At 35.4% G+C, this 72,089-nt stretch overlaps 1 protein-coding gene across 1 annotated transcript; it reads left to right on the top strand.

Moving 5' to 3' along the window:
* The first annotated feature begins 32,330 nt into the window (after positions 1-32,330).
* On the top strand, positions 32,331-45,508 carry UFM1 (ubiquitin fold modifier 1). Its single transcript, XM_003270298.4, has 6 exons — positions 32,331-32,445; positions 32,523-32,579; positions 36,728-36,785; positions 40,588-40,627; positions 41,785-41,817; positions 43,201-45,508. Coding segments are annotated over exons 1-6 (258 nt in total). The 5' UTR covers positions 32,331-32,443; the 3' UTR covers positions 43,269-45,508.
* Positions 45,509-72,089: the final 26,581 nt, after the last annotated feature.

Genomic DNA, 72,089 nt, shown 5'->3' with positions numbered 1-72,089 from the left:
TGAGGCCAGCTGCCAGGTCAGCAGGAAACCTCAGCTAGAATGGCTTGTCTCTGTTCTGTGGCTTCTTATCCTCTAGCAGGCTACTGTGGGCTTATTCATATGGTAATAGATATGCAAGAGCATAAGTTGAAGTGTGTAGTATCTCTTCAAATCCCAGACCCAGAACTTAGACATCTTCACTTCTATCATGTTCTATTATCCGAAGCAAGCCCCAAGGCCAGTCCAGATTCAAGGGATGGGACAATCCACTCTATGAAGGACCCTAGTCCTTCACAGAATTAGAAAATACTAAGTAATTTATGTTTTTTTTTTTTGAGACGGAGTCTAGCTCTTGCTCTGTTGCCAGGCTGGAGTGCAGTGGCGCAATCTCGGCTCATTGCAATCTCCACCTCCCGGGTTCAAGTGATTCTCCTGCTTCAGCCTCCCAAGTAGCTGGAACTGCAGGTGCATGCCACCATGCCCAGCTAATTTTTGTATTTTTAGCAAAGATGGGGTTTCACCATGTTGGCCAAGATGGTCACAATCTCTTGACATCGTGATCCACCCGCATCAGCCTCCCAAACTGCTGGGATTACAGGCGTGAGCCACGGCACCTGGCTATGATTATTTTTAAAATATGACACAGAAGTTAAAAGTCTACTCATTAATTTAAAAAACTGGCAGTCATTATCAGATTTCTATATGTCTCTTGTGAGCTGGCAGGTGAGAAAGATGGCAGACTAAACCTCCACTATGATTCTTTCTCAAAAATTCTCTCAAAGCTTGTGTTTTAAATTTAGAACATAAGTAGTCTTGCCACAGTCCTTTTTATGTCTTATTAAAGCAATGATGTACAGCTCCTGCATTTTCTCCTAGTTGTCATTATCCAAAAAGAGATAGCCTATTGGTTATGAGTAAAATGTTCAGAATGGCTTACCCCATTTTGTATGCATTCTGTAGGTATTCTGTATGGCATTCAAGATGCCATGAGGCATCTTGAAGGATGAGTCTTAGCTACTCATAAAATAAAGTACAACTATGTATGTACTTCATTGGAAACTGGAATCTGAGCCATCATACACAAAATTTGTGGACTAAAATGCTCTACTTAGAATGAAAGTATACATCTTCACATGGCTGCTCATACAAAAGTGCATATCATGTATAACAGGTCTCTCTATAAAGGCTACATTATTATATTTGGGGAATAACTGGCACTGCTTTTTTATGAAGCTGTTTATAACGCACTCAAAAATTTCCCATGAATCATTGGACTAGCTGGTAATGTTTCTGCTGCAACATTTAAACATGACACTTTTAATGCTTTAATATGATTATAAGTCTAGAGATTGAAAAGAAAAAGGGTGTCGTCTCCAGAAAGTAAGCAGAGTACCAACCAAAAATCCTTGTAAACATACATCAATATGTTTTCTTAAAATGAAAACTAAGACCCTAAATATTGCAGTCCTAAAAAAGGTGATAATTCTGCCTATAGCAAAACAAGAAGGATTGCATCTTTTGTTTTTGGTATGAACATCCATGTAGTGGCCTCTGGAACTCTCTCAGATTTATTTATTTGAGTTTTAGAAAAAGCAGTGAAGCCTAATTAGCTCTCTCTTGGTTAATGATAGGAACCATAGTGGTTGGTCATCCGAAGCAGCAGGACTAGTGATATGATTTGGATTTGTGTCCCTGCCCATATCTTATGCCTGAATCATAATCCCCAGTGTTGAAGGAGGGGCCTAGTGGGAGGTGACTGGATCATGGGGGCAGATTTTCCCCTTGCTGTTCTCATGATAGTGGGTTCTCATAAGATCTGGTTGTTTAAAAGCATGTAGCACCTCCTCCTATTCTCTCTCTTCCTCCTTCTCCAGCCATGTAAGTTGTGCCTCCTTCCTCTTTGCCTTTCACAATGTTTGTGAGTCTCCTGAGGCCTCCCAGCCATGCCTCCTGTACAGCCTGTGAAACTGTGAGTCAATTAAACCTCTTGTCATTATAAATTACCCAGTCTCAGGTAGTTCTTTAGAGCAATGTGAGAACAGACTAATACAACTAGTGAAGGACTCTGCTACCCACACCCAAACACACTATGAATTAAACACAATGAATCTGGGTAAAGTGACAGCTGGCTAAGGAAAAAGAAAACAGTCTGTAGAGATCGCGATAGTGACGAAGTAAACTATCAAGGGACAGCATGTGAACAGCATGTATCCCTACTTGATTGAGTTGAAAGAAAAACACCAAACAAAATCTCAGCCTCTAAAATTCTAGAAATTTGGAATTGGAACTGGGAGACTGATAGTCTCTTAAAAATCTGTACTATAAAGTGATATAAAGCTAAGATTGGAGCCAAGGAGCTAGTGTAAAAGAGAAGATGTATGTTCAGAGAAAGGAATAGAAGTGGTTGTTTAGCCAGGCACGGTGGCTCACGCCTGTAATCCCAGCCCTCCGGGGGACCAAGGCAGGCAGATCACCTGAGGTCAGGAGTTCAAGGCCAGCCTGGCCATAATGGTGAAATCCCATCCCTACCAAAAAATACAAAAAGTAGCCAGGTGTGGTGGCATGCACCTGTAATCCCAGCTACTCAGGAGGCTGAGGCACGAGAATCACTTGAACCCAGGAGGCGGAGGTTGCAGTGAGCCAAGACCGCACCACTGCACTCCAGCCTGGGCAACGGAGTAAGACCCTGTCTCAATAAATAAATAAGTAAATAAATAAATAAATAGATAGATAGTTGTTTAGAGAAAACTAGGAATTAAAGACTATGGAGAGAGAGAGGAGAGAGAGAGTGCTCTTTTATTTCTTCTTTTAGTCCTTCTAGCCCATGAATTCTCAACAGTGGTAATATCACTTCCAAGGGAAAAATGGTTCTTGGAAGGGAGATGGCAATAAAATCTTAAGTTTTGCAATAATTTTGGCACTCCAAGGCTCAAGCCTACCTGAAAAAATCATATTTATCAGTATTTAGTTTCATAAGGAGGGAGGTAATCAGGAAAGGACACCTAACATGGCTCCTTAGGAGGACGATAATGAAAAAAAGTTGAAAAATACTATTGTAGACCCATATTTATTTCGTTAACAATAATTATTGAGCATTATTTAAATATACCAAGCACACTCCTAGGCAATAAAGCAGTAAAAATTCTGTCCCACTGGAAGCAACATGTTCCAGAAAACATCTCAGCATCTTTTAGATAGCTTTAATTTTTTCTGAAGCAAGTTTGACTAGATACTGTTATTTGAAAGCAAATTCTTGCTAAGGCAATGAGACATCCTTCCAGCCAAGCAGGAAGATATTTAATCTGATTTTACATGTAGCTTCTTTGACTCCGGTGAGTACAGCTACAAGTTATTAAACACTCTCTACATGTCAGATAATTAATGTAAATTACTTTCAACCTTTGCACAAAGTCACAAGCTAGGTATGCTTTTTTACTATTTTATTTTATTTTATTTTATTTTATTTTATTTTATTTTATTTTTGAGATGGAGTCTCGCTCTGTCACCCAGGCTGGAGTGCAGTGGCGCAATCTCGGCTCACTGCAAGCTCCGCCTCCCGGGTTCACGCCATTCTCCTGCCTCAGCCTCTCCCAGTAGCTGGGACTACAGGCGCCCGCCACCACGCCCGGCTAATTTTTTTGTATTTTTAGTAGAGACGGGGTTTCACCGTGGTCTCGATCTCCTGACCTCGTGATCCGCCCGCCTCGGCCTCCCAAAGTGCTGGGATTACAAGCGTGAGTCACCGCGCCCGGCCTTTTTTACTATTTTAAAGGTGAGGAAATTGAGATTCAAGGAGTCTAACTTGTATAAGACTTCAGAGCTAAGAAATGAACGAACTGAAATTTTTTACTAGTACTGTCTGGTTCTAAAACAATGCTTTTTATATGATACCATGCTGCTGATTTGCATGCCTAAGCACTGTGCAAAAAAAAAAAAAAGAAAAAAAAAACGCTAGTTTTTGTCATCTCCTCTGAAGTTTTGATGAGTCATAAAATTTCTCTGAGTTTTAGTTATCTCATATATAAAATCTGGAAAATAATGTCAAAATAAGGTAGATGATTTCTTAACCTAAAATTATTGTTCACTTCTTATGGGTCTTTCATACAACCAAACAATTAGAGCAGAGGAGACCTCATCAACATAAGAGACCTCCTCAAGGTAATACCACTCATAGGAATGTCAGCTTGCAATTTAAGATGTTCATCTCTAAAAGAGATGAGATCTTTTAGAGGTGTTCATCTCTAAAAAAGAAGTCCAGCATTCTGACTTCAATTGTAGAAGTTTACTACTAGTATTTTTTTTTCCTAATAGAAATAGGACTCATTGGCTCTTGTATGATATGGAGAATTGTTTCATAAATCTTGCATAGTTATAGATTTTGTCCATGAGACACTATTAGGCTGGTGCAAAAGTAATCTCAGTTTTTGTCATTAAAAGTGATGGCAAAATTGCAATTACTTTTGCACCAACCTAATACTATACTTCAGTCTTGACAATATCTAAATTATATTTTTAAAGATTATATTTTTGCTTTTAAATAAAAAATAGAAAAGGTCAGCATACTATTTATTTTTTATTTTTTAAAATATTTTTCCTTTCATGCCTAGTCCCAAAGATCACTATACTATTTAGAGGAGACAGGGAAATGGATGATGGAGAAGAAAGCCTTTCTCTCTCTCCCCCAGTGTCTTTCTATCTCTTTTCCCATCTTTCTTTCCTTCTTTGTTAATAAAAATACTAATCCTCACAGTGCCCTGTAAAGTACATTATTATCTCTCTATGTAAAAATGACAAAATGAAGCACAAAGACATTAAGACACAAAACACTAAGCAGCTTAATGCCTTAATTAACAGAGCCAAGATTTATATGTGTGAGTGTGTAACTCTAAAGCCCATGCTTTTTTTCCCATGAAAACATACTGCCTCCTACAATTTCAATGTAAAATCCATTCCCCATAAAAAGAGGCTTTCCTCCATTAGCTCAAATTTTGTAACATCAATTCTTTATGAGAACTGAATTCATGATAATGAATTCCCTTCTATGCCTACATTTTCATTATTTTAAATTTTATTCAGCCCTCAAGCAAAGCAATTTATGTTAAAGACAAAAGTAACATTTACCCTTATGATGTTTCAGGACAAAGTCATTTATCTTAGGAAACACATAAGATAGTGTAGATATTGGATATTTTAAATGAGTTCACAAATACAAATATAAGGGAAATTTTAAAGGGAAAAAAATGTGCCTTGACTGTATCAAGCCTTCCTGTGACCCACCTCCTTGCAGAAGTGGGAGGATCCTCCGCTTGCTCACACATTCAGGCTCTGCAACGTTCACCACAAGAGCACTGCTCTGCCTTCCATATTTCTTATCTCAAAACTATATGTTTATGTAACCAACAGCATAGAATATTGGAAATTCACGTTCCTGTTATAAAACTCAAGTATGAATCAACCCTAATCCAACATATGTCTAAAACCCAAATGAGACAACAGACAAGAACATATAGGAATCCCTTTCTCTAGGGTACAACTTCTTAAAGAGTGGGTCACCTGTATTACATTTATATAGAGTGCTTCTCAAATAAAGAGGCAGGTTCTCTGGTTTATCCCAGCTTACTCAGTCAGAATCTCTGGGAACTTGGCCTGAGAATCCACTCTGGAATGAACAAGATCTGTAGGTGATTCTGATGCACATTCACCCACTCTAAGTTTCTGGTATTTTCTTTTTCTACGGCGTTAGGATTTATAGAAAGCAATACTCAGATTATATTAATTATATATAAATGGTATTAACTGAGTAGTAATTTATTATGTAGATTTATTTTATAAATCATGTAGATTTAGGAAATATCTCCTAAAAACACTTTTTATTTCTCTTTTTATGAGCATCCTATGATAAATTTTTCCCTTAGTTTCATTTCTTAGAAAGTATCTACAAGAAAAAATACAGTACATATGAATCACCAAAACATAGGTCAACTACTACTCTAGGTATAGGATATCTAAGACAGGTCCTCTTTTAATAATACATTATAGGCACACAAATGGTGCAAAGGAGTTAGAAAGTGTTTCTCTTGGCCTTGATCATCAAAAATGTCAAATTAAATTACTGACTTCCAGTTTCATCTTCTACATAAAAAAGGCTTGAAAGCACAATTCCCATCCATGCAACAAGAAAAGGCTGGACAGGCTTAAAATCAACCATCTTTTTTGACCCATCGGAGAACTGAGATTGCAGGACAAATTGCTCCGCCAAAATTTAAGAAAGACAAACACATCCAGAGGATCATACATAAGGCCTACTAGAGCAGAAGCTGCTGGCACAATAAACTGATAGAATTCCTTAAGTGGTAATTTAGATGAATTGCTGGAGACTGGGTATAGACTAGTTTGAGAGTGAGAAACTTCTGGGGGACACATTGATAGGGGTGTCCTATAATTTTATAGGCTTTACTTCTAGGAATCAAAATTTCATGATGAAGACCTGATACAAAATCCATGATTATCACTGGCAAGGGGAGGAGAAGTGTAATCATTGTTATATACACTCCCAGCGCCTTCTTCATAACAAACACCTACTCTCAAGGGGAAAACATTTTGCCAGACCCTGTTCTAGCTGGAGGGAAAAAATTCATCACACTCCAGCTCCTTCTAGCTTTTCTGTCTCACGTAAGTGAGAGATACGGTCTAGGGTCAGGGTTTCCAGAAAATACATTAGGAGCACTGCAGCCGGAAACACGTATATCACCAGAGAAACACATAAACATCTCAGGGTTTGGTTGGCCCTGACGAACAGACCCAATAAAAGACTTATATTTGATTATAAGATTACATACTACTTCTATTCCCCACATCTTATGACCAGGCCACCAGGGATCCAGTATAATAACAGTGGATAACAGCTGAAAGAACTGCGTGAGATACTCTCTCTGAGAAGGAGTGCTTAGGAAAGCCCAAAGTCAGGATAGAAGACAAAAACAGGGAGAACAGAGGAATTTGAAACCTATGGCAACTACAGCCACATTACAGCACCTATTTACAGCAAACTTGAAAAATGAACAACCAACTCTTCACAAGAATAACATAAATCCTCACACTAAAAGACCTGTTTATCTCAGTTCTTAATAGTCAACACCACATATCCAGCGTTCCACAAAAAAAATACAAGACACGTCAAAAGGCAACAGAAAACACAAGCTAAAGAAAGAAACACAAAAAAATCACACCCAGACTCAGATATAGCACAGATATTGGAATTCTCAAACAGAAAATGTAAAATAACTATGATTAATATGTTAAGAAATAGAGTAGAAAAAGCAGACAACCTGTAAGAACAGACAGGTAAAATAAGCAAAGAGATAGAAACTCTAAAAAGCAAGCAAACAAAACAATGCAAAAAGGAAATAGCCAAAATAAAAACAACATTGTAACAGATATAAGAAATGTTTTGATGGGCTTCACAGTAGATTCAACACAGATGAGGAAAGAATTCATAAACTTGCAGACAGATCAATAGAAACTTTCCATGCCAAAATGCAAAGAAGGGGAAAAAATAATGAAAACCAAAACAAAAACCAGATCATCAAAGATGTGTGGGACTATTTCAAAAGGTATACCAGATAAGTAATTGGAATACCAGGATACCAGAAGAAGAAAGAGAACATAAAGCAGTGAAAATACTTGAAGTAATGATGGCCATGAATTTTCCAACATTAATGACAGACATCAAACCACAGGTCTAAGAAACTCAGAAAACAGCAATCTGGATAAATACAAAACAAATTAAAAACAACACCCACACATATCATATTTAAACTGCAGAAAGCCAAAGGCAAGGTAAAATATTGAAAGAAACCAAAGAGGAAAAAATACTTCACCTGTGAAAGAACAGGATAAGAATTACTACCACCTTCTCCTTAGAAACCATACCAACAAAGCAATTTCAAGAACAAAAGGGATCTGAGAAGCTGGAAAAGAAGGGAGTGAAATACTAAAAGTGTTAAAATTGGCCAGGCATGGTAGCCCACACCTCTAATCTCAGCACTTTGGAAGGCCGAGGCAGGAAGATCGCTTGAGTCCAGGAGTTCAAGACTAGCCTGGGCAACATAGGCTAGTTGCTCAGTTGTAAAACCAACCAACCAACCCTGTTTATTTTTTACAAAAGAATATTGTATTAAAAATTTTAAAAGTGTTGAAAAAGACCAACAATCTAGAATTCCATACAATTCAACCATCTAGAAATCAGTGAAATGAAGAAGACATGAAGACTTTCTCAGTAAAACAAAAACTGAGGGTAATTATTAACTGCAAGTCTCCTCAACCACATTCAGCCTATGCCTCAGTCATATAAAGTGATTTTTTTAACATAACAAATAATTCAACATCTTTATTCATGCTGATTAGTTTTCTTAGAATATCTTTCACCTTCCCAGTCTGCGTGTCACATTTGACTTTCATATGTTTTAAGAACTATGTATTATTCTATGACAAAACTCATATATCTTTTCTAGGCAAAATTAATCTTTCTCCGCTGTACCAGATGTGGAAGTGAATGCTAATGCCTACAAAATAAAGGAGGAACATTCCTAAAATGGCTTGAAAATTTCTTACTGAGTGTTAGGAAATTTTACTCAATGAAATAAGAAAACAGAGAGGAGACAGACATTAGAGGAGGAAGATGCTGAATTTTGCTTTAGTCATTCTAGGTTGGAAGAGCCTACTAGACTTTTAAATGAAGAGGTCTAGCTCTTGGTAAATAAAGAAGTGCTAAAAATTTGCCAGTGAAGTTGCATTGAGTTGATAACAGAAATGTGGGGTAGATAAGATCTTTTATTTATTTATTTATTTATTTTTGAGACGGAGTCTCACTCGGTGGCCCAAGCTGGAGTGCTGTGGCGCCATCTCGGCTCACTGCAACCTCCACCTCCCAGGTTCAAGTGGTTCTCCTGCCTCAGCCTCCTGAGTAGCTGGGATTAGATAAAGAGACAAATGACCTGGTGTGGTGGCTCATGCCTGTAATCCCAGCACTTTGGGAGGCCAAGACGGGCAGGTCACTTGAAGTCAGGAGTTTCAGACCAGCCTGGCCAACATGGTGAAACCCCATCTCTACTAAAATTACAAGAATTAGCCGGGAGTTGTGGCGAGTGCCGGTAATCCCAGCTAATATGGAGGCTGAGGCAGGAGGATCGCTTGAACCCTGGCAGCAGAATTTGCCGAGATCACACCACTGTACTCCATCCTGGGGGACAGAGAGAGACTCCATCTCAAAAAAAAAAAAAAAGAAAGAAAAAAAGAGAAAAATATAGGTCAAAAAAATGTATAGAGCATACAAGGAAAAACTCCTAGAAAAAGAAAAAAATGGAGTAGTCAAGAGACAGTAACAACCCTAAAAATCAGTTTCTCACAGAAAACAAGAATATGTTTCAGAAAAGGTAAATTTGGTCAATGCTGTGAATATTGGACAGAGATAGGAGGTGAGGCTATGAGGAAGCTATTAGCTTGGCTCTTAGGAATATGAGACATCAAATTTTCCACCATTATAAATTGGCTTCTTTGGTGAGCTACAGCTCCCACGTTCTACAATAATTCTGATCAGTCCATGTGGTTAAAGGAGGATTTACTTCATCTAGGATTTCAGTCCTAAAGGTGTGACCCTGTCCACAGTGATTTATTCAGAAACAAGTACACAACCTGAGTTGAATCATGAATACTGCATATTATTGCAGCAGCTATCAGGAATGATGGTTTTTTATTCTCTTCTATTTGAAAGTGGCAAGGAAATTGTGATGTTAGGAGACACTCTGCCACAGCATGAAGAAAGACTGTGTGAGAGAGAATAAATTTTTTTTTTTTTTTGAGACAGAATCTCACTGTTTTGCCCAGGCTGGAGTGCAGTGGCGCTATCTCGGCTCACTGCAAGCTCTGTCTCCCAGGTTCACACCAGTTTCCTGCCTCAGCCTCCCGAGTAGCTGGGACTACAGGCACCCGCCACCGCACCCGGCTAATTTTTTGTATTTTTTTAGTAGAGGCGGGGTTTCACTGTGTTAGCCAGGATGGTCTCGATCTCCTGACCTCATGATCCGCCCGCCTCGGCCTCCCAAAGTGCTGGGATTACAGGCGTGAGCCACTGCACCCGGCCGAGAGAGGATACATTTTCATCCCAATCTACTCTTCAGTTTTGCAACTGGCTAGCTTTCTCTCTCTCTCTCCTTCTTTCTTTCTCTTTTCTTCCTTCTTTCCTGATCTCTATTTCTTTTTTTCTTTTTTTCCTTTGAATCCACTTTCTACAGGGTGAATATGATTTCTGTCACTTGTTACTGAAGTCATAAATCAAATAGATCATTGTAATTCAAGAGAAGAGTTTCAACAAAATGGCTGGAACAAAATTCACACGTGTCAATGAATGAATGACGGTAGAAAAATGAAAGCATTAAATATACAGTACTCTAAAGACTTTGGGCAGTAGAAGAAATTATAAGGGGAAAGCAAGTGCCAGCATGTTACGGAGATTTTTTTAAGAACACTCTTTGTTTTCCTAAGAACAAAGCAATTTCAAGAACTAAAATGATCTGAGCACATTTTAAGGCTGGGGATAGAGAATAGAAAGAAAAAAGAATTTAAGTGCAAGAAAGAAAGAGACCTATGTCCTCACATTTATGTTGTTTTGAAATGCTGTATCTCGAGGTGGTAACTTCTGATAGAAAGTACTAGAACTCTTTTCAGAGTGACAATCACCTGTCTCAATCTGATTCATGGAAACAATTTCACAAGTAAATGTGAATAGAAAAGAAAAAAGAAAATTCAGGAAGAGGGAAAAGCTGTGAGATACTTTATAATATCAAATTATGACAACTAGGACATCATTTAAGGAGCCGTGTTCTAGTGTATGTTCAATGTGTATTTTTTGAGTCTTTAACTAGTGTTTTAACGCTAGAAATTTTTATTTCATATGTCATAGTTTTCACTCCAGTGCCCAGCACAATGCTACAAACAGGTGTTTAACTTTTTTTCGTGTATGATCTGAAAGTACAAACTATATGTATATATATGTTTAAGTTTGTACTATATAAAATACAATTATATTAAATTGAATAGTTAATAAAAGTCCTACATTTTATATAATGATAAAATGATTAAAGCTTGTGGACATATGCTTCCACATCAAACCTTTATAGTTCTGTCCACCCTTATCTCTTATAAAGCTCTTTTATTGGATCCTATTCTGAATGTAGAAATGCTACGTAGTAAGTTTGCTCAAGAGCTTCCTTCACAGAAACCTAAAATAGAATTTTGTTTTTGTTTCTGTTTGTGTATGTGTGTGTGTTTTAAAAATAACAGCACAGAAACTGGCTCATAGCAGGTGTTCAAATATTGTCTTTTTTATGAATAAAATAATAAAAAGATTGAATATAAATGATTAAATTACATGATCATTTCTCTTGTTCCTTTTTTCTCAGTTTTTGAAAACTTCAAATACGGGTCCTATTCATGAATAATGTATGATTTATTCAGAGTACAGTAAAGAAGAACGAAACATTTTCCATTGTTAAGTGATACAGAATCTCACTATGCTGTCTTCATTCAAAAATTCAAATTGGCTTGCTTCTATACTGTCTACACTTCTGAGATATATATATATATATATAGTTTTACGTATCCCCTATTTATTTATCCCTTATTATTAATATTCTGAATTTATTTCCAGGCTCTTAAATATCCATTTTGGATCAGAAAAGGCCTAGATATATATTTGCTACAAGACAATGTGAATTAGGGAACCTAAAATGCTAGCTCCTGATCTACTTGGTAGTGCAGGTGCTGGAATGGAAAGTACGCTGGGATGGGCTCTGGGTTCACAGCAACAAAGTCCATGATCTCCTGTGTCATCAAATCCTCTCATTGTCTAGCCTCTTATCAATCAAATATTATTCTTTTCAGAAAGCTTACATATTAGGGCTTGCATATTAAAAGCCAATCCAAGGCATGCTTTTAGGTAAATCACCATGTTTCAGATAGATTTCAAGTATATTTTTATTAGAAAACATATTACGTTCTAACTATAAAAAAGTCTTCATTCCCTAACACAAAACAATCTTCTTAACATACTTTTGAAAATTGGGATTTTCTTTCTCTATTGTTTATATAAATTTATGGGGTATGAGGGCAATTTTGTTACATATGTGTTGGTCAAGTCAGGGATTTAGGGTCTCCATTACATTGTATGCATTAAGTAATTTCTCATCACCCACCCCTCCCACCCTTCTGAGTCTCCAGTGTCTATCATTCCATTCTCTACGTCCATGTGTACACCTTTGTAAGCACTCACCTACGAGTGAAAACATGGAATACTTGTCTTTCTGTATCTGGCTTATTTCACTTAGATAATGAGTTTCACTCCAATGGAATGAACTCCAATGCCTGTTGCTGCAAAAGACATGATTTTATTATTTTTATGGGTGAATAGTATTCCATTGTGTATATATACCACAGAAAATTGAGATATTCAATATAACCATTAAAACACAAAATCAAATTGAATTAGATGTCCAATATGACATACGTGCTGCTTTGTCAAAATCACTTCGGTGTTTATGTTCATACTCACTTCTCAACCTGTTTTATGTTGCCAGAATAACCCTGATACCAAAACCTAACAGGAACATTATAAGAAAGAGATGTTACTGACCAATATACTTTATGAACAAAGACACAATTATCCTCTAGAAAATGTTACTAAATTGAATTCGGCAAAACACAAAATGAATGTTACATCATGACCAAGTGTATTAGATACTGATTTAATATTAAAAAATTAATATAATTCACTATGTTTATGGAATTAAAATGAAAAATTATATAATCAGTTCAATGGAGGAAGAAAAAACATTTGACTAAAATCAACATCTATTCAGAAAAAAACACTCTCGGCAAACTAGAAATTTTTAAATGAGAATAGAAGGGAATGTTATCAATCTGATAAAATGTATCTGCAAAATATTTATAATTAATATCAAAATCAATGGTGAAATATTGAATGTTTTTCCCCGAAAATTGGGAACAAGGTGATAAGGTCCACCACTGACACTTTTATTTAATATTAAATAGGAGGTCTCAGTACAATAAAGAAAAAGATTGAATTTCAGCAATTTCAGGAAAGAAATAAAAATAACAGAAATAAAAGGCACATAGATCATAAAGAAAGAAGTAAAATTATATTTTTCCCCAAGTACATAGTGTTTATATAAAAATCCCAAAGAATCTACCAAAAAAAAACCCCATAAAACTAATATCTAAATTCAGCTAAATCATGGTATACAGACTCAATATACGAAAAGCAATTATATTCTTATATCCTAGCAACGAACCACTGAAAATTAAATTTAAATAATAAAATATAAAATATCAAAAGCAAAATATTTAGAAATAAATTTAACAAAAAGATGAAAGACCGTCATAATAAAAACCATAAAATATTCTGAAACTCTAAAATATTTAAATATAATACACGGATAAATGTACCAAGTTCATGGACTGGAAAGCTCAGTATTATTATTTATTTATTTATTTATTTATTTTGAGACAGGGTATCACTCTGTCACCCAAGCTAGAGTGCAGTGGCATCATCATAACTCACTGCAGCCTCAAATTCCTGGGCTAAAAGAATTCTCCTGCCTCAACCTCCCAAATAACTGGGACTACAGGCACACACCACCATACCATACCTGGCTAATTTTTAAAATTTTTGTAAAGACAGGGCCTCCCCATCTCACCCAGGCTGGTCTCGAACTCCTGGGCTCAAGTGATCCTCCTGCCTCAGCCTCCCAAAATGCTGGGATTAAAGGTGTGAGTCACCATTCCTGACCTAACTCAGTATTAAGATACAATTTCTTCTCCTACATCCCTCTAAAGACTACACCATCCCACTGAAAATGCCAGTTGGATATTTGTTGAAATTTCCACGTTGATTTTAAAATGTACGTGGACACAACCAAGATTTAGAATAGGCAAAGCAATCTTGAAAAATAAAAAGAAGAAAGCTGCGATACTTATAACACCTGATATTTGGAATTACTGTAAAGCTATAATAATCAAGACTATAATAATCAAGACAGTGTGTCACTGGCATAGGGATATATATAGCAAAAACGAATAGGATAGTCTACAAGTAGAACTATACATGTACAGTAAATTGGTCTTCGACCATGTTGCCAATGTAATACAATGGGGAAAGAATGATTTTTTTTTCTTTTTGTGTATTTTCAAAAATGGTGCTAGAACAATTAGATCCCTCTTTGAAAAAAACATTAACCTCAACCCTAGCCTTACACCACCCACAAAAGTGACCCTGAGATTGATTATAGGCCAAAATATAAAAGCTAAAACTATTAGGCTTCTAAGAGGAAATATAAGACAGCATATTTGTGACCTTGGACTATGTAAAGATTTCTTATACTAGATTTTAAAAAAGGACTAACCATAAGAAAAGAAAAAATGGACTTTATAAAATAAAAGATATATGCTCTTAAAGACTTAAAAAATAAATAAGCAAACCAAAAATATGAGAAAATATTTGTGAGACATGTATCTGTGGAATTCTTACAACTCAATAATAAAAATACAAATAACACAATAAGAAAATAGGCAAAATATTTGAACAGACATTTCCCAAAAGTGGATATGTAATTGACCAACAAGCACATGAAAAAAGTGCTCAATATTGTAAGTCATCCTGGAAATGCAAATTAAAACCACCATGAGTTACCACTACACTACCAGTAGAATGGCTATTTTTTAAATGACAACATTGTTTACAAAGGAAGGGAACAATTAGAACTTCAGACATTGCTGATGGGACTGAAAAATAGTACCACAACTTTGGAACTCTCTGGCGCAGTTTCTTTTAAAGTAAAATGTACAACTACCCACCAATTCCTCTACTAAAAATTTATTCAGGACGGGCACAGTGGCTCATACCTGTAATCCCAGCACTTTGGGAGGCCAAGGCGGGCGGATCACTTGAGGCCAGAAGTTTGAGACCAGCCTGGCCAACATGAGGAAACATCATCTCTGCTAAAAATGCAAAAGTTAGCCAGGCATGGTGGCACATGCCTGAAATCCCAGCTACTCGGGAGGCTGAGGTGGGAGGATCACTTGAACCTGGGAGGCAGAGGTTGCAGTGAGCCAAGATGGCACCACTGCACTCTAGCATGGGTGACACAGAGAGACTCTGTCTCAAAAAAAAAAAAGCATTTATTCAGGATATAGAAAATATATGTCACCAAAATTACTTCTACAAAAATGTTAATATCAGCCTTATTGATAAGGCTATAAATAAACTAAAAGTAACCCAAATTTCCATAACAGGAGAATAAACAAATTATGTATATTTACACAATGGAATACTCTCAGCAATATGTTCCTAAAATGCAATAAGATAGATTAATCATCACACTGAATAAAAGCCAGATACAAAAGATAGTTTACTGTATTATTTCAATTATATGAAGCTTTACAATAGACAAAGCTAAGTCATGGTAAAAGAAATCAGGTAACTGGTTGCTCATAGGTGCGATGAATTGCCTGGAAAAGAACACAAGGGAAGTTTCTGGAGTGGTGGAAATATTCTATATCTTTATTCCTTTTGTAATCTATGTACTTTATTCAAACATTTAAAAACATTATTCTTAGACAGGTTTTGTGCAATTACCACTAAGTTGTAAAAGCCTCGTGCTAATGGCAGGACTTGAAAACTAGTTGCCTGGCTCTGGAAACTGTAGTCTTATTTACTAAAGTGTGGAAAAGAAATTTATAGACTCTATATTCTCTAGTTCAGTCTTAGCTAGGCATTAAACTGAAGCCAGAAACTGTAAGCCACAATTTCCCATTTACTAAGAAAATAAAAATAGTGTTATTAGAAGATACACATTATGCCTTGTTAGCAGTTGGAAAAAAAGGTAAGTTCATCATTCCATATCAGTTATCATAAATGTTATGTTAAATCTGTATTTTTGTATCTTATCCTCAATGATTACTCTCTCTCAGGTAAAGAATAATCAACACCCACTGTTATGTTTATTTTTTCCTTTTGTAATCTGAATTTTTCAGAAACATTTTAATTAAATTGCCAAGGAGACACATGAAAAGCCACAGAAGCCATCTTAAAAACATTGGAAGGTTTTCTAGCTTCCTGTAGCTTTTTGAAGAACAAAAAAAGAAATAACTACACTGATGATATCATTTATAATATGACCAAATATAATCAGGCACAGGTTTTATGAAGTGTGACTATTTACTTTTTTATACTTTATTATTCCAAACAGTTAGCTCAAATTTGGAGATTAAAAGGTTACATGTCAGGTATCCATAAACACCTGAGTGAAAGCTTTTAATAATATAAATGTTACCTTTTTAATAGTATAAATGTTGTCTTCTTTCATTGTTATCATTTTGCATTGAATACAAATAATTCACACAGAAAGGAAGGCTTCACAGCTGAAATCTTTTAAAAAGATGTACTTAAACATACTCTTCCAGCAACTTGACTTCCCTTGATTAATTAGCTTTCAAAACTCTATTTAATTTTGAGACTTCTTTAAATCAATGCTATGAAAACTGAGACATGCTTACAGAATTAATTTTTAAACTTTTTTTCTTAGCAAAGTAGAAGATATATATATATAGAGAGAGAGAGAGAGAGAGAGACAGAGAGAGAAAGAGACATGTAATATGCATATATGAATATATATTGGAAGCCCACATGTGTAAGTCTGCTTACTAAGAAATCCAAAATGCTTCTTGTAATATAGTTTGTAATAAAAATTCCAAGCATTGCCACTTAAAACTTATAACTAAATATATATATATAGATATATAATTTTTTTTTTTTTTTTTTTTTTGAGACGGAGTCTCGCTCTGTTGCCCAGGCTGGAGTGCAATGGCGACATCTCGGCTCACTGCAAGCTCCGCCTCCCGGGTTCCCGCCATTCTCCTGCCTCAGCCTCCCGAGTAGCTGGGACTACAGGCGCCCGCCACCGTGCCCGGCTAATTTTTTGTATTTTTAGTAGAGACGGGGTTTCACCGTGGTCTCGATCTCCCGACCTCGTGATCCGCCCGCCTCGGCCTCCCAAAGTGCTGGGATTACAAGCGTGAGCCACCGCGCCCGGCCAACTAAAAATATTTATTACAGGAAATAATTGTGTTAGGATGTTTGTTGCAGAAAATTGTTTGCTCACCCAAAGTTGAATAGCACATATATTTTTAGAGGTTGTTTTATCCAAAAATCTTGTGATAATTAACTCAGTATGATCTTGCTCTAATGAACTCAAGTATGAATAAAAGAATAATATAGTTTCTTAAAATTAAAAGCATAAAGGTATTGTAGCAGGCCAGGTCTCACTAACACAGGCCTCCGTAACAACTGTTTCAGCACTGACTTGGTGGTGAAGTTAAATATTAAAAGCTGATAGAGTCAGTGCCCTTTTACAAAGGCTGAAATGTGACAAAAGCTCACCAAGAGTTTTGCCCAGGTCCTTCCTGGGCCTTAAAGCATGACAACATAAAGAAGGACTTCTTGACGGGACCTGTTTAGGATTAGACAAGTTTTACTGGGGGTCTGAAGAAACTCCCCAAACCTCCATGGTTTAGCAGGAGACAAGATAAGGGTAAGCACCCCAGCACCTGGACCCATTTAGATTAAGTGAATTTACTGAGGCTCCAGAGAAAGGGCTTTAGGACTCAGATCTTAGTTACAGATTAAAGGAAGTTAATCACTTATGTTTTTAGATGAATGCATACTTACACATAGACATATAGCTTAGAAGGTATATAAACTCGGGGAAACTTTTAATTTTGAGTTGGTCTGGCAATAATTTCCAGGCCTTCTCCCTGTAACCAGTTACAGAAATAAAAACTCTCTTCTTCCTCAGTTCATCTGCATCTCATAATTGGGCTGCAAGAATAAGCACCCCGACCTTAAGTTTGGTCTGAGAACAGTAACCTTCTGGTAAAATTTACATGTCAAAAAATGACTCAAACAAAAGCATTTTAAAAACTGCAAAGACTCATTTGCCTATGACAATGGTAAGTTACATTGGCCTATGGAAGCTACTGATGTATATTATCTATGATAGCAGAAACCAAGCTTCTTTAATGTGTGATTACCAGTACCTATTTAATGGCTGGCAGGGAATATTAAATATACTTAAAAATATGTAAAAGGTCAATATGATAGTTCCTAATTAAAGTTAGTTTACTAAAGGTTATGAACAAATCATGATTGTAGTCTTATTTCTCTGAACATTGGGAGTTATTTTTAAATTCCAAAATGGAGAGAAATTTTATTAACATTTTGAGAAAAGAAAATCTAGAATTATAATTTTGTGACATTCAGGAAAGATGAAAAGTTAAAAATGCAAATAAGAAAATATTAGAAGGCAAAGTAATCAATGTATTCATAGCCAGAGAATTTTAATAGTTTTTGCTTACATTGCTAATCTCAGACTGCTAGACCATCCTTCCATAGCTCTTAGGACATAAAATCAGTTAAAATTCATTTTGTGTCATTTATATTCAGTCTAACTATCCTGTTTACCCAATGTTTAAATTTGTTTATTTTGCTACCAAAAAAAAAAAAACAAAGCTTTTTGGAAAGTCTTTGACTGTATCACCTACTAGCTGCCAAGCAGCTGGTCAAGAGAAGCTCAATAGTCCAAATAAAATACCAATTTTAGAACCTATTTTCAGTTAAGAGACTGGCCTCGAGAATTCAACATATCTGGAAAGTTTCCCAATAATGGAACAGATGAACTGTCTTTTTTCTCCTGCTTAGCTACAGGCAAAATCTAAAATTATAATCATCACCCAAACCTTAACAGATTATGAGGCTGAAAATCAAAACAAAACAACAACTGCACTCTTTCCACATTTTCAGATTTCTCATTATCTAGCATTTGTATAAATTCCTTCCGAATTAAAGCTTAAACTATATTCATGAGTTAAATGGCATTATGTTAGAGGTATATAGACTTACGTATGAATTCCTTTCATGAAGAAACGCATACTCTCTTAAGCAGGTTTCCCTACCTTTATCTAATGTTTTCCCATTTTATTCTAAGTGGAGGCCTATCTTAATCTCTGCATTGTTATTGATGTGTGTAGAACATTCACGTTCAATATAAGTATCTACACATTTGGGCTTAAATCTACCACGTTATTATTGGCTTTCCATGTATCCTTTCTGTTCTTTTTTTGTTCTTTATTCTGCCTCCTTTGGGACTGATTGAATTTTTTACATTACATTTTTCCTCCATTTTTTATTAGCTATTATTCTTTATGTTCTAGTGACTGCTACAGAGGTTATATCTCTTTTACTTATCACAAGGTAATTTCAAATATTATATCATTCCCTCACATTAAAAGAGCCGTACAATCTTATACTCCCATTTCTGACCTGTCTTCTGTCCTATTGATGTCAAACGGTTTGTTTCTATGCCTATTATAAACACTACACATTTGTATTACTTTTTTTTATCTTTAAACAGTAAATTACCTTTTAAGTGTTTTTTAAAATTAGGCAAACCTAACTTCTATATTTAGACATGTAGCCACTACGTTTGGCACTTTTTATTCCTATGTGTAGAGGCATATTTCATTCTGGTATCTGATATTAATAAACTCTTTAATATTTCTTATAATGCAGTACTATAGGCCATAAATTTTCCCAGCTTCTTTTTCTGAAAAACTTTTTAACTTTATTTTTGAAACACAAGTTTTTCTTGGTATAGAATTCTAGATACTTTTTTTTCTTCTAGTACATTAAAGTTGCCACTCAATTATTTTTTGACCAGCAAGCTTTCCGACAAGAAGTCTGCTGTTTCATTCTTCTTGTTATTTTGTACATACTATCTGCTGGTTTTTTTCAGTCTGACTACCTTTAAGATTCTTCTTCTTTATTAGTGGTTTTGAGCAATTTAATTTTTATGTACCTGGTTGAAGTTTTTTTTTAAAATTATTTCTTTTACTTGGGTGGTTGAATTTCTTGGATTTCTGGACTTCTAATTTTTATCAAATTAGGAAGTTTTTCAGCCATCATTTCTTCAAATGTGTTTCTGATATTCCCCTATTGATTATATATATATATATGTATGTGTGTGTATATATATATATGTATATATATATGAATGATATTTTCCCATAGGTCATTGATGTCGTGTTCTTTTTGGGGGGCTTCATTCTGGATAGTTTTACTGCTAAATATTCTACAATGTGTAATCAATTAATCACAACCAATAAGTTTTTTTAGATATTGTTTTCAACTAGACATTTCACTTGGTTCTTATATATTCCATTTCTCTTCTCATCATGTTCATGTTTTCTTCTATCTTGTACTTTTAATTTCAGTAGCTTTTTAAGATCATCATCTGCCATTTCTATTATCTCTGTCATTTTGTTCTGTTTTTACTGACTGGTTTTTCACCTGTTTCTTGAATTCCTAATAAGTTTTTACTGGATGCTGAACATTTTGGGTGCTGAACTTTGTTTATGCCTTGAGATACTGTTGGATGCTGTCATGACATTTCAAGTTAAGTAACTTGGCATCAGTTTGTTCCTTTTGAACTTTGCTCTTAAGACTTCATGATGTGGGTAAAGCACACTAGTTAGTCTATAGTTAATTTAAAACTACTAAGGCCTAATCCTTCAGAAGATTCAACCTGATGGCCTGTGTATTAGGAGGTCTTTCCACTTGGTGGCTGGGAACACACATTATTAATTTCCAGCTCTCTGTGAGTGCTGGCCATTGCTCAGGCTTACTGCTGTCTAGTTCCCACCTCTCAGCCTTGAGGAATTTCCTCTCAGGCATGTGCAGATCAGTACCCACTGAAAGACCTTATGCAGATCTTAGGGATTCTGTCTTCTGAGCTCATTGAGACTGCTGGGCTGTGCTCAGGTTCCTCTCCACATGCTATGGCCTATAAGCTATAAGCTGCAGCAATTATAGAACTCACCGGTTTGTTTTTCTTCTCTCAATTTTTCCTATGTCCCAATATCTGAAAGTCGTTGCTTCATATATTTTACCTAGTTTTACAGTTGTTCAATTCAGGTGAGTAGATCTGGTAACTGTTATGCATTATACTCAGAAATATAAGTTCTAGCTTACTGACTTTTTCAACTCACTTTATTAAAGTGTTTCTTTTCATCATTTAAAGTTTTAATTTAATTGCTATGCTTTTTATTTTCAGAATTTATTATTTTTCAAAATGTATTGCTCTTTTATTTAGAGTTAGAATGATTTTTGTTTGTTTAGTCTAACTTTTCAAATTCTTTGGTAACTAGGTTTGCTTGGTACTATTGACTTTCACTCATGGTAGCTTGCTTCCTTACAATTTTGATTGTGTCCTGAATTAATAATCATTAATCATTTTTCCAAACCAGATTTGTTTTTACCTAACTTAGGAGTCCTATGGTCTAGAAGAGAATTCTAGACCATGTGAGTAACGTAAATTTTTTTAATTCAAGTTCCATTTCTTTGGTTGCTGAGTTTGATGTCTCTCTTTTAGGTCTTTGGTGATTCTTGGTTGTATGTATTAGGATTTTTTTTTTTTTTTGGCTGTTTGTGTGTGATTTATCTATTTACTACCGCCTTTCTCCAGTGATTTGCAGGTTGTGATGGGAGGAACAGATTAGGTGCACCTAGAACAGGTCTTCTGAGTATGGGGTGTCTACATTATTGCTTGGTATTCCTAGTCCTTAAGTCAATGACCTCTAGTTTATTCTAACAGCCCATATTCAACTCTCCTTAGGAAGAGGGAGGTGTTATTACCTGATGCTCCCTTAGTGGTTCCCCCACCACTGACTCTATCACTTACCCCGGGATTCCACTCCATTTATGCTTACTGCACGCCCCAGCCTTAGAAAAAGCATCTCCTTTTACAACAGTATTTCAATGGGCACATTTTGAACCATGGATTCTGTCAAGGCTTTTAACCTTTCTCCCATTCAGAGACTTTTTGAGGTTTTAATTGTACTCTGAGGACAGCACTACTTGTTTTCCAGGATAGTGTTTATGTGTCTGTATGTTTAAACACATAAACATATTTTAAAAATTATATAATAATGTGCAAACATTTCAAAATATATATGTAATATATGTGTATGCATGTGCATAAATATACATATATTGATATATAAATACATGTAAGTAAATATGTGTATAAACATATATATTTACACATATTTTAATATAAATATATGTATATTTACACATATATTTATTTTTATATATGAATAGGTATAAATATACATATAAATATTTATATATATAATTTGTTATTTAATAGGCATGTTGGAAAACAAAGCTTTGAGCATATACTCAATCTAAGATATATATATTTTTTCTCTGAGACAGAGTCTTGCTTTGTTGCCCAGGCTGGAGTGCAGTGAAGCGATCTCAGCTCACTGCAGAGCTTCCGGGTTCAAGCAATTCTCCTGCCTCAGCCTCCCAAGTAGCTGGGATTACAGGTGCATGGCCACCATGCCTGGCTAATTTTTGTATTTTTTTTTTTAGTAAAGACAGGGTTTCACCATGTTGGCCAGGCTGGTCCTGAAATCCTGACCTCAAGTGATCCATCTGCCTCAGCCTCCCAAAGTGCTGGGATTCCAGGCATGAGCCACTGCACCCAGCCACAATCCAAGATCTTGATACAGCCTTCCAACAATAATTTTCTATCAAAAGATATTCAAATGACTCTGGTGACTTGGGCAGTTAGACTTTCTTAAGTGGGAAATGTGTCCCAGTATTTACAAATTTTAATTATGCTTCTACGTTTGGAGCAGGATAGGTTATTGGTTGTTTTTAAGTTTTTTTCTTTTTTCCCCTGTAATTTCCCTACTTCCTAAGAAGTTAAATAAGAAACTCTTCTCTTTTGCCCTAGGAGTGGTTTATACTACAGGACTGAAAACAAAATCTGCCCAGAAACAATGAATCTATATCCCCTGTGAAAGTCTAAATCCATTCTAGGATCAGGCTAACAATTTTAGAGAGGTAAGATAAAGAGGTCAATACCTTTCAAATCAGAAAGGAGAGAGATGTAAGAGAGACTAGCCTAAGGCTGGGGATGGGAGAGGAAATGTGTGGGTTCTGTGTTATCAGAAAGAAAATCCCATCTTGGAAAGCACAGTACCTTTGCAGCAGAGTGGGAAGATTCCCATTTTTCCAGTTGGCACAAATCTTGACCAACTAAGAGCAGAGGACCAACTCAATTTCTTAACCAACTAAGAGAGAGTGAAAGGAGTAAGCTAAGCACCCATCCTAACGATTCTTTTTATGTGTCTTGGTTTAGATGTACAGCATGCACATGCAGTAGTTTGTGTTTATCGCTGCAGTCCCACCAGCTCTGTCAAGAAACTGTCTTAAGCAGGGTGTAAGGTGTTGATTGTTAAACTGGTGTCCAGTGGAACTGCTGTGTAGTCATTGCTCATGCTTTTATTGCCTTCATCAGTATTTTAAGAGGAAATTTAGAGAGGCTGCATTAGAAACTGCTAGCATTATACAATCTTAACCCAGAAATCCATTTTGAAAATCTTACCATATAATCATTTATGTTATTCTTTTACTAAAAACAATACAAGTTTACTCATTTAGCAAATAGCGTCCCAATTATTGCACCCTGAGGATTTTAATGTATAGTGGTGACAGTGATGACACAGAGGAGCTGATGTTATTGAAAGAAGAGTTTTATTAATTACATTTCCCAAGACAAGGGGGAATGCTGGGCACATGGAAAACACCAGGTTTGAGACAAGAGGCAGAAGCAGAGGCAGAAGCTAGCCTAGGGGAAAGCTTAGGCAAGAGCCTATACTGGAATTTCTACAGGAAGGCAAGTTGGGAGCAGGGCAGGGCAGGGCAGACTGTTCAGGGCTCGCTAGTTTGAGTAACTCTGGTGTGCTTTGGGCTAGAGTGTGGACTCTAGTTGCTTGGTGCCAGGATTGTTTTAGGGCAGGGAAAATGGGTTGGTTTGGTGTGTGCGAGTAGATAAGGATGTGGTTGGGGATACAGACTCCTGGAAATTGATTGGTTTGTATATGAAAGACATTCTCCCAGCTGAGCCCTTTTGCTATCTCAGAATTGGCTAGCCCTGGGAGAAGCCTTTCCAAGGCCAGCAAGCTTTTTAAGATACCCAAACATCACAGAACATAGCAAATAAAAAATATGATTAAGACAAGTAGAAATAGAAAAGTGTATCTATTAGCTCTTGAGACATAACTTGGTGATTAAGAAATATTCCAAAAAGATGGAAAACAGTAGTAAGCTTAGATCATTATAATAATTAGCATCTAAGCTAATACTTTTTTCTCTAACATTACTTGGTTATAAACAAAACACTATTTACTATGCTTCCCATAGGAAATTTTTTAGTATTCTAAGAACAGTTTGAATTTTATGCTATGATAAAGATATAATAGATATGTTAAGTTTTTGACTTAATATTAACACTAGAAAAAAGTAAAATGAAAAGCTAGCATGATTATACTCATGAACATTCCAGTTGAAGAGACCTGGAAATGAGCAGGAGAAACATTAAATTATGCAAATATTTCTTAGAAAGGCATATATTTCTTGTAATATTTATAGAAGTTTGGTGTTTATAAACACCAAACTTTAAAAGGCCCAAAGATAATAAATAAAATAATTGTTAAATAAAAGGCCAGGATATACTAAATCTCTCAGGAGATAATGGTAGTTTTTAATGGCAGTAAAAGTGAAACCTCATTATTAAAGTTTATTTAGTAACTACAAAATAAGTAGCACATATAAGAACCAGCATTTTATTCTCCTATAAATGAAGTAAATTATATTCCTACTTATTGTTTAAGGAAGAAGAGGAAAAAAGTTCCACATCTCTGTTAATACTCTGATAGCTCTGGGGAGAAATTCTTACCAATTCCAAGTTTGAGACCCGTTCACTTATCACCATAAGTTCACCTTTAAACAACTAAGGAAAAAAATGTAAAACCTTGTGTAGGACAGAATCTATTTCAGCATTTCAGAAATCAAGACAAAAATGGCTGTGAATGCAGGAAAAAGAGGAAGAATTTAAAGGAATTGCTAGAGATTTTGTATAGAATTAACCAAACTGAGGGAAACAGAGCTGTTAAAAAGGCACCCAGAATTGCAAGGGATGTAGTCACAGCAGACAGTTGATTCCCTTTGTAAGATTTCCAAGTTATTACTGGAAACATTTAAATTCTGTACCAATTAATAATTTTAGAATGATCTAGATCAGATCATGTTAATATCTAAAAATAGTTCTTTCAAGCCAAATCTTTCTATCAATTCTCCTTCATGATATAACTCTTAAGCCATGGGTAAGGTTATCACATAAGTATTTAGGTCTTCAAAATCTTTACTTTCTGAATCATAACTTTAAAGCCCACTAAACAATATAAGTATTCATGTGGTTCTTTTGGCTAACGGAATTGCAACAAAACTGCTATCCCAAAATCACATCATTTACACCAAAGAACATAAACTGAAATGACTGCCGGGGACCAACAGAAAACATAAAATTATGACCAGGAAAAAAGCTGCTGAATCATTTGTATCTCTACCAAGCATAACATTCACTTGGCTGCACTACAGAGCCCAACCCAAAAACTCCCAGGACCACTGGCCATCAGCTCACAACCTCCACTTTGCAAGCCACCACCACCGTGGACGCTACAAGGAAGGCTGATGTCAGTAAGCACTCCTTCATCCCCAAGACGTATACAATATGAAAGAGTCAATAATGAGATTTCTAATTTAGGGTCTCTGATTCAGAATGTCACATGTCACATAAAGTAATGGTGAAGGGACATGTGAGGATATTCACATATTTTTATTTGATTGGCTTCTTTATTTAACCATATTTGATAAGAATCTTTAATTAGCCTTTTCAAACCTCTGTTTTCACCGGTAACAGTGAATTGACTGAATTGTATTATCCTTTGAATAGATAAGCCTTAAAACAAGAACAATTCAAGAATCGAAAAATATAATCTACTGCATTAAGAGCATTTATGACTGCAGTTAATGAAATGTAAAAACATTACTGCAATTGGAAAGCATTACCAATCTACAGTATTTTTAAGCTAATATTAATTCATTCAATAAATACTATTTTAGTACCTGCTATATGCCAGATATTTGTTCTGAGTGCTGCAAAATCAAAATTGAGTAAGAACTCATTGAGAAGCACACTGAATGAGTTTATAAATTCAACTATTTGTACTGTAAAAAATACTAGTAAAAATAAGCTATATGCAATCAAATTAGGTAAGTTTTGTAAAGAATCATCAGCAACTGTGTTTCTTCATTATTCTCTCACAAACCATATGTAAAACTTTAGGCCTACAAAACATAATCCCCTTTTGTTCATTTTCTGATTTTTAAAAGAAATAACAGTACCCACCCTGAATGCTCTGTATGTTTTATTGTAGGAAAAAAAGTAAGTTAGTGGATGTAATAGCACTTCAAAAAGAACGAAATGCTATATGAATTTCTTACATCCCTTAGAGACAACCAACAGCCATGTTATCATGGCTGTTTCTACTGTGGTTAGTCAGGATGAAGAAATATAAAAAATGTTTTGTGTACCTAAGAACAGCAGTATTAAGTTGAAAATAATATTAATATTTAAATGGTAATCTAGAATATATCCCAATTCATAATATGGCAAGTTATGATGCAATTTTTAAATAATTCATTGTCACATTGGCTTTAATACTTTCTAAGTGCCTCAAAGAACAATGACTACCAGATGACCTTGTTAATTCTTAGGGCAAAACATACAAAATTAAATATTGTAGGGATCTAGATGCCTCCTCAAAAAATAACAATAAAAAACATTATAGGGAAAATGAGCATTGCATAATTCCATTAGGGAAACTAAAAAAAAAGTAAAATATTATTTAGATACAAATCTTGTACAACAATTCACAAAATATTACAGAACAGTAAAATAAGAAGCTAAGAATATAATGTTATTCTCTTTAAATTACATGTTTTACCCTGATGTGACTACTAAGTTCAGTTTGCAAAAAATTTAAGTGAAAATTTTTCGGTAAGTGTAGAAATGACTTTTTTTTAGTCAGTAACCATTTTATATTATCATTTGGAGGCAACATGCTTCGGTTTAAAGTATATTTTCCACTCCTCTATTTTTTAACTCTATATTTATATCAATTACGTCACCGTTCTTTTCATCTTATTTTTATAAGCATAATTTATTTTATTTTTAAAATAAACTGGTTTCTTTTCTAAATAACATGTTTATTCACATTTGCTTTTTTTGTTTTTTTAATTAACTGCCATTTTTATTTTCTTATGTCAGTGTAATTCTATATCTTAAACATCCTTAATCATTATTTGACTTTATTAAGAATAGAACTTTAAAAGAGAGAAGGTTTCACAGACTCACTACGTGGATTTATATGCCATTTACTTCTGTAGCAGAGAATTTAATGTCTGCTACAAAATGTTTTACTTATAAAATAACTCTTGCATAGGTAGATGGGAAAATAAATCCATAAATTAAGACTCTAAGAACTTTAGACAGAAATGAGAACTTCCACTACCATCCTCATCCCCAAACTAGCACACGTCCTCAATGCACAAGTTGCCATTCTTCAGGGGATTAATTACAGGACACTTCTGAAGTGAGAACTATTTTTGCCAAAGTTTTGCCAAAGTTCACTTACAAATCACAAATGTTTTTGTTCTTCCTGTACCAGTGAAGAATATAGCAAAAACTAATGGAAAAAACCTGACTGCATATAGTTTCAAATTATACCTTAAAGAAAGCATGGGAATATCCCTGAGCCCATCTCACCAATAAAGATAGAATAACTTCCCTGTGGTAGTTTTATTCATAATTGCCTAAACTTGGAAGCAGCAAAGATGTACCTCAGTGGGTAAATGGGTCAATAAATTGTGGTTCATCTAGACAATTGACTGTTATTCAGCACTTAAAATAAATAAGTGATCAAGCCACGAAAAAACATGCAGGAGCCTAAATGCATATTACCGAGTGAAAGACACCAATATGAAAAGACTACATGCTGTATGATTCTACAACATTCTGGAAAAGGCATAACTAAAGAGACAGTAAAAAGATCAGTGGTTGTCAGGGGCTAAGCAGGAGGGAGGGTGAATAGGTGGAGCACAGAATTTTTAGGGCAGTGGACTATTCTGCATGATACTATAACGGTAGATACATGTCAATGTATATTTGTTTAAACCCATAGAATGTACAACACCAAGAGTTAACCCTAATGTGAACCACGGGCTCTGGGTGATAATGATGTGTCAATGTGGGCTCATCATCTGTAACAAACACACCACTCTGCTGGAGGACGTTGAAAATGTGAGAGGCTACGAATATATAGGGGTAGGGAGTATCTTTATCTGCTTAATTTTGCTGTGAACCTAAAACTGCTCTAAAAAATAAAGTCTATTAAAAAAATACTCTGGGCTGGAGAAAGGAGGAGAAGAAAATGATAGACATTGTAAGGTCTCCCCAAAAGATGGCCCTATTCCTTCATCCCTAGGGAAACAGCCTCTAGGGTATTTCAGAATCAGAGAAAAGATGCCCAGTTCTTGCTCCCATTGAAGCCCAGGAAGACAACAAGGTTCCCTCCATTCTAGGGAGAAAAGCATGTTATCTTTGGTCAAAGATGTCTGAGCCCTTCTGGGTTCCCTGTAGCCACAGGGTGATACAAGAGGGCACTTTTCTTACATCCCTCAGAGACAACGAACAGTCCTAAAGTCATCTTGCCAGCACACAAAAAGGAGTGATATCACCAGACAAAAATGAGATGTCATGTGTCTCAGATGTTTGGAGTGGATACAAATATCACTGAGAATATGGAGAGATAATGACAAAGGACCAGATGTCACAGTCCTCTGAAGCCTGTATTCTACATAAAACTGCAAGAAGTCATGTGGGGAGAAACTATGAACGGATCTAAAAATCTCAACTTCAATAAGAAAACCTTGAGTTAATAGAGGAAAGTAAAAATAGAATATTAATATTTACCTCATTTAGCTGGTGGAAGGATAAAAATGTGTAAATGTGGAAAAAAATACTCGTGGTTGAAATGGATTTGTCAGAGGCTACTTTAGTTTTTCTAAAAGTAATGTTTCCATTAAATGAAGAATTCACACAACATTTAGAGAGAAAATTTAATTATACCAGACTGTTAAATTCCTGTTTTTCACAGTTCAAAATGCCATTTCCTAATAAAGGTATTCTACAAATTCTGTGGTTAAAATATTCCAAGTTTTGTGATTAAGCCTCAAACTTAGAAACATTATAGTCAATGAGCTTCGTAGAAAAGTCATTTCTTTTTCTCATTGAATTTTAGGGAATATTTGGGAAAAATATGTAACTGTAACAATCAAATTGAGCACATTTAGAGCTATAGCCTTCTGTAAGGGCTTGCCCGGACTTACTAGGCTCCATTCTCACCTGGGCTTCATTGTTCTTTTTGACTCAAAGGAACGTAAACATTCTCTAACCTTCTAGTACTTACCTTGAAAAATAACACAGCATTTATATATTCCCAAGTACTTCTGTAACCAAATCCACTCTCTCCTCTTTGTATAAGGCTTTTTGTCACTAAATTACAACTTACAGCCAAGGCATCAAAGTTTAAAGTCTATATTTTGTCATTGATTTGTACAAAGTGGTTAATACTAGCAAAAAATAAATCTTGATGAATTTTGAGTCATTATTATTATCATTGCTTCAATGATATCAATGCCTTTTAGTGGATTTTGAGGGGAGAAAAGGCAATAGAAAAAAAATGAACAAATTAAACTACTATTAAAATATCTGTCAATTATTAATTGATCAGTCTATAATTCGTTCCCTGTAATATAAAGTATTTGGAATAGAATATCTTAAGATTTATTCAGGTGCAGAAGTTTCAAGATTATATGACTATCAGATAGTTCTAGTCATAATCGTAAATACAATCAAATTATGGTGAAAATGAAAGAATTTTTTTTTGGCATCCGGAGGAATATAAAAAATAAAGTTGGCTATAAAAATAACTAGTCAGAAGAATTTCTATGACTAGGGAAGCAAATCTTTTTAGTCCTTATGTAAATTTAATTTCCTTCTGGCTTTCTTCTAATAATGGGAAATTTATATGCACTTGCAAATAGAATATTGGTATGCTTCATTGACATTTAATGAGGTCTAATATGGTCACACTGTGCACTTCTACAATCATTTCTGCCTCTACATGATACTAATTGGATCTTTTCCAAAACACATTAGGCCATTTATGCTGTTTGTTGTCTTAAAATGTTCCATTGCCAATTATCTCCAAAAATTTGCTCCAGAGAAGGTCCTTGTTTTGCTGTAAAATTTTCCAATTGCAAATCCCTTCACAAAGTTAAAAAAAAATTGACTATAAATAAATCCATTTATAATTTCTGTCTTGTCCTAAGCAAAATAAAACTCAGGAGGCTCTAGAAATCATGCTGTGACTCTGAGGAGAGAAACACATGAGAAGCAGAGCTGGGGATTGAGGTGAAAAAGAATTCTAAATATTTAGAAACAGCTGCTTTTTAATATCTCAAGAGATGTTATTTTGATATATTATACAAATGTATTTTGTGAAGCAGCAGAACCTGAGTACTAAAGTCACACTGCCTTGGACTGAATTCTGTTTTCACCACTTTTTATACATACAATAAAAGCTTTCTGATTAAAATACATTTTTCTCTTTAGGATTTTGCCACGTTTTGATTCATGAGCAGAAACCAAACTATAAATAGCAGGATGCAAATTTTGTTTCAACATATATAATATGTAGTCTTATAAATATAGACTGTAAATATGTACACTAATCTCTTTCATTATTATTTGGCTAGCTGACAATAGGTAGACACAATCACAGTTTTATCCTTATTACTATTCTCACAAGTTTTAGTCACACCCACTAATTGAATAGTTTCAGCTATTAAGGCTGTAACTGTTGATCCCTGTATCTGTCAATCAGCATTTGGCTTCATCTACATATATGGTGAGGCCATCATTTTAAAAAGTGAGGATGGCTGTCATGAGAATGTTGGAGTCTTACTTTCCTACACTCAGAACCAGAACTCTCTCCACTGGGAAATGTCACCACAGAAGATCAGCTGGTTGCAAAGCTATTGTAAAGATGAATTGGGTCTCCATTATCCCCTACTACAGTTCCTTCCTGGTTCCTCTCTTAAATATCTCTTCTTAAGAATTTGACGCATATTCTAAAGATCAACTAGATTGCCCCATTATTTTAATTCCTACCTGCTTCCTCCTTTGTCTATTCATGCCAATATTTTAAAAGGGCATTTCAGTCATTGTGAGACAGATGCATATTTTCCAGACACAGAGGTTTAGATCTGTAATAAAGTTCAGAGGACAATTTTCTTCCGTCATCACTACACAGGATGTTAGATCCTAGAGAGTTGACGCCTACCTGCCTTTCTCACCTTGGATTCCCCAGAGTTTAGCTTAGTGCGGGGCAAATAGAAAGGGTTCAAAGTTGGTTGTTAAATTGAATAAATGTGGTCAATAATTAGCAACTTAGCGCACTGGTTTAATTAGACCATATAACAAATTACTGAACTCTCCTGTTCACACATGTGTCTTCCCAAATAGACGCCACGTTCCTCAAACGTAGAAACCTCATTTTTTCTCACCAACCCCAGGGGGAGTCTTGGCATAGATAATTCGTTCTTGATAGCTCTCTTACTTATTGAAATTCAATAGTTATAAATCAGTATCGGAAAGTAAAGCGTGAAGGAGAAACTATGAGAAATGTAAAGGATATAACAGGATTGGTTTGCTGGAAAGACGTAAGAAAACTAATGATAAAGCAGTGTTACAATTCCTGCTTCTGGAGCACCAATTAAGCTTTTCTGCGCTGCGGTTGCCTTAGCAACTTTGGAGCGCGTCCGTCCCAGCCCCGCCCCAGCCCCGCCCCCAGCTTCGCTCTAGCCCCGCCCCAGCCTCGCCTCGAGCTCCGCCCCAAGTCCGTCTCGCTCTTCATCCGACTACCCCATACCCTTACTTCCGCCCCAACCTGCCAGCTGGGACCTAGGGTCCTACATTCTATGCCCACGCTTATTCTGCCTGACTAAAAATATGGTAGCAAATTACCAAAGTTAGAAAGATATTTTATAAATATAATCCATACTTTTTTCTTAGATATATAAACGCAAAAGCACAAGATATTTGTAATTTAAAAGAGCTACCTAGCATGAGCTCTTAGGGCCAATTTTCAGGCAGTACGTTGGATAGCAACAACTTCGGAGGTCCCCAGTTTGCAGAGGGAGACGTGGAAGTGAGTGGAGCGGGGCGGTCCCCAGCGCAGTAGAGGAAGTCGTGCTACCCCGCGGAGTTTTGTGTTCTAGATTCATTCCGTCACCACCATGTAAGTGTTTGCTTACCGACTGCTTTAATTCCTGGTCCAGCTGCCCGACCCTGACTCTCTCCCGCTCCTTTCCTCAGGTCGAAGGTTTCCTTTAAGATCACGCTGACGTCGGACCCACGGCTGCCGTACAAAGTGTAAGTAGCTCGGCCGAGATGGGCCTTTTGGGGCCGGACAAGACGGGGCTGGGTTGGGGGTGATCCGAGCCTTTCCAACAACTACCCCGCGCGGTCTTCATCTCTTCACTTTCTCTACTTTCCTGGCTCGCGCCCTTCCAGGAGCCTCTCCCACCGGAGCCTGCGAGGAGAGGTGCGTACTCGCTGAGTGTCAGCTTGGCGGCTTGGCCCCGTCACGAGGGTGTGGGTGTGTTTCTGATTAGCGACCTCCCCTCGGAATTCATTTGGTGGGCAGGTGGAGCGAGAGGACAGGTGGACCAGGTTCTGGTAATTTGCTGGGATTCTTAAACAGCCCCCATCTCCTGGATATTAGAAAAGCGTTTCACCGCTTTAGCCAGCTGTTTGAGGAAGTTAAGGAAGACATTCCGTCCTGATAGTCAAGACTTTGAAATTACTTGAACATTTGTTATTCCGCGGCTTCTGAGTTTTGTTGTGTGTGAGTAACTCAGCAATCGGGCATCACAAAGTAATGAGACTCAGATCATACCCTTCCTATGTTGGGATTTAATAGAGTATTTAGTAGGAATGGGAAATGCAGAAATAGGGGATAGTTTATCCATGTGGGGCCTTTACTTATCCTTCGCAGTTGAATGATAGATTTTAAGTAAACACTCTTGAGGTTATTGCAGTTGGAAGTAGCATGAAATGTAGCAAAGAACAGGATTACAATAGACTTTTTTGCATAATTAATTAGTACCGTGGCCTACCTAGCTGACTGATAACTTTCAGTGACTTACCAATCCATGATTCGTACAACCTCTCAGCCTTTTCCTCCCTTGATCTTTTCATCTCCAAAATATCCTTGTTACACTTTATCTCAGGTGTTCATGGTTGCAGCCTAGAACCTTAAGATTCCAATAATTGCTCCATCTCTGAGATGTCGTTTACAGGCACTCTTATGGATAAATACATTCTCTCCTACCTGATTTACTGTAATTTCTTGTCTACAACGTTTCATTTAATCCATTAATCACAGTGATTTTTTTATCTATAGCTATCCCCACTTCTATTCCTTACCTTACTCCTTATATAGTTAAGAGTCCCTTGGTCCATCTTTAAATCATTCTCCTGCAAACACCCTCAACTCTCGTGGCCCTGTCTCTCCTCCCAGCATATTTTGGTTAGTGAAACACCAACTCTGAAACCAGCTGTTTGTATTATCTGTACATAGCTGACTGGCCCTGGAGAAAATAACAGACTGGAGGGTTTTACGTTAAATTCATGACAACAATTAATAGTGCCTAGTACTTAATACATTCTTCAAGTTTGCTCATTTTCCTCCTTATTCTCAGAAAAGATTGTTTAAAAATTTCCAGCTTTCCACAGCTGCTCTCTCCCTTGCTCTCAAGCCATCAGAGGGAAATTCTATCATCTTTCCACCAGTATAAACCTACCACTACATTGATAAATCCGTTAATTTCCCATCCTGTTAGAATGGAAAAAATGACTTCACTCCTATGAAAAACCACTTGAGCTCTGGTTCCCATCTATTTCAGTCTTGTCAAGGTTAAAGTAGATGGAGTCCAGTGCCCCCTCTCTCCTCCTTATTGGTTTTTCCCTCTATACTGGATTATTCTCATCAATATGCAGATGTATTCTAGAAAGAGAGCGTGAGAAGGAAGGAAGAAAACGATAGAGTAGGAGAGTAACATTAAGAGCCTGGAACATTGTACCAGTTGGGTTAATATGTGGTGACTGGATGAATTTAGTAGGTACAACTGTTGTTTAGTATGTGTGTGTGTGTGTAGTTGTGTGTGTATGTATATAAGGATGTGTGTGTGTAAAATTCACATAACGTGTAAATATGTGTACAAGGGTATCTGTGCTATATTTTCAAAGTACGTGGTAACTAGTACTTGGGTACTTGACAAGCTTGCCCTTTTAATCTTTGCTTCCTTCACACATGTTCTTTTCTGTGCTTAGAATGTAGTCTCATCACCACAACATATTTTATAATAATAAAAATCTCACCTCTATGATAAATCTGGGTTTTTTTTTGTTTTCTTTGGTTTTTTTCTGAAACAAAGGCTCACTCTGTTGCCCAGGTTGGAGTGCAGTGGCGTGATCTTGGCTCACTGCAACTTCAGCCTCCCCAGTTCTTCTCCTTCCTCAGCCTCTCAAGTAGCTGGGACCACAGGCGCATGCCACCACGCCCGGCTAATTTTTTGTATTTTTAGTAGAGACGGGGCGTCACCGTGTTAGCCAGGATGGTTTCCATCTCCTGACCTCGTGATCTGCCCACCTTGCCCTTCCAAAGTTCTGGGACTATAGGCGTGAGCCACCGCTTCTGGCCGAAGATTTTTCTAATTGTCCACAGAGTTTATCCCGCCCTTCTTGAGTTACCTGTGGACTTAGTCTTTATAATAATTCTTACCCATTTATGTTATTATTCTGTTTATATATTTATTTGAAAAACAAATGATGCCAGTAATTTACTTTAAAAATTCTCATTAATGTAAATTTATTCAAAACACTAGGATAATTTAAGTACCGATTTTATGAAATGACTGGCAAATACAACTTTAAATCTAGATAAGATTTGTGGAGTCACTGTAACTCTCATTTTCTCTAATTTTCTGCCAGTTAGAACTTGCATTAAAAGATGTTTTCATTCTTGATTTGTTTTTATTGGCTTGTCTGTGGACACTCACCAACTTATTATACAGATAGAAATTTATTTTAATGAGCATCAGTATGACATCTAGGTATATTGTAAGGACATTTCCAAGTCTCCAGTTTAAAAGTGAATTGAACTCTAAGGGTTTAAAAGTTCTCCAATTGATGCAGAGTTTTAGGAAAATGAATCTCAGATTCTTAACTACATATATACTGCAAAAATACTTTGTAAAATACTGTTGCCTAGTTTGTAAACTATGACATTGCCAATTCATTAGTTTTTAAACAAATGGCTATCTTTTATATGTTTTTATTTTTTGCACCCCCCCCCCAAAAACATTAGTAAAGAAAGGGTAAAAATGATACCCATTTTCATCCTTTAATAGTATTTTGGAGTTGTGGAATGAGGGCAGCCAAGAAATCTATTCACGTTTCTATTACTGAAAACTGGTACCATATGCTGTTCCTGTTATAACGATTCTTATAGTCAGAGATTTGTAGACTGAGTAAGGAGCTTGGCATATACATGAGAATAATGGTAGCTGGTATTAATACAATAATATGGTGGTGACAAATAGAGAAGTTTCAGTGAGAAATGTTAGCTTGTCAGTCTCCTCTGCTTTGAAAGATTGTTTTCTGTTTTCACTCATTGTAATTTATGTTACCTTAGGAATCTTATTTTTTAAAAGAAGTTTTAAAAACCTCTGTGTCTTTTCGTATTTTCTTAAGGTATAAAGTAAATTTCTGTTGTGACTTTTTTTATTGGAAAATTCATACAGATTGACCCTGGGACTAAGTCATTAAGAAAAAAAAAATCTATTTATTCATAATCTTTAAAATACTTGCCATTGTACGAGTCAGTTAACAAAATCACTCATCCCTTTCCAAAATGTTATTTCACATTTTACTTAGCCCATTTTAAATGATGGTAGAAAAATCACTTCATTATTGGCATTTTGCCATAATAAACTTCATGCATCTTCATTAATTTGGTCTACTAACTTTGAACGTGATTATTAAGAGTACACAGAAGTTTCATCAAAAGCTTTATGATCCAGTGATGCTTCCCAAATAGCCTTCTACTTATAATGAAAATGATAACACTACTGGGTCAAGTGCATAGATAGTTAGATGGGAGGTAAAGTGAACTGAAGACCAAGGAGAGCTTCACCTTTTTGAAATCCATCTCTAGAAACAAACAGCAGTTCATATGCTAGACTTCTGTGTATCAAAGTGTTAGAAATATATAAATCTACACCCGTGGAGGTTAATTCTCAAGTGGAGTTCAAGCACCATCCCAGCTCGAAGGCTATTTGCTGTTTGGGTTGTTGTTATTATTATTATTGTTTTGAGTTAAAGAATGTAGTATGCAATCAAAACCACTAACTTTGAAACTGAAAAGACAGCTTTGTCCAGATCGGCTACAGTAGCAGAAATAAGGATTTTTTTAGAAAATGCTGACTTTAAAAGAAACTGTTTTAAAATTCTTGCAGACTCAGTGTTCCTGAAAGTACACCTTTCACAGCAGTCTTAAAGTTTGCAGCAGAAGAAGTAAGTACAGAAGTTGGAACAACCTTTATGGAATGCGGTTTGGCAATATGCTTCAAACGTCTTTAAGAGTTGTATGCACTTTGACCCATCATTTCCATGTGGCTTCATTACGAGGTTCATGTTATCAAAAAGTAGGATGATAGTTAAGACTTACTTTCAGATATAAGAAGCACGAGTTAAACAAATTGACATATCTGATTAATGCAACCATTGAAAATTATAAGAATTTAATGAATTTTATGAGAATTTTAATGAAATTTAAAAGGTACTGATTTTTAAATGTTTTCAAAATGCAACATTACATCACATTATATTCTGTATACTCATATTTTACTAGTCTTGATTCCAAAATTACAATTTCTTAAAATCTTTATCATAGTTTTCAAATTTTCTATGTGAGCATGTCATTACACTGCCATTTACTGTCAGTAAAATTTGTTTTGAAAAGTTTCTAGTTTTTTAAAACATGTTTGAGTTTTCTGTTTTATAAGAAATTTTTTTTTCATCCAAAATTATTAGAAATATCTATAATGCATCTTTTTGGACATGACACTTGGAAAAGTAGCTTGATCTGGTAGAAATGGCACCCAAATGTGACTTGGGAGACTTAGGTTCCTGTTATAGGTGCATCATCAGTTAGCTCTATGACACGATGCAAATCCTTCTTTTTTATTCTGCAAAATGGAAGTAGTTAATACCTGTCCTTCCTCTCTGATCAAGTGATTTTGAATAAAAATATTATTTCCTGAAATTTTCTGTTGAAGTTAAAAGTGCTAAACAGGTACGTTGCAACCCAAATCAAAACGTTTTGGTTTAGAGTCTTTTGAAAAGTTTATAGTCACAGAAAAATAATTTTCATAACTACATTAATAAAAAAATAACACAGAATCGTGCCCTCTACTTAACTGATTTTTGGGAAGTCAGCCAATCCATCAGTGCTCAAAGCTCCTTGTATTGTCAGAAATCACTAACATCATTTGTCACTCATTCAGAATTAAACTGCCAACTAGTAGCATTTGTTTTGTGTCAATGTTGATATATTCTTCATGCAGAAAGAATAAGTAAAATGAGATGGGACACAAATCTGAATATAGCATTGTCATTATTTTTTGCTCCACAGATTACTTGCAAGAAATACTCCTAGTCTGGGGCATAATAGAGTCCAGATTTAAGAAGTAGATCTATACAAGCTCTAATTAATATTTATTATATTTTGTAGTTACTTCATTGTGTGTCCTTTATAATGCAAAGGCATTTTTGTGATCTTGGTTTTCTAATAAAAGTAGAAGAAAATCTTAACATAACAGTAGTGAATAAACTAAGAAACACCACACAACACAACCATATGTATTGATTAAGATAGTTTATAAGTAAAGCTTACAGTAGAGTAAGCTACAGAAAAGAAAATATTAAGAAAACCATAAGAGAAAGTATATTTACTATTCATTAAGTGGAAAGGGATCACTATTATGAATCATAGGTGTTACATATTTAGAAAGGATATGACTTTCAGATCGTTGTGAGAGGGGCTTTCACGAGATGACACCGTAGAATCATTCAGTGAGAACAAAAGTTGACTCAAGAAAGCAAGAGTTTGGATTTAAATCCCTGGAAAATTGCCTTAGTAAGCAATAATAAAATTTCCCAGCACATGACTGGGGTAAGTAATGAATTGTTGAGACCTGCAAAGAGCCCTAAATTATAAGAATTATGGGGGAACTGAGGAGGAAAATAAATGAAAACAGAAGACCATAAAAGAATACTTTGCATTCAGTAGAAAACCTGTCAGTACTGTAGGACAAAAAGGAATAGATTCTACATTTTATATCACCAGTGATGCCTCCTCATGGTTTAAACATTTCTTCCACATTCTGCCTAAAGGAAACACTGTGTCAGCAATTGCTTTTGGTTTTTAAAATTATAGGTTGCTACTACATGGATGTGACTAAGAAAATACATAGCTTATCTTAAAATGGGCATGATATAAAAGACTCAGTCAGTAGGGTAACTAAAAACTTTGTAGGACTCTAGCTTTGGAAATCTGAGAGGCCTATAGTTCATTTGAGTGTTTGATCAGATTCTTACTGAGATTACAGCCTGTGCAAAATATTTGTGATGCATTTTTAAGTTTACTTAAGTACACTTTGAAATTCTTTAAAAATTTTAAAATCTTTAAAAGGACACAAGAGTGTACTACATTGAGATTAAAATGTGTTTATTATTAATTTGTACATAATACTATAATAATTGTTCTCAGGTATGTTTAAGGCCTTATTTTAAAAGTTGATTCTTCAATTTCTAATTTAAAATAAGATTTTAGTTTTTCTCAACTGTGTATATGTAATGATTATAAATGCCTAGAATAGTGTTTCCCAGACAACAAGAACCACACACAAATTAGTACCACCAAAAAAAAAAAAAAAATGTTCATGAGGAACAGGGATTACTGGTCAAAAAATATGAGAAACACTTCATTTCTGTTAGGAGTATATTAAAGGCTTTTGAGAAGACCGCTAGTTAAATGTGTTTTCCAAACTTCATCATAAAACTCAACTATAATATCTATAATGTTAGTCCATAGCACAAACATGCTTAATAAGTATTTGTTGGATAAATGCATAAACTATGAAGACATAAACGCACTTTGGCAACTGCTGGTCTCTTTAAGAGATGGAATCTACCTTTTAGCTACCAATAAATTCCATATCACATTTCATTGATTTAAAAAACACATCTTTTTAAAGATCTCTGAAATAGATCAGGGGAGGCTTGCCATCACTGTTGGCCAAATGGCATTCACATAATTGTCTAGGTAACGTCATCTACACTTAATTATTGTTTCCTAATGACATAATTGGACTATTGCAGTCCTTGAGCTTTAAATCAGCAAATCATTACAGAAGAATGTAAGGAATACAAGCCTTGGTTGTTACCTGAAAATCTCATGTAGGCACCTCCCATTAAACACAGAGAGCATCTGTTCAGATCTTGCAATTTCTATGGAGAAATTTTAGGAATAATCTCAGTTTATTTTGCATATACTTTTTGCTATTCAAGAGAATTATAAATGGCAAAATTGAAGGATAAGTCCTAAAGAGTAAACATTGATCTGGGCATAAATTGACAGTGGTTTTTCATTTTTGTAATGCCTAAAATAAGGTACACTTTTATAATTAATGGTGTTCTAAATACAATCGAAAGCACTGTTTATAGTACAGGGGTTTTTTTTTTACAGATAAAGCATGTGATATAGTCCAGTTGACCCTGGAGTAACGTGGGAGTTAGGGGCTCCAACCCCCTGTGCAGTTGAAAATCTGCATAAAACTTTATTTCTCAAAAACGTTACTAATAGCCTACTGTTGACTAGAAGCCTTACTGATAACACAAACATTAAAATGTATTTTGTTATGTGTATTATATACTGTATTCTTACAATAAAGTTAAAAGAAAATATTAAGAAAATCATAAGAGAAAGTATATTTACCATTCATTAAGTGGAAGTGGACCATGGGAAAGGTCTTAATCCTTCTTTTGTTTTGAATATACTGAGGAGAAGGAAGAGGAAGGGTTGGTCTTGCTGTCTCCGGAGTAGCGGAGGCAGAAGAAAATCTGCATATGTCATTCAAGGGTCAGCTGTACTTTCCTTGATGGTTTCACTTATTCTAAAAGATTAATCCTACTTTAGAATTATAGAATTGGTATTTGTACCCCATTCTTGCTAATTATCTTATATAGTTTTGTGTGTTTGTGTGTATATATATATATATATATATATATTTTTTTTTTTTTTCCTTCTATTTAGTTTAAAGTTCCTGCTGCAACAAGTGCAATTATTACCAATGGTAAGAATTCACTATAAATTTATGTATTACCTCAAATTTATAGAAATGGTGTAAAAGGAACCAAATTAATTAAAATTAAATACAAAAAGCCCCAAGTGTATGTATATCATGGTAAACACTAAGTCAGGGTTATTGTTCATAATTAGCTCCTTTCATTTCTTTGTATATAGCTTTTGATATAGTATAGCACTTTATAATATCTTTTGTCCTTACCAGTTCATGCCAGATTATAACTGAAAATAACTTTATTTAGCAAGTTATTTTTTTTTATTAAGTAAAGTTGTTTGGTAAATGCTTTAGAATATACAAAGTTAAGCAGGAATGAATCTTTGCTATACCTTTCCTGATAGAAAATTGTTTCTTGTAGGCTTGCAATAATGATAATTTTATTCCATTTTAGGTATATAATTAAAAATCTTAATATCTTGGAACACCAATAATCGATGATGGAATTAGTCTTGTGAGAAAATAGTGAAATAATAAGATGAGGAGTAAAGATTGCAGGGAGGGCTTAACTGTGTTTCAGGTATACAATGCAATGTTGATGAGTGCTGATGAGTTGCCCAAGTGCAGTTTGGATAGAATAACAGGAGATAGGCTTAATGTGTGTGATGTAACTTAGATAAGATAGAATTTCTCACTCTAAAATATTCTGCATTCTGTCACATTGAAGTGTTTCTCTTTTGGAAAAAAGCTGGCTTACTACCTGGAAAGTTTTAGGTCATAACTTAGTAACATGTGTTGAACTAAATGACTTTGTGAGCTCTCCCAGCCTTAAGATATTATGACCTAGAACAATACGAAGATGATTCATGGGATACCTAAGAGGCTTTTTAGTTTTTTGGAAGAAAGGACAAACATTATTTTTAATTCTATGTGGCAAAATAGAATTAATAACCTATATTCCATAGAACTTACCAAGATCATTGCATTGACAGACGTTTTTGTCTAACCCAGCAGTGTGTATGAATGCAGAATAATAGTAGATTTCAACAGATAATTTACCTGAAAGATTGTCACTCGTGTTCTTGGATTTAAATTGTTTGGCTTGTGTCTGTATACACAGCAGCACTATTTTGGCAAATCTCTTTTCTTGCTACTATTTAACCATTTTAGCTTTAGAAATAATGTATGTGATTTTACAACTTATTTTCTAGATGGAATAGGAATAAATCCTGCACAGACTGCTGGTGAGTATCTATTTGAAAACTCATAGAGGAGTGGGTGGGGTTATATATGTCAATTGACACTGAATATTTAAGCTATTCTAATTATACTTGACAGTATTTTAACATAATGGAGCTGTTTTTTAGGGATTATATACCAGTCTTTACCTGTGTATCTGAGTAATAAGTTGTTTCATTGTGTATATCGATTATAGATGTTTTTGGCTACAAGTAACAGAAAACCTAATAGTGGCTTAAGCATTGAGAGTATTTATTATATATAACAAAAAGTCTGTAGATAAGATTGCTTTCTAATTGGAGTAAGGATTTTTTGACCTACCTCTTAAGGTAGTTGTGAGATAGTGAATGTAAAGTGCTTAATAGCTTGGATTATTTATAGAAAGCATTCATTAAGTGCTATTTTTTTTTAATATAGTCATTTACATTTCAAGGGGCTGAGTCTACACTCAGATCTTCAAACTGTTAAATTTATACAGGTGATATATTGGTGTCCTAACCAGGAGACAGGGTAAAAGTAGTCTCGTCCTTTATAAAAAGAAGTCTAAAACTTTTTTAAAATTAATTTTATATTTTTTAAATATAATCTCTTAGGGTTATAACCTAAAGTTTTAAAATTAGGTATGCTTTAATGTAACCTCATTCTAGAGCAGTAGTTATTTTTAAATTATATTCTAAACTGTTTCTTTATTGTAACAAAATTATGTTGTTTTCATAGGCCTTGGGGTTGAAATTCAGCCATAAAGAAAATGAAGAGTGATTTAAAATTGCAAATTTTTGTTACTTCAGTAGTTGTTAATATATAATTTTATTAAAAAGGTTTATTGAAAATCGTGAGGCATTTTATTGTATGGATGACTTTAAACTTAGTAGAGAAAGGTTTCTTTTTTTCTTATTCGAGAAACTTTCAGTATTTTACAGTAGTTTGAATTACTGCTAACTCTAACATACTGCTTGTTATATTATCTTTAAAAATTGAACGTGCATATCCTTGATATGAAGAAAATCTCATCAGGCAATTGACCCCAAATATGTCAGGGTATCTAAATTTTTGTCACTTGTAGTAATTTACATTTTTTTTCCTGTCCTTAGATATATTATTGTGTATTGAAGGAAGTATTCATGATTAAATTATTCACATTGTTACTTGCTGAAAGTATTCGTCAGCGTTTTCATGGCTGGTGTTATTTTAAATTTTAAGTGTGTGTTGGATTGTGAAGATAGAATAGGAACAAGACTTAAAAAGCATGGAATTGGGGTCTCATGATGCTTGAGGTTTTGTACCTATTTTACTGTTTACTAAATCATTTATTATATTTAATAATTGTCAGAATATTAAGATAACTTGATTTTTAGATACCTAACTTTATGTTTTGTTTGTTTGTATAGGAAATGTTTTTCTAAAACATGGTTCAGAACTGCGGATTATTCCTAGAGATCGTGTTGGAAGTTGTTAATATCTGCTACTTGGAACATACGATTGCCTTTCAGAATAAATATCGGTATTTTTTGTTGTTGTAAAATTGAAATCAGGCATTTAACATACTATGAAAACACCAGGAGTCAATGAATAATGAAAGGTGACTCATCTGTCCCTTTTTGTTGTCCATACTCTTCCTATGAAGAGGGAATGCGTAGGAATTAAGGCTGCTACCGTCACGGAAGATCATAGTCTTTGATGCTACCTCACGACACAAACAGGTAGTTCACTGGGGGCAAATGAATTAGCCAACTGTTAACTGGAAGCTTTTGATAATTTTTTTTTTTTAGAACAATTTGGAACATTAAAATTTACTGAATCGTATATATTCGTCTGAGTTAAAAATATAAAAAGAATTATGGACCCTGGATGGCAATTTGCTTGATAGCATCTGATTTGCAGACTCATAATTTGATTTTTAATTAAATATATAGGTTATGATGAAGTGAATAGACCTATCAGTGAACGGTTAACTATATTAAATTTTTATCATTTACTTTTTTTAAGATTCAGACCTCAGTTATATAAATTTCAGTTTAATATCAACCAAAAAATTAAAATTTTAATCTAACCCTTATGTGTATATGATATCCCATACCAGCTTTTAATGGTGGACCTATAGAATCCAGTACTTTTAATGGTGGGAATTTACAATACAGTAGAAGCATCCTTTGCTGACTTATACATTCCTTTATCAGTCTCTTTTGATACAACATTTAAAACAAGTAGCTTCAAGAAACCATTGGTGTTTTGAGGATAATATTTCTAAATAGCATTAAGGAAGACAGTATTATTGCACAGATCTGAAGATAAAAAAAAAAAGCTCAAGGAAATACAGATCGGAAGTGCTGATGAGTTACATTTATTGAAAACCCAACTTTTAAGGAAGTGCTAAGACCAGTCACCCATGTGAATAAGAAGCCGGGAAAGGAAAGATGGGGAAGCTGAGATCACCAGGCTTCTGTTAAGGAGGAAAGCAACAGAGGAAAACAGTGAAGGGGAACAGAAAGGGGTAGCAAAGTGTTACAGAAAAGCTGACTGGATAGACAGAACTACAGAAGGTGTATGTTGGGGAGAACCGAAAGGGAAAACAAAATACTTGACATAGTCTTAAGTAGAAGAAGGCCATTAGAGAAAACAAAGTATCTACTGGCCTTGTCAACATACAGACTTCAAAATACCCCTTATGAGAATCCAAAGAATGATGTGTGTAAGGGAAGATTTTATTTGCCCTTCCAGAAGAAATCAGTATCTATGCAAATCTTGAAAGACGAAATGAAAGCTCATAATGATTCAGAATCAGTGCTTGACCTCCTGTACTCTGAATGGTGAACTCTGGAAGCAGGGATTGTCTGGCTCTTTTTAGAGCTGGAAATGTAGTGGCTTTCATTAAATACTTGCTGTAAAGTCTTTCTAAGACCAATTATTATCTTAGCATGTTTCAGTATCTTCTCTATCATAGGCCCTAAGTTCATTGGGGGGGAAAAATAAGAAAATTCAACAGAATCAGCATTTGAAGTGTGCCATTGGTAGTTGTTTATGAAGTTACCAGATATTCATAAATGTGACAGATGAACAGCAGGATTATGAATTATCAAAGGAAAAAATATTTGCTGAGGTGAAAAAATCTGATGTTTGAGGAAGTTTTTATTTTTATTTATTTGTTTTTTTGTTTTTGTTTTTGTTTTTTTTGTTTTTTTTGAGGCAGACTCACTCTGTCACCAAGCTTCTCCTGCCTCAGCCCCCCGAGTAGCTGGGACTACAGGCATGCACCACCACGCCCAGCTAATTTTTGTATTTTTAGCAGAGACAGGGAGGAAGTTTTTATAAACAAAATCTGATGTTCAGAGGCCCCGTTTCTTATAATAAATGTTGAGTCTTAGTTAAGCAGGAATTTATGAACACCCATTTCCTGACTTTTTGCTTTAATTTAGATTTTTCTCCACTCTGTTTCTAGCACAAAAATTTGCCTGCTATGTTACATAAATAAATTTTTGTTGTCCTGTACCATAAAGTGATACATTTAATATTTTTATTCTTTGGTTTTGAACATTGTAAGTTCATAAAAACATTTTATTAAACAACTAGACATTTTGTTATTAAATAAATGTGATCTGTAATTTCTTTGTGCAGAATGATTTGAAGTATTTAGTTTACATGTGTTATTGGTTTATAATTAATATCTAATGAAAATACATTTTGTTATATTGTAAACCATATTGTCTATTCTTATTCTTAGAGCTCTCAATCAGCACACCTTTTGAGTCAGTATATAATACATGTAGTAAAGAAAAAAAGGGCAAAGATGATTAATGACCATAAGTCACAGAAATTAGTTTATAGTCATCTGCCACAGACATAGTAGTGATGTTTCGTCCAACAACAGACCGCATATATGACCGTGGTCCCATAGTACTGTATTCTTACTGTGCTTTATCTATGTTTAGATACACAAGTACTTACCATCATTTTACAGTTGTTTACAGTATTAGGTACAGTAACATGCTCTACAGGTTTGTAGCCTAGGAGCAATAGGACATACCAAATAGCCTGTTTGTAGTAGATGACATCATCTAGGTTTGTATAAGTACATTCTGATGTTCACATAGTGACAAAATTGCCTAAGGAAGCATTTCTCAGAATTTGTTCCTGTGATTCAGTGATACATAACAGTACTTCCAAATGCCTGTCCATTTTACAGATGGAAAAAAAAAAAAGTTGAGAAGAAAATGGGGTTATTGTAACTGGCTAGGTTGGTAGGTTCCAAACCTGGGTGATAACAGAGTCACCTAGGAAATGAAAAATACAGATTTTTGGAAACCACCCCTTGAATTCTGATTTATTACGTCTGTAATAATATATAAGAACCTCTGTAAACAGGAGTCCTGGTGATTTCTGCCGTGCAGGTGGTTTGAGAATTAACGAGAAGGCCACCTTTTCACTTTGTAGAAGAACAGAATGAGGTCTAGGGTCAAAGTAAGTAGAATATGTTCTGGAATCTTGGACAGTGCACTTTCCAATGCTTGGTAAGTAGCCTGAGGTAAAGGTGCTAGCTAACAGTCTCACTCACTGCACAACCTTTAAAGTTTTTCAAGTCAAACATTCTTTAGATATGTTTTTCTTAGAACTAGCTGTTCAAAAGAAACGTTAGTGGGAAGAAAATGCAATGCTATTTAATTCCTCTACTCCAATATTAAGATACTACAACTACCATGTTTTTTACTCGAGGACCTTGAAGTATTCGTGAATTGGAAGCATTGTTATACTTTAATGGAGTGATTCTAAGTTAACTGATAGTGTTCCTGAGGCCATTTATAAAACCACACAAAAAATAATGATTTATATATGTAATTCATCCATAAGAAATCTGTTGAACATCTACTGTGTGTCAAATATTTTGACAGATAATTTCACTTTTATTATCTCATTCTTTATAACAATTCCAGGTTATTTTCCCCTTTTATGGAAGAAGAAAGAGGCTTAAGTTGAGATTTAAAATTTAAACCCATGATTTGACCCAAACTCTGCATATTATATGGAGAAATTTTTAGTATATATTTTCTGTGATATACTAGATGTGTATTGAATCACAGATTAAAAATAAGAAAATATGTAAGGCTTAAATTCCATGTCAGAGTACTGACTGTGTGTAATGATAATGAATGGCCTTACTTTTTTAATACATGGTGTATATATGGTATAAATATGATAAAATTCTAGGATATTAATTATAAACCAACCAGTAGTGGGAGTAGGGACTATGCCGCCATATTCATTAGCCTATCAGACATTGTGTTTTTTCATTTTAGTGTATTTTGCAAGTGAAGCTGCAAGATTAGTCTCCTAATAGCCTACTTTTTCTACTAGATTGCTGCCCATAAACTTCTAATACAGAAATTCTGGAAGTGCCCTCTATTGGTTAGTGCTGGAGATGGGTAAATCATTACTCAAACTAGGCTATTAAACCATTAATTGAAATAAATACTCTTGAAAAGTTCAATCTATCCAATCTATTAACCATATCCTTCAGATTGACTAAGGTTCTCTTACCGTCAAATCTGATACTCCTGATTTTCCTTTCTTGATGTATCAAAACAATCAGAAAATTCTCTCGATGCTGTTAACAGAATGTCTCAGCCATCCCCACTGTAACAAAAGCCCTCATCTTCTCATTTATACTAAGAGCCTCTAGTCTCTTCATTTCTTCTTTCGCACTGTTGCTGTAATGAGTTTTTTTATGCCATATTTCATTAGTCAAAATCCTACTGAATAAAAAATTTACACTGTCTATGACATATGAGGCCCTTCATGAAGGGTTTCGCTCTGTGTTAGAGTCATCTGTTACTACTACTCTCTTCCTTACAGTTTCCTTCCCTAATTTACACCGCAGCTACACTGAACCACAAATAATGTTTAGTTATCTGTGATGTGCCATGTTCTTATGCTTTCCTTTCTTTACTTACCGCATTTGTCTGCCTGGAAAACCTAGGATTTATTCTTTAAGATCAAAAGCCATTGAGCCTTTCCTCCCTCCTCCAAAGCAGTAGGTATTAACGGTCTAAGCAATTTTACATTTTGTATATTCCTCCATTCTAGCAATTACTAAATACAGAATTACTTGTCTCTAAAATATAAATTTTATAAAAGTCTAAGACCATGACTGAAACTAGGTTTCCAAATTGCTTTGCCCATAAACAAAAAGTACTTTATAATTGAAAAACTACATAAAAGAATATTTTGAAAATTGGAACTGTGTCTCATACATAAAGTAACTGCTTTTCACCAGATTATTTGGTTAACCGGTATACCCATGTTCCCCACTGTTTCTTGTAGCAGAAATTTACGTAAATGAACTACTTTTTTAAATTGCAAAACATTCTCTTATTTTTAAACATTATTAGCTATATGCTGCATATTGTTAAATACTGGAGATGAAACATGATTAACATCCATCCATTTCTTGGACTTCCCAAAATTTATACATTTCAAAAACACCAAAATTACCTGGTCTAGTAATCATGGACATGAAGATGTGTAAGGAATCCTTTTTTATATGCTGGGTACAGTGCGAGGCACTTTACAGACATTGTCTATTAATCCTTAATCCCTTCACAAATGCCAGTGTTAATTTCTTCACTTTACTATTCAGGAAGCTGAGACTTCAGTTAATATGTTTTAAGGTTACAATGAGATTGACTCCTAGGTCTGTATGATTAATATAAAGTCCACAATGTGAATCATATATTTATCATCAATTTGCCTAGAATTGTATTGAAGTACTTTATCAAAATAAAATGAGCACATCTGGAATGAGCCTCATTGCTATTTCATATTTCTGTGATCTCACTTTGCTTGAAAAATTTAACATTCAGCGATCCACATAAACACTGCACTTATAGACTCCTTTTTAGTAAATATACACATTTATAGCAACAAAGAGAATGGTGAACATTTTAAAAGTAGATGTATGGTCCTGTTATCTGCTTTGCTACGTAGAGGATGTTGTAATTTTGTTACTAGATGCAAAACACTGGCTAAGGTTGGCAGACAAATTCAGAGAGCCAGTTTTTGGCATAAATCTCATTTTTTGGCAAAACTTGTTAGCAATGTAAAAGCTGTTACTGAGAGCATATTGTGATGATACATCATGTCAATATTTGTTTGGCTGAGTAACACTTGGATTTAATAAATTAATTCTTAAATGCACAATTTACAACTGATGAGCTGTTTTAGAAATAAACTAATTTTTGTTGTCAGTGCCACAAACATTTTGACAAGTCTCTAGTGGAGATACTAGCTTCTCTGATTTTTTAGATAAACGGATGGATGGATTAGGACTTTCTGAATTATCTGTAGGTGTGCACATTACGTAGGAATGAAACATAAGAGACAATGAATGAGTAATTAAATGAGTCACGTAGGGAAATTAACCAAAAGGACTGTAGAGAGGTCACAGTGTGCTTGTGGGGAACTATATCCTTGAGTAAGGAAATAACCTTATTTGTTTCTCAAAGCAATAAAAAATGAAGGCTTCAGGGAGCTGTAGTCACTATGACAGATCTGGTGTATTGCTGTCAATTCCATATACATGCTAAATTTAATGTAGAACTTTCATAATCCTGCTGTATGGGTTGGAGTAGAGAGCGAAAGAAGTGACAGACTCCCTTCAATAGAAATTGCTAAAGGCTTAATTGTAGTTGCTTCCCAACATGGAAACAATTATGTTCCAAATATTTTTATTTAATTTTTAAATTAAGCCAGTACCTTCTTACCTATGAAAGGGTAATACCTGTATTCATAGAACTTTGCATTTGGGAAGATATTTTCTAAAGTGTAATCCATCTCCCTATTATTTCCTAGTAAGATTATATTTTTGAAACTATTAAAAAAATAGTATTTCACAGGAACTTCAATAAAATGAACCAGATTCTAAGGATGCCATCCTCTTGCTGTAAACAAATAAATAAATGTAAAATTCCAATCTATTATTCCTTCTATACGTTCTAGAGTTGACCCTTAAATAATGTGAAAGTTCAAAGCCTTGACCCTTTCTTTGCACAGTCAAAAATCTGTATGTAACTTTTGACTCTCCAAAAATTTTACTAATAGCCTACTGTTGACCAGAAGCCTTAGCAATAACATAAGTAATTGATTAACACATATTTTGTAGGTTATATACTGTATCTTTAAGCTACAGAAAAGAGAATTTTAAGGAAAAGAAAATACAGTATTCATTAAGTGGACGTGCATCATCCTTTTCATGTTGAGTAGTCTGAAGAAGAAGAGGACGGGTTAGCAGAGGCGGAAGAAAATCCATGTATAAATGGACCCATGTGGTTCAAACCTGTTTTGTTCAAGGGTCAACTGTACATTTTACCTTCATTATATACCTTCTATCTCCACCCACACTATCACCAAAAAACATGGCTTTGTTCTGAAAAGCTGGGAGTCCCCTAAAGATTTTCCTAAAATGTAATTTCTTTGCTCCATTTTGAAGCATTCTTTGCAATTGGTCAAATCAGCATTTAGCTTTGTTGCCTCACCTTGTCCTCAGTCTACCTAGACAGACCTTGCATCTCTTTCCTTTTTGAGTGTGAGATTTTTTTTTAACCCTAACTAATGCTTTTGCTAATTTCAAACAGTCCCAAACATCATCTCCTATTTTACTTGACTATACTATTTAATAGTGAGTTTACACTGACCCTTCCAAACATAGGGATTGAAGAGTATCCTAGAATAGAAAAGAATGTTTTCCATATTGTCAAATGCAACAGGACTTGAATAAACCTATAATTAGTAGATCCTTCCTCTAGATACAATTACAGTTCTGGAGCAGTTGCCAGAATTTGATGTGCCAATGAAATATATAGGGCGATGTTCCAAGGGAAATTAACATCATCACCATTTTAAAATATTTTATATCTTGGGTTAAAATGAGTTATAATTAATTTTTGAGGGTTATATAGTTAGTGCCAAATGAATGTGTCAGATAATGAGTGCTATAGCAATGGATGACTGTTACAGTGCTGTTATAGATGACTTCACAGTTTGGGGGGGTGATTTTAGCAGGAACATGAAGGGAAGGCATATGGGAAGACATTCATCAATTTAGTAAGCATGAATTTAATCAGTAAGCACTTTATCCACTACTCTTACTGATACCTAGACAAAGTGCATGGAGCTGATAGCATAACAGGGGAGAAAGACAGTAAATTACTAAGTAAATATGTCAAGTGCTATTTTTTTAAGTCAAAGCACAGCATTTCGGTTAAGGTGATAAGGAATAAGTGCTGTTTTGGATAAGATGATAAGGAATACCATTATGTAATTGTGTGAAAGAACAGTACTCCAGATAGTAGGAAGAGAAAAGGTAAGCTGCCTTATAGAAAAACTTCAGTTGGCCCATGCACGTATGAGGAGGCTTCAAAAAGCTTGTGGGAAAAAAAAAAAAGGAATTAAAAGATTTTTTAAAAGTAAATTCTATTACTTAATAGAATCTGTCAAGTTCAAGACACGTTTGTAAGTGATGAGACCAGCCATTTAGTTTATCTCTGAAGAACTGGGTGTCCTGGAAACGTAGCCATGTCAATGTCTTTTTTATTGGTTGAAGAAAAAACAAATGAGTGTCCTTTAAAGATTTTTTAAGACTGGGAAACAAAAAGAAGGACTTAATCAGGACTGTTTCTGATTGGGTGAATCACAAGGTGAATGCCTAGTGATTTCCCACCCAAACTCTAGCAAAATTTCCCTTGTTTGGTAAGAGTCAGCAGCAGCCAGATTTCTTCTTTTTGCTCAGTCTTGCTTTGGCTATGTGGGCTCTTTTTTGGTTCCATATGAATTTTAGGATTGTTTTTTCTAGTTCTGTGAAGAATGATGGTGGTATTTTGATGGGAATTGCATTGAATTTGTAGATTGCTTTTGGCAGTATGGTCATTTTCACAATATTGTTTCTACCCATCCATGAGCATGGGATGTGTTTCCCGTTTGTGTTGTCTATGATTTCTTCCAGCACTGTTTTGTAGTTTTCCTTGTAGAGGTCTTTCACCCTCTTGGTTAGGTATCTTCCTAAATTTTTCTTTGATATATTTTTTCAGCTATCATAAAAGGGATTGAGTTCTTGATTTGACTCTCAGCTTGGTCCCTGTTAGTGTATAGGAGAGCTACTGGTTTGTGTACATTGATTTTGTATCCGGAAATGTTTGCTGAATTCTTTTATCAGTTTTAAGAGCTTTTTGGAGAAGTCTTTAGGGTTTTCTAGGTTTACAATCATATTATCAGGAAACAGTGACAGTTTGACTTCCTCTTTACCAATCTGGATGCCGTTTATTTCTTTCTCTTGTCTTACTTCTCTGAGTGGGACTTCCAGTACTATGTTGAAGAGAACTGGTGAGAATGGGCGTCCTTGTCTTATTCCAGTTCTCAGAGGGAATGCTTTCAACTTTTCCCCATTCCGTATTATGTTGGCTGTGGGTTTGTCATAGACGGCTTTTATTACATTGAAGTATATCCCTTGTATAATGATTTTGCTGAGAATTTTAATTATAAAGGGAAGCTGGATTTTGTCAAATGCTTTCTCTGCATCTATTGAGATGATCATGTGATTTTTGTTTTTAATTATGTTTATGTGTTGTATCAAATTTATTGAGTTGTGTATGTTAAACCATCCCTGCATCCCTGGTATGAAACCCACTTGATCATGGTGGATTATCTTTTTGATATGTTGTTGGATCCAGTTAGCCAGTATTTTGTTAAGGATTTTTGCATCTATGTTCATCAGGGATATTGATCTGTAGTTTTTCATTCGTTTGTTTGGTTGGTTGGTTATGTCCTATCCTAGTTTTAGTATTAGGGTGATACTAGCTTCATAGAATGATTTAGGGAGGATTCCCTCTTTCCCGATCTTGTGAAATAGTGTCAACAGAATTAGTAGCAATTATTCTTTGAATGTCTGTTAGAATTCAGCTGTGAATCCATCTGGTCCTGGACTTTATTTTCTCAGTTACGATTTCAATTTTGCTACTTGTTATTGGTCTGTTTTGGTATCTAATTCTTCCTGATTTAAACTAGGAGGGTTGTATCTTTCCAGAAATTTATCCATCTCTTCTGTTTTCTAGTTTATGCATGTAAAGGTGTTTATAGTAGCCTTGAATGATCTTTTGTATTTCTATGGTGTCAGTTGTAATATCTCACATTTCGTTTCTAACTGAAGTTATTTGAATTTTTTCTCTTCTTTTCTTGGTTGATCTTGCTAATGGTTTATCAATTTTATTTATCTTTTCGAAGAACCAGCTTTTTGTTTCTTTTATTTTTTTGCATTGTTCTGTTTGTTTGTTTCAATTTCTGCATTGTTTTGTTTATTTCAATTTCATTTAGTTCTGCTCTGATCTTGGTTATTTCCTTTAAGGCTATAGTCACCAAAACAGCATGGTACTGGTATAAAAATAGGCACATAGACCAATGGCACTGAATAGAGAATGCAGAAATAAACCCAAATACTGACAGCCAACTGATCTTTGACAAAGCAAACAAATACATAAACTGAGGAAAGGACACCCTATTCAACAAATGGTGCTGGGATAATTGGCAAGCCACATGTAGGAAAATAAAAGTGGATCCTCATCTCTCGTCTTACAAAAAAATCAGCTCAAGATGGATGAAGGACTCAAATCTAAGACCTAAAACTATAAAAAGTCTAGAAGGTAAATTTGGAAAAACCCTTCTAGACATTGGCTTAGGCAAGGATTTCATGACCAAGAACCCAAAAGCAAATGCAATAAAAACAAAGATAAATAGCTGGGACTTGGCTAAAGGGCTTTTGCATGGCAAAAGAAAACAGTGAGCAGAGTAAACAGACAACCCCACAGAGTGGGCGAAAATCTTCACAAACTATGTATCTGACAAAGGACTAATATCCAGAATCTACAATGAACTAAAACAAATTAGGAAGAAAAACAGCAATCCTATCAAAAAGTAGGCTAAGGACATGAATAGACAATTCTCAAAAGAAGATATACAAATGGCCAACAAACTACTAAAAAATGCTCAACATCACTAGTGATCAGAGAAATTCAAATCAAAACCACAATGTGATACCACCTTACTCCTTCAAGAATGGCCATAATCAAAAAGTCAAAAAATAATTGATGTTGTCATGGATGCAGTGAACAGGGAACACTTCTACACTGCTGGTGGGAATGTAAACTGATACAATCACTATAGAAAACAGTGTGGAGATTTCTTAAAGAACTAAAAGTAGAAATACCATATGATCCAGCAACCCCACTACTGGGTATCTACCTAGAGGTAAAGAAGTCATTATACACAAAAGATACTTGCACACACTTGTTTATAACAGCACAATTTGCAATTGCAAAAATATGGAACCAACTCAAATGTCCATCCATGATTGGATAAAGGAACTATGGTATACGTATACAATGGAATACTACTCAGCCATAAAAAGGAATGAATTAATGGCATTTGCAGCAACCTGGATGAGATTGGAGACTATTATTATCAGTGAAGTATCTCAGGAATGGAAAACCAAACATAGTATGTTCTCACTCATAAGTGGAAGATAAGCTATAAGGATGCAAAGGCATAAGAATGGCACAGTGGACTTTGGGGACCCAGGGGAAAGGGTGGGAAGGGGGTGAGGGATAAAAGACTACAAATTGGGTGCAGTGTATACTGCTCAGGTGATGGGTGCACCAAAATCTCACAAATAACCACTAAAGAACTTACTCATGTAACCAAACACCATCTGTTCCCCAATAACCTATGGAAATAAAAAAGAAGAAGAAGAAGAATAAAAGAGTCATCAGCAGCAATACTGTCCTGGTGGAGAAAGACTCTCTGGAGAAACTTTCCCAGTTATTTTTTGGCTAACACTTTGGCTAACTTTTAAAAATCACTCTCATAATAAGCAGATGTTATCATTCTTTAGCTCTTCAGAAAATCAACAAGTGAAATGCCTTGGGCATCACGAAAATCTGTTGCCATGACCTTTGCTATTGACCAGTCCATTCGTGTTTTGACTGGACCACTTCCACTTCTTGGTAGCTGTTGTTTTTACTATGCTTTGTATTCTGGATTGTACTGGTAAAGCTACGTTTCTTCTCCTGTTAAAATTCTTCAAAGAAATGCTTCAGGATCTTTATCCAACTTGTTTACAGTTTCTATTGAAAGCTCTGATCTTATCTGCAGACGATCTGGGAGAAACTGTTTTTGTACCCACTGAGTGAAAAGTTTGCTCAACTTTAATTTGCCAGTCAGAATTTTGTGAGCTGAACTAATGGAGATGTTTTTGGTGTTGGCTATTGTTTCTGCTGTTAATGTCAGTCCTTTTTCAATTAAGGCATTAACAAGATTAGTTTATTTCTCACAAATTAATGTGGATGGTCTGCCACTGCAGGCTTCATCTTCAGCATTGTCTCATCCTTTCTTAAAACAAGTTATCCATTTGTAAACTATTAGTTTATTTGGAACATTGTCCTCATAAACTTTTTGTAAAGTACCAGTGATTTCACCACTCTTCTACCCAAGCTTCACCATCAGTTTGATGTTTCTTCTTGCTTCCATTTTAACAGAATTAATGCTGCTTTTATAGGGGCTCTTTTCAAACCGATGTCTTATTCTTCTTAATGCCTCAGAGTAGATCATGTCAGACATGTTATAACAAGTTAGTACAGTTTTATTTTGGTGCAAAAAATTGAAATCCATGAATAGTTTTTTCATACTATGCATTTTCCCTGAATTTTCTGAACACCCTTCAATTAATCTAAGGTAACTCTGCCTCTAAGTTTTTGAGACAGGGTCTCACTCTGTCACCCAGGATAGAGTGCATTGGCACGATCATGGCTCACTGTAACTTCAGACTTCTGGGCTCAAGTGATCCTCTTGCCTTAGCCTCTTGAGCAGCTAAAACTACAGACATGTGCCATCACACCCAGGTATTTTCTTACTTTTTGTAGAGGGGATAGAAGGGAGTCTCATTATGTTACCCAGGCTGGGAAAATTATTATCTCAATATTTAGGAAACTCATTTCACAGTATTTAATTACATGCTTTCACCTAACAAAATCCCCTTATATTTGGCTTGTCAGCAACTAGCAGTTTATCTTTAGCCATTTAGATTTCTCAATGCAGAAGCTAAACACACATTCACTGAGTGCATCACATTGCAGGAATCACAGGTCAGACTTCCTGAGAGTTTCCAAAGCTCTGTTCACTACATGGAGGTGAGGGGAAGAGCTCCTATAGCTTTTTTTGATGGTGGTGGTAGAGCGAGACCCTTAGACTATCTCTTCCCAAAGAAAGCCTTTTCACAAATGCCATTCCTTGAATCACCAACTCCAGTCATCACCATTGGATGCCATCATGATCAACTCATTCATGAAACTTGTTTTGAAGGGTCTATTTTGAAAATTTTCAGCTTGATAATATCTGTGTACTTAAGAGTCTTGAAAAAGTTGCCATGTTAATATTCTCTTACATATTAAATGCATCATCTCATTTAATCTTCACAACAGACCTGACTCTGGGTATAAATTTGTTTTTCAGTTTAATATATGAGGGATTGAGGGTCAGACAGGATAAATGATCTGACTCTTGTCCTAGAGCTAATAAAAAATGACACAAAGATTTTAATCCATGTTTCTCTAACACCAAAGTCAGTGCTTTCCACTGTCCCTCCCAGCATGATGCAGGACAAGAGCAAAGGGCAATCTTAGCAGAATTAAAATCCTAAAGATCCAGGGGACATGACCTGTGACATAGCTGTAGAACACAGAAAAACAAAAAATGTTTACCTTACTGGAAAAAAAAAAGTAATAAAAAATTCCGACTTCTTTGTTGATTACAAACCAAACATATTTCCAGCTCTTCTAAATAGTAGGTCTATGTATATAACACGTGTGGGATTGAAACCACCTTTGCAAAATTATGGCAGTAAGAGAAATCTAACATAGTTGAGTCCACGTTGCTTCTGATATCCAAGCTGTCCTTGGTCAATCCTGGATGTAGGTCAAGGTAATTTTGGAAGAAATTTAGTTTATAGTTTAACCTTAAAGCAAAGATGATAATAGCCCTTTTCAAAACTAAACTACCTTTGTAAAACTAATCCAAGTCCACAAGGTTAGGATTATGAAAGGGGACTGAATTTGAATAAGATAGGTTCAGGGCTCATGTGACTAGAAGTCACAAGAATTGTGACTTTCCCAAGGCTAGGTGCGGTGGCTCACGCTTTTAATCCCAGCACTTTGGGAGGCCGAGGTGGGCGGATCACGAGGTCAGGAGATCGAGACCAGGGTGAAACCCCGTCTCTACTAAAAATACAAAAAATTAGCCGGGCGTGGTGGCGGGCGCCTGTAGTCCCAGCTACTCGGAGAGGCTGAGGCAGGAGGATGGCGGGAACCCGGGAGGCGGAGCTTGCAGTGAGCCGAGATCGCGCCACTGCACTCCAGCCTGGGCGACAGAGCGAGACTCCGTCTCAAAAAAATAAAAAAAAAAGAATTGTGACTTTCCCAATTGCTCCTTTAGATAACATCACTATTGCAGAAACAAAGATTTTTGTTTGTTTGTTTTGTTTTTTTGTTTTTTTGAGCTGTCTTGCAGAATGACCGCACCCGGATTCCTGATTCATGACTCAACTGATCCTGTGCCCCTACCCACCTCCAGAGGCAGGCTCAGAACAGGAGGACCATTTTCCACACATCTGTAATTTCACCCCACCAATCAGCATCATCTATCTTCTAACCTCCTGCCCACCAAATTGTCTATAAAAACCCTAAGTTCCAAGCCTTTAGGGAGATTGATTTGAGTTATAACTCCAGTTCTTGCACATGGAGGGGCCTCACATCAGTTAAACTCTTTCTCTACTGCAATGCCATGGTCTCAGTGAATTGTTTTTGTCTGCACAGCAGTCAGGAAGAAGCTGCCAGGTGATTACATAAACTGGAGGGGGAAAAAAAACAACTATGGCATTTTCTTGATTTAGAACAGAGGTATGTTTATTTTTACCAAACTTAATTACTGATTTTCATTCAATCATTCAATAAATGAGGTTTTTTTGTGTGTGCACACTGTGCTAATTTTTTACATTTCTGGAACTTAAAAAATTCAGTAATTCATCTGTTTATTTTTAAAATTTTATATTTGTAGTGAGTAGAAGAGCTAATTTCCTATTTGTTTGTTTCTATTTCTCTGTAGAGAAAAGGTCTCACTGCATTGCCTGGGCTTGTCTCAAACTCCTGGCCTCAAGCAATCCTCTAGCGTTGGCCTTCGAAAGTTCTGCAATTACAGGCATGAGCCACCATGCCTGGTCTTCTTTATATTTTTATGTTGACAAAGTGATGTTGGTTTGTATGAATAATATAATCAGAGAGAGGACATTGTAGTTACTGGGCCTCTACTACAAGACAATGCTGTTTATGACGGAAAAGAATGTACTTGATAAACTCCTTAGGTGAAAGGGGATGAGACTTTTAAGAGACATTGTTGAGTACCAATTAATTATGAAATCACATTCTAACTGGGTAGATCTGGTAAGCTGCAAGGGTCAAGGCTGAATCTCTGGAGATTATAGGCAAGAGACTGAGGGTCGTTTTTATTCTCCAAAGAAGGGGAAAAAGATGAATGAATTATTCAGGCCCTCATCTTAACACATTTTTAGAAACAGAGATGCACACTTCTTAAAGGAAACTGTTATCCCTGATACCAAAACCAAATACAGCACATACACAAAGGAAAACTACAGACCAGTATCACCTAGGAACTTAGGTGCACACACTCCTCAACAAAATTTAGCAAATTATATCCAGCAACATATAAATAAAATTACATACCATGACCAAGTGGGATTTATTGCATGTATGTAACGCTGGTTCAACATTTGAAAATCAATGTAATCATGGCAGACTAAAAAAGAATCATATAGTCATATCAATTGATACATGAAAATATTTGACTAAAATACAACACCTATTCATGTTAAAAACTCCCAGCAAACTAGGAATAAAGGAGAACTTCCTCAACTTGATATTGAGTAACCACAAAAACTCTACAGTTGGCGTGTACTTGGTCATAAGAAACTAGATGCTTTCTGCCTAATGCCAGGAAGGATGTTTGCTTTCCCCATTCCTATTCGATATAGTACTACAATTTCTAGCCAGTGCAACAACTCAAGAAAAAGAGATAACAGGCACTCAGATGGAAAGGAGGGAACTATTACAGAGACAGAAAAAAAATAGGAAGAGCTTAGAATTCAGAAATTAAGATGGAACTAAAAACTCTAAACTGGAGAATGGGTCAGGAATCAGGAATCCTGCGGGTAATAGAAATGTGAAGTCATGGTACATATTTTAGGGTATGAAGTGGCAAGAGAGGTGCATACATTGGTGTAGGTATGTTTCAGAGAGTGTTTAGAAATCAGTTTAATTTGTCATAACTGCTTTGTTTTATCCAAAAGCAGGAAGAAATCTGACATTAAGGACCTGATTTGTTCAATGCTTTCTGGTGGAAACTAAAGAAGCATATTAGGGAGATACTTACTGTAGTATAGTATAGTGTCAGTAGTAACGGGTGCAGATGCTGGCAAAATAATTATCCTTTGTAGAGACTTCACTGAAAATAAGCTATAAGTAGAATAACAGTGTCTGAATTAATTTTTCAACTGATACTGCTTTTGCATTAAGTATTTAGAGTGACAAAGTTAGCATCAATGGAATAATTTAATGTCTGAAGAAAAAATAATTTAAAAATGTAAGCCGATGTATGGCGGGGGCTGCCATAACAAACTGTCAGAAACTGGGTGCCTTAAGGAACAGAATCTTATTGTCTCCCAGTTCTGGAGGCTGGACATCCAAAATCAAGGTGTCAACAAGGCTGGTTCTTTCTGATGGCTGTCAAGGAAGGATCTGTTCCAGACTCCCTTTTTGGTTTATGGTCCTCTTCCCTGTGTCTCCTGACATTATATTTTCTCTAAGTCTGTCTCTGTGTCCAAATTTCCTCTTTTTATAAAGACATCAGTCATATTAAATTAGGACCCACCCTAAAAACCTTATTTTAACTCCATTACCTCTATAAAGACCCTATCTCCAAATAAGATTACATTGTTTTTGAGGGAAGAGAGGAGTAATTCAACCTATAACAGCCTAACTCATGCTATTTATCAACTGTGGCTTTCCAGATAAGGCTATACATTAAATACATGGATTAAAAAATGTGTCCTCAAAATTTTTGCATGCATATTACAACTCACAAATTCAATCAGAAATTTATGAATAAAGTACTATAATTTTAAAATGGTTCATCGAATGGATTGGAATAAATAGAGGGGAAAATGAAATGCATCATTTATCTCCAAATTTCACTTAGCCTCTCAAAACAATCCATTGCCTAGTGTCGCTAAGCACGAATGACACTCTGAGTTTCACTTTTTGTAGATCACTCCCTGGAAATGTTAAAAAGTAAAGCAATATCCTAAGGATAAGCAGTTGAAAAGAATGAAAGTTTGGGGTAGTAATGCATACATCATATTGGTTAGTCCCCAGTCATCAGCTCAAGTTTCCAACAGAGGCTGAAAGGTTGTGCTCTGGAGATTTCTTAGCCACGTATGTTCTACTGTACACAAACACACCATTCAAACAATTCAAATTGCTTGCTTACTTATTTCTAGTAGCCATATTGCTTTCCATCGCCTACACTACTTAACAAAGATACAAAGAGTTCTGCTCAGCATTCAATAATCCTTTTGATACAGAAAAGTGTGGGCACCCAAAATACCTTCTAAAAGAACAAACTGTAAGCAGGAAGAAGCTATTAACATAGAGGAAAATGGGAAATGGAAGCAGCAGAGCCAATTATGGGTAAATTTCTGCTTGTTGAAGAGACCTCAAAATAGAAGATTTAAAAATCTGTCTCCAAAAGCTTTTTTTAAAGTAAAAATTTTTTAAAGGTATCATAGGCCATATATAAAAAAGAATATCCATCCTGTCTACCAAAGTAAGCGCTTTCTTCCTCTTCCTTGATTGAAGGCACAAGATAATTGCCTCTTCCTAATGCTTTGTTGAAGGATTCTAAATAAACCAGTCTCAGGTGGCCCCCTTAAGAGCAGTCCCTGTAGGAATCTGCCATTGAATCTCGAAACTATAATTTGTTCCAGACACTCTGTGCAAAATATATTTCTTTCCCAATCTCTAAACTTGATAATTAGATGTGTTTAGTCAGAATTAAAAATAAAATCAAGTGGAAAGTTATCCAGGTGCAAGTTATTAACCTACAGTGATGGCAGAACAGGGGGGACTTCACCAAGTAAACTCAGATTTTTGGTGCAAGTCACATGTTTTAGGTACTTTGCTAAGCTCTTTATTGAACATACCACTTTATTCTTGATCATAATCTATTAATATAATATTTTGATTTTGTGGATGTTGAGAGTTAAGAAATGACTTATATAGAAATAAATGGTAGAAGTAGATTCAAACCCATGTTTGTTTGACTCCAAAGCTTATATTTCTTCCTCTCAGTTCCAGAAACCGAGGCATAGGGAAAGAATGGTCAGAGCATGCCAAACTCATTTCTTACCTTCTCATCATATGTATTACCTTGGGCTGCTGTAACAAAATACTATGGACTGGGTGGCTTAAACCACAAACATTTGTTTCTCATGGTTTGGGAGGCTGGGAAGTCTCAGGTCAAGGTGCCAGCAGCTTGGGTTCTGGTAAGGGCCCACACCTGGTTTGCCAGTGGCCATCTTCTTAGCAAGTGTCCTCACATGGAGGGGAGCACAGCGAATGAGAGCAAGCTGCTGTCTCTATTTTCATAAGAGCACTAATCCCCTTCATGAAGACCCTATTCTCATGACCTAATTGCCTCCAAAAGGCCCCATCTCCTAACATCATCTCACTGGGGGATTCCAACACATGAATTTTGGGGGAATACAGACATTCCATCTATAGCATCAGGATTCTTCAGATTCTGGTCCTTTAAGTCTTCTTTTTAATTTTTTTTTAATTTTTAAAGTTTCTTTTAGAGACAGGGTCTCACTCTGTCACCTAGGCTGGAGTGCAGTGGCACCATCATAGCTCACTGTAGTCTCAAACTCCTGGGTTCAAGTGATCCTCCTGCCTCCGTGTCCCAAGTAGTTGGCACTATAGGTGTGCAGCACCATGCCTGGTTAATTTTATTTATTTGTTGGTTGGTTGGTTGGTTGAAGACAGGATCTTGCTATGTTGCTCAGGCTGGACATGATGTCTTTATCAGAATTATGTCTCTGCTATGCCTCTGTCTACCTACACCTTTATCTATAAGCAATTTATGGATGTTCTTATAGCCAGGCTTTGGTCATGCTATTCTTCCTGTCTGGAAAGCCCATTTATACTCTTCTTCATGTGCAAGATGTTCTGCACCAAATGTACTACCATCCTCCTAGAAGATGTTTGGAAATGTGTACGGCATCTACCATTGCCATGATGGGGGTGCCATGCTAGCAGGAAGCACCCAGGGGCTAAGGCTGCTCAGCAGTGTGCAATGTTGTGCTGTATGGTGTGCTGCATGGGCAACTCCACACCACAGAGAATTGCTCTGTGCCAGGTGCCCATAGAGCCCCTGCTGAGAACACTGACCCTAATCTCTCAAGCCCTACTACCTCCATTGAAGTGTGATGCTCCTAACCCCTGAGCCTGAAATCATCTGCTCCTCTTAAAAATTTCACAAACCCTTCTTGCCTATTGATCTGTATGTTTCATGTTAATGTATTTTGAATTTAATTATTAGTTATCTTTTTCTTTTACATATAAAATTTGTCTTTCTAGTTATTCTATGTTCCTTGAGAGTAGGTATTATTTGACAGTACATATTTAATGTTCCTTCATTCACAACTATAATAGAAAATATTTATAGAGCATATATATGTTTTCCACTGTTTTAAGCACTTTGTGTGTTTTAACTCATTCAACCCTCCAAACAATCCTATAGAGTATTATTATTCCTATGTAATAGATGGAAAACCTGGGGAACAGAGAAGTTGAATAACTTTCACAAGTATCAGAGCTGTGACTCAAACCCAGAGAGTCTAGCTCCAGGGTCTGAAGCTTTTAACCACTAAATGCAATGGCCTTACCCAACAAACATGTCTCAAGTGCTTATTATAAGCACACGAATAAAACTCTGATTCTTTAGAAAATATTTGTAAAATCCGTTAAGTATAATAATGGAGTAACATACATGGGAATCCAAAGGTGGGTTAGGTGAGTACCTAGCCCAGCTAAAGGGGATATGTGGAGCCTCCTAAAAGGAGGAACTAAACCTGGTGTGTCGAGGATGAGGCAAGGATGGGATGGAGAATGGGGATGGAGAATGAGGCTGGAGAGTAGGTGGAGAAAGATCACAGAAGAGCCATGAGAAATAGCTTGAACTCTATCTCGTAGGTAGCAGGTTTTAAGTAAAAGGTGACTTAGTCAAGTATGAGTTTTTAAAAAACTTTCCTTGGGAACTAGCTGAAGAAGATCAGAGGATGAGGACAACAACAGTGAAAGCTGTCAGAAGGCTCTGGTAGCCCAGAGTGACAGATGTTTTTGAGGATGATGATAACGTAGTCTGTCAGCACTACTGTAACAAAATACTACAGCCTGGTTCATTTATAGAGAATAGAAATGTGTTTCTCAGAGTTTTGGAGTCTGGGAAGTCCCAGATCAAGACACCAGCCTTGTTGTCTAGTGAGGGCTGCTCCATGCTTCCAACATGGCACCTTGTTTCTGTGCCCTCACATGGCAGAAGGCAGGAGGGCAAGAGTATCAAATGCTGTGGGAAGCTTCTTTCATAAACGCCTTATTATTCCCCATACAGCCCGTATGCCTTGTCTTGGATGAGTAGATTGCAAATCAAGCCTATAGTTCCTATGCTCAAATGCTGTGGCAACATCATATGCTGAGATGAGTGCTGGGCTAGGGATCTTAATATTTGGATTCAACCTCAGTGTTGCTTTTTATTACTGTGTTACTTAAATTCTATTAGTATATTTCATTATCTGTACAAATAAGAGAACTAAAAAGGCCGGACAATGTCAAAATAGAACGTATCTATACCTTTTCTTGGGATAATTGCTGCTTATTTTCTGGACACTAAATATTTTATTATATGTCTGGAAAGTATTTAAATGTTTTCTTTCTTATTTTGAAAGAAAGACTGCTGTGTTATTATGTTGCCTGAAACAAGCTTTGTTTTGATTATTTTTTAATCTGCAAGCTAGCCAGCCAAGCTGTGCCCTTAGTTCACTTCCTTGGAAGTTCCATGGAAATCAGTGGGATGTGGAATGTTTAGCTAACAGTTGACTTTGGCCTGTGTTCCTGTGTGATTAACATGGCAGGGGGCCAGATAAAACTTGGGAGGTAAAGTGCTGCATTTGCATGAACAATGTCTCCAAAAATTAAATTTGAAGAGTATGTATGAAGGAAATAATGTTTCTAACAGACCTGTCTGACCCTGTGTTTCCAAATTTTCCTGCCAAGCAACCTTTTCTGTAGATAGTCAGAAGAAAGACATCTGTAAAAAGGATATATTGGGGAGTGTGTGGGTGTGTGCACATGTGTGTACTCTTTGTGTGTCTGTGTGACCTGTGTATATCTGCATGTGTGTCCATATTCAGGGAAAAATAAGGATTAGAAAGGAATTCAGTAACAACACAGGTTCCCTTCACCTCCCCAGGGAAGCCATACAGCAGGTAAATGTGTCATGCTTTAGCACATTTTTCCTGCTTAACTTTTATGCACCTGCATCCTCCAGTGTACTGTGTGTGACCAGAGTACATGGTCTATATATTTTCACTTTGTCTCCAGTGTGATGCTTGGCACACAGGAAGAGATCAAAATGTGTTGAATTGTTTTTGATCAAATCAATCCCAACTTTTATAACTAATTTGGAGCAGTTATTTCTGCTCATCTTCCTTTGCTGCTCCAGAAATTTCTCTCAAGCAAAGACAAAAGGTTGTTTTTAATGCATGTATGTGCCTGATACTGTTTTAAGTCCTAATATGCAGTGTTACTATAGAAAGGTCTTTGAAATTCAATAGAAAAGAAAAGAAAAATACTCATTGATAAGTACGAATTCATAAAAAAGAAATTAAGATGGCATATAAGAGTATCTAAACCCTTTTTCCAAAATTTCAAACTCACTAGTGTCAACCTAAAATAATCAAAATTTATAGGATCCAGTGCAAAATATAAGGAGAGCCAGCTGGGACCAATATACCCCAAAGAATGTATATTATTATAACACATTTTTTACACAAAAGCTAACACGTAGACATAAGATTCGATTGGCTACAAAGGGGATTGCTTAATGGTAAAGAGATAACAATCACAAGAGGCTCTATCTCCAATGTCATTTAGTCTAGATGTGAATGAAGACTAGGGAGTCTGTTTAACATATACTATCTCAACACAAAAGTTAAGAAGCAATAGTCATGCATGACAGAAGGAAAAACAGTGGTGCTATGTGACTCAGTTTCCAGGGCTTAACTTTTCACCTTGGCATAATAAATTAAGAAGGTTCTGAAATTTTATTTCATTTTCATAAAATAAAATTTTATTGTATTTCATTTTCATAAAATAAAATTTTATTGTATTTCCTTTTCATAAAATAAAATTTTATTTTATTTCCTATTTTTTAATTTAAAAGTTAAGAAAACTAGACATTCAAAACTTACTAGAGATACAAAATAATACAATGAGATGCTATTTTATCCATCAAAGTATCAAAGATTAGAATTAAAAAATGATACTCAGAGAGTTGGCAAAAGATGCCAGAAACAGACACACTCATACAGGACCCAAGTAAATGTAAAATGATGCAGTCTTTCTGGAGGATTATAGGGCCATATTATCAAAAGTCTTAAATATCTTCTTTTACGCACTATCCCCATTTCTAGGAATTTATTCAATGGAAGTAATCAGAGGTGTGCACAAATGTTTCTGTGTAAAAGTTATCCCACTATCATTTACAAAAGCAAAGAAGAAAACACAAAGGAAATAACCAAAATGTTTAGTAATAGATATTCAGTTATGAAAGCATATTATTTTAAAATGAGATGAAAAATATTCATAATATAATATTAAGTTAAAATAGGACACAAAGCAAATAATACATGATAAATATTATATATGTATGTGGGTACTTTAGTCTTAACACTGGTAAAGTGATTTTAATTTTAATATTATTTGAATTTTTTATAAAAAGAATGCATTCCACTTACGCGTGTGTGTTTAACCCTTAATTTAAAGAGTTACTGTGCTCATTATAAAACTAGATTAAAAAAAGAGACTTTGATCTGCAAAGAGCTGTTCAAACTTTAGTAAGAAATGTTAAATATGTTAAAATGTAAACACTATGGTTTGAGTTTTATTGTGTACTAATTAAAAGCAAATGTTTGCTAGCTCAAAAAAAAAGAGTTACTGTTATCAAACATTCAAAACTGAAGGAATAAAGATTGTTGAGAAAAACATTAAGATTTTGGATATCCTAAATATTTAATGTATTACCTGTAAGTATTTATTCAGAAGAAAAATGCCATAGATTCTTTTTTTTACTGCCTTGAACATATTCTAATGTTTTAGGTGCTTGCTGGGTAACAAATCAGTATTTTTCACTATGTTAGTTAAGCTACTTCTAGATGTGTTTGTCTTTAAACAAGTGATTATTTTTATTATGTACCAGCACATTCTTATGGCAATTTTTAAAAGCATTGAAATGTGTATAGAACAAAGTTGTTTTGTTGTTTTGTTTTTCTTTTCAAACTTTTAATACTTGTTTGCATAAAATTGGTGTTTATTCATTTAACAAACATTTATTGAACACTTCTACAGTCTGAGTTCTGTTCTTGGCATTGAGGAAACACTGGTGAATAAACATGTCCCTGACCTTGGATTTTAATAGAGCATGTAACAAATAAAAATAACAAAAAATTACATAAAATCATCTCAGGAGGTGATAGGTGCTACAAGCCAACAGTACAGCAGGACGGGAAGCTCATAAGTGATGAGAAGGATGGTATTAATTAAGGTGGTCAGAGATGACCTCTTGAGGAGGTGTCATTTGAGCAGAAACATGAATAAGATGAAGGAACAACCCATTTACATCATAGGGACAACATGACAGGCAGAGGGAAACACAGGTTCAAAGCTCAGGAGACAGAAAAAGTTGGCATGCTAGAACCGCAAAAGCACACTGAGATCGGAGTGGAGGACGCGAGGACAAGAGCGAGGGGAACATTAGGTCCAGGCATATCATAGAAGATTTATTGAGTTCTGTGGCTTTTGTTCTAGTGTTACAGGGGGGTTACTGGGAAGATTTAGCGAGAGAGTAATGTGATCTGATTTCCGTTATCAAAGAGTATGCTGGTTGCTGGGTGAAGATTAAACTGTAGGCAGGAAAGAGAAGAAAGAAAATAATACCAGTTTGGAGGGTCTTGCATCAGTGCAGGCAAAATAAAGTTGCTTGTACCAGAAATAAAGGTGATGAGAAGTAATTTTACTTTAAATGTATTTTAAATATAGAACCAGCAGAATCTGCTGAGAAAAAGAGACGAATCAATGATGACTTCTAGGTTCTTGACTCAAGCAACTGCCTGAATGGTGTTTTCATTTCTTAGTGAGGTAAGTGGTTGGAGAAAGTGGATAGCAAAAGTTTTGTTTCCGACGTGTTCGTCTTGAGTTGCATACTTGACATCCAAATTGGGATGTGGAGTAAGCAGTGAGATATACAAGTCTGAAGTTCAGAGAGGAAGTATGGTCTGGAGATATAAACAGAGAAATCACATGTATACAAACAGGATTTAGAGCCAAAGAATGGAATAAATTCACCTAGAGAGTGGGGAGAAAACAAAAATGTGTTCCAAGAATTATGTCCTATAATAATCCAACATTTCAAAGTGGAAAAGGCGAAGAGTAACTAGAAAATGAGACTGAGAAAATATTGTCAATTCAGTAGAAGGAAAACAGAAAGAGTCGGGAATACAAATAGAAAATTGAAGACATTTTTCAGCCAGGAAATGATCATCTATGTCAAATCCTTCTGCAAGATCTAGAACAAAGATTAGAAATTGAACTCAAATTGAACTTAGCAACATAGAATTTGATGTCGAGTTTAAGAGTAGTTTCAGTGAAGTTGTGGACTGACAGGCTGACTAGGAAAGATTGCAGAAAGGACGAACAGGAAAGAAGTGGAGACAGTAATGAAGACAATTCTTCTGAAGATGTTTGCTATTATATTCATGAATTTTATGTGTCATATAAATAAAACACACAGTATATATATAAAACATTATCTTTACATATAATGAGGACGTTTTAATATATTTAGTGCTATAATTTAAACTCTGATAATTTGATAGGTAAGATAATATTTCATTTTACTTAAAGCATTGTTTATTTGTAATTGTGATAAAATACATAACATAAATTTTGCCATCTTAGCCATTATTAAGTCTACAGTTCAGTAGTGTTAAGTGTATTCACACCGTTGTGCAATGAATCTACAGAACTTTTTCATCTTGCAAAACTGAGACTGTGTACCCATTAAACAATTCCTCATCACTCCATTCCTTTGAACGGTGTGACAATCACTATTCTACTTTCTGTCTGTATCCATTGGATTACTCTAGTACCTCATATAAATGGAATCATATAGTATTGTTTTACTGTGACTGGTTTATTTAACTTAGCATAATGTCCTCAGCCTTGAGGACATGTTGTAGCATGTGTCCAACTTCCTCCCCTTTTAAAGCTGAACAATATTCTATTGTGCGTATATACCACATTTAATTTATTTATTCATCTATCAATGAACATTTGGTTACTTATACCTATTGGCTATTGTGAATAATGCTGCTGTGACTCTGGGTGTACAAATATCTCTTGAAATTCACCTTTTAGTTTGTTTGGATTTAAGAAGTGGAATTGCTAGATCATATGGTAATTCTACTTCTAATTGTATGAGGTGCCCCCATACTGTTTTTCATATTGGCTACACCATTTTACATGTTCACCAACAGTGCACACTTTCTTCATACCCTTGTGAACATCTGTTATTTTCTTTTTTTTTTTAAATACTAGCTATCCTAATGGGTGTGAAATGATACCTCACTGTGGTATCTTCATTTTCCTAGGGATTAGTGATGTCAACATCTTTTCACATGCTTTTTGGCCACTTATATGTATTATCTGGAGAAATGTCTATTCAATATTTTTGCCCATTTTTTAATTAGCTTATTCATTATTGTTGTTGTTGAGTTGTAGGAATTATTTATACATTCTGGATATTAACCCCTTATCAGGGAAATGATTTGCAATTATTTTCTCCCATCCCATAAGTTACATTTTCACTCTGTTGATTGTGTTCCTTGATGCACGACAGTTTTAAATTTTGATGTGGTCTTTTTTGTTTATCTCTACTTTTGTGGCCTGTGCTTTGATGTCATATCCAAGAAATCATTGCCAAATCCAATCTCATAAAGCTTTTCCCTTATGTTTTGTTCTAAGATAATTTAATAGTTTTAAGTCTTACCTTTATGTCTTTGATTCATTTTGAGTTGGTTTTTATATATGGTGTAAGGTATGGGTAAGATCCAACTTCATTTTTTAAATTTTATTTATTTATTTATCGAGACAGAGTTTCACCCTGTTGCTCAGGCTGGAGTGCAATGGCGCAATCTCAGCTCACTGCAACCTCCACCTCCCGGGTTCAAGAGATTCTCCTGCCTTGGCTTCCTGAGTAGCTGGGATTACAGGCATGCGCCACCACGCCTGGCTAATTTTTGCATTTTTAGTAGAGATGGGGTTTCACCATGTTGGCCAGGCTGGTCTTGAACTCCCGACCGCAGGTGATCTGCCCTCCTCAGCCTCCCAAAATGCTGGGATTACAGACATGAGCCACCGCGCCCAGCCTCAACTTCATTCTTTTGCATGTAGATATCCAGTTTTCTCAACAGCATTTGTTGAAAAGATTGCCCTTTCTCTATTGATTGATCTCATTTCATTTTTCACTTCTTTGTTTATTGATGAGGTAATTATAGGGTTTGACTAAAAGTCTAATTGAAATTACATGGATAAATTGATTTAATCAGTTGGATGAGAAGTATTACTTAGTCAACTAAACAACCTGAGAAGTTTGAATTTTACAGAAACTGGGGGCTACTTTGTACTTTATTCATAAACTTAATGTGCTCCCAACCAAGGTGAAAGGGCTGATCTGATTATCTTTCTATGAGATAGTTCAGTATGCTTGTTAGCTGTAAGAGAGGGCACTCTTTCTCCACTTCAGCTGAGTCTGTAGTGCTGTTATTGAATCACTGTAGGCTGTTGAGTGTCCAGGACAAGACAACCAGATTTTCACCCAAGTCTCTTTTGTTTGAAGGAATAGAAATCCATCTGTACTAGTCAAATAAGATTTATGAAGAGATCCAGTGATTACTCTTGAAGCCAATAGCAGTCTCATGTAAACTTCAGCTAATAACTAAGACGCATCTTAGACTCAAAACAGTTTCCCTTTCTGTCCTTTGCTTACTGGTGACCACATGGGCTTCCTTTCTTTTCCTGTTTATTTTATTCTCTTTCTCTTCTGTTTGCCGATCAGATTCCTCTGCTTGTTCCTCAGCATTCACAAGGTAAAAAATGACACCCCTGCTTAAACTTTAAATTACCTTCCATTACATGCAAATACAAACATCAGACTCATAATTAACATTAAATAACATCTTTGAGTACTTATGTGGCAGAGGCTGCTTTAAATGCATTGTGTGTTTTTAACTCATTTAATCTTTAAAAACACAAATGGGGAGTGGGAATTAGAGCCCTATCAGCCAGCTTGTGACCTATTTTTTTCCCCTCAGTGGGGATGCCTAGGAAAGAAAAAACTAACCAAGTCACAATTTCTTGCAAACATGTTAGTAACCAAACATCCTGATAAACACACAAATGCTATTTATTAGCAAAGAGAAACGAGTCCTTGTTTGTGAAATGTTTTTTAGCAGGGTATACTTCGTCAGTTTGGGTTGTTTATTTTAAGAATGTATTGGTATTTATAAGCTATCTTATTAACAGGACATAAAAAGGAGGTATTTTATAACCAAATGGCTCCTACTGTTTAATACATGTTCTTCAAGTTTTGTATAACAACTAATATGTCTAGTCTGAACCAGAAGGCATCGTTACATAGAAGACAAAGGACATTTGAGATTCTGTCTTGACAGTCTCAGATATCTTCATGGAAAGAATGCTTATCTAGTCTTGCTATTGCCTCTGCATTTTGAATTACTAGTAAAATTGATACTGGTTGTGATTTATTATTTGTAGTGTGTCTCATTTCACTATCTCTTCATGTTAGTAGAGTGGATATTGTATTTATTCACAGTCTGCAGATAAAAAAAATTAAGAAACAGAAAGTTTCTATTTGTGCTCTTTCAGACTTTTTGATGTAGGCATTTAATGCTACGAATTTTCTTCTTAGCACTTTTGCTGTGTCCCAGAGGTTTTGATAAGTAGTCACTGTAATTGTTCAGTTCAAAGAATTTTTTTAATTTCCATCTTGATTTCAGTGTTGTCCCAAAGATCATTCAGAAGCAGATTATTTAATTTCCATGTATTTGTATGGTTTTGAGAGTTCCTTTTGGAGTTATTTTCAGTATTATTCCACTGTGGTCTGAGAGGGTACTTGATATAATTTTGATTTTCTTACATTTCTTGAGACTTGCTTTGTGGCCTAACATATGTTCTATGTTTGAGAATGTTCTGTGTGCTGATGAAAATAATGTATATTCTGCAGTTGCTGGGTGGAATGTTCTGCAAATAACTTTAAGTCCATTTGTTCTAGGGCATAGTTTAAGTCCATTGTTTCTTTGTTGACTTTCTGTCTTGATGACCTGTCTAGTGCTGTCAGTGGAATATTGAAGACCTCCACTATTATTGTGTTGCCATTTATCTTATTTCTTCTGGCTAGTAGTAATTGTTTTATGATTTTGGGAGCTCCCATATTAGGTATATATATATTGTGACATTTTCCTGTTGGACAAGGCCTTTTATTATTATATAATTTTCCTCTTTGTCTTTTTTAACTGTTGTTGCTTTAAAGTCTGTTTTGTCTGATATAAGAATAGCTACTCCTGCTCACTTATCATTGAATACCTTTTCCATGCCTTTACCTTGAGTTTGTGTGAGTTCTTATGCCTTGGGTGAGTCTCTTGAAGACAGCAGGTACTTGGTTGGTGGATTTTATCCATCCTGCCATCATGTATTTTTAAGTGGAGCAC

This window comes from Nomascus leucogenys, chromosome 9 (assembly GCF_006542625.1).
Source record: "Nomascus leucogenys isolate Asia chromosome 9, Asia_NLE_v1, whole genome shotgun sequence".
Classification (NCBI taxonomy): Eukaryota; Metazoa; Chordata; class Mammalia; order Primates; family Hylobatidae; genus Nomascus; species Nomascus leucogenys.
This window is presented reverse-complemented; position numbering and strand designations above follow the sequence as displayed.

Bases quoted from the DNA above. Each gene is read 5' to 3' on its own strand.
- UFM1 (XM_003270298.4), top strand. The intron at 32,580-36,727 runs GTAAGTAGCTCG...AAATTCTTGCAG, and splicing joins CCACGGCTGCCGTACAAAGT to ACTCAGTGTTCCTGAAAGTA. The intron at 36,786-40,587 runs GTAAGTACAGAA...CCTTCTATTTAG, and splicing joins TAAAGTTTGCAGCAGAAGAA to TTTAAAGTTCCTGCTGCAAC.